General features: G+C 47.2%; 1 protein-coding gene across 2 annotated transcripts; it reads left to right on the top strand.

Moving 5' to 3' along the window:
* The first annotated feature begins 6,388 nt into the window (after positions 1-6,388).
* Positions 6,389-55,547, top strand: LOC125448263 (activin receptor type-1B-like). 2 transcript variants are annotated; one of them, XM_048523418.2, is made up of 9 exons: positions 6,389-6,641; positions 41,089-41,319; positions 45,007-45,255; positions 46,057-46,287; positions 47,270-47,437; positions 49,930-50,086; positions 51,970-52,094; positions 53,456-53,586; positions 55,238-55,547. In XM_048523418.2, exons 1-9 carry the CDS (start codon positions 6,476-6,478, stop codon positions 55,361-55,363), a joined length of 1,584 nt encoding a protein of 527 aa, XP_048379375.1. In that variant the 5' UTR covers positions 6,389-6,475; the 3' UTR covers positions 55,364-55,547. The 2 variants fall into 2 exon arrangements, with proteins under 2 accessions (XP_048379375.1, XP_048379376.1); XM_048523419.2 differs by lacking the exon at positions 41,089-41,319 and having other exon boundaries at positions 6,390-6,641.
* The last annotated feature ends 16,050 nt before the right edge of the window (positions 55,548-71,597 follow it).

A 71,597-nucleotide genomic window follows, 5' to 3' on the forward strand; every position in this document is an offset into this window, starting at 1 on the left:
AGGAGCAGGAAAGCTGACGTTTCGGGCCTACACTCTTCTTCAGGATTGGGGAGGGGAAGGGTGTCCTGAAATAAATAGAGAGGAGGGGGCTGTGATAACAGGCAGATGGTGGAGCAGATAGGTGGGAGGGAAGACGGATGGGCAAGGGGGCAGGGATGAGAGGGTCCTGCAGATTCTCTAGTATCAGCAGTTCTAACTATCTCACAATTTTACAGACTTCTATCGTGTCTCCCTTCAGGCTCCAGAAAAAAAAACCTGAGCTTTTCTAGCCTCTCCTGAGAGCTCGTACCCTGTAATCCAGGCAACATCCTGGTAAACCTCTTCTGCACCCTCTCCAAAGCCTCCACATCCCTCCTGCAATGTGGGACCAGAACTGAATTGAAATTGACCTTATTGAATGAAGGTTCAGCTCAGCTGGTAGCACTCATATCTCAGAGTGAGGAAAGTCGTGGGTTATAGTGTCATGACACAGAGTTAAGCAACAAGATGTGAGCTGACATTTTAATACAGAGCTGAGGACTGTTCAACTTTTGTCTTCTCCTAAACATCCATTTTGTTTCTCAAACCTTGTGAAGCTTATTGGGTTAAAACACTCCTTTCAAACTAGTATGGCATGGAGCCCCAAGGATCATTTCAGAAACACCACAGAGACTACAACCTTCAAGAAATCAGTCCCATCTTCTTCGTGAGAAAGTCTTTGAAATCCAGAAAGCAGACAAGGTGGGCAGCACAATGAAGTCACATTGGTGCTGACTTGCAGGGCATCTATGAGAGAATTTTTGAAGTTACCTCCTTGAGGGAGAGAAAGAGGGTGTGACTGCAATAAGCTCTGTATTACACAGTCTTGACAGCCCTTAGCTCTCAGCTCCATAACAGCTTCTAAATTGCTTGAAATCACACCTCTTAGAATCCTAGAAGCAGGCCATTCAGCTCCTTGGGTTGACACTGACCCTCCAAAGAAGGGCCCCTGTCCCTGGGACTCTGCATTTCCTCATGGTTAATCCAACTAGCCTGCATACCCCAGACACTTAGAGTAACTTAGCACGGCCAATCCACCCGAACCTGCACATCTTTGGACTGTGAGAAATCAGAGCATCCAGAGCAAACCCACGCAGACAGTTGCCTGAGGGCAGAATCAGACCCAGTTCCCTGGTGCAGTGAGGCAGCAGGGCTAACCACGGAGCTGCTGTGCTGGCCCCTTGTACAACCTGCATCTTAGTCACTCCAGTATCAGCAAGCATGCATTCAGCTGCCAAGCCCCCAAGCTCTGGAACTCTCTTCTTAAACTTCCCCACCCTGCTCCCTCTCTCTCCTCTAAAACCTACCTCTTTGACTAAGCTTTTGATCATCTGCCCTATTATCTCCCTAAGTGGCTCAGTATCAAATTTTGCTTCATAAAGCACCAGCAAAATGCCTTGGGACATCTGGTTATGTTAAAGATGCTGCAAAAATGTGAGTGATGTTAGCTTTTGAATGCTTGCATGTTTCTTTGGGTGTGAGTGCCTGTATCTTTGTGAACACAAACATGCTTGTGTGATTGTGTGAACACAGATAACTGTGAGTGTATGCCTGAGTGTGTCCGTGTGGCAGCATAACCGTGTGGGCATATACATATATAGAACAGGAGTAGGCCATTCAGCCCCTCTAACCTGCTGCCCCATTCAATGAGATCACAGCTGATCTGTGACCTATCTCCATAGACCTCCTTTGGCCCATGTCCCTCAATGCCTTTGCTCAAAAAACAGTCTATTTCAGATTTAAAATGAACAACTGAAATATATACATGTGAGTGCGCATATATATATTATATATATATATATGTGTGTGTGTACATATGCACATGCAATTTTGTATATGTGTAAATGTGTGTTGGTGAGTACATATGCATGGGTATGCGTGTATATGTTTGTGTATGCGTGTGCATCTGTATGAGTGTGTATATATGTGTGTTCATGTACATGGCTGCATGTATATGTGAGTTTGTGTTTTATAATTTGCCATTTTGTTCATTCACCCTGTTCTCACATGTTTCTGCTCTACCTTCTCCCCTTCAGGCACTGCCGGTCTCCCTTGGTTACAGCTCTGTCTCATGATAATTTGTGAACGAGCCCACATAGCACAGAGGACAATGTAGCAGAGGCCGATAACATCCTCGCCCCAGGCTGCCAGTTAGCCATCAAGGTCGGAAATCCTGGCCGCCGGTGAAACTCTCAGAGCTGGTTATTGCTGAGTTTGTTCATCGTAGCCAGGATAGCTGTGAGAGATTTTACAATTGGTCCCTTGGCCACAATATTGGTCAGTTCAGAATGAGGGTCACTGGACTTGAGACATTAACTCTGTTTCTGTAATTAAGATTTTGTACCTAAGATGGTGCTGTGTGTGTTGGCATTGTACACTTTCCGCTGTACTCTGTAACCCCGTACTTGAGTACATGTGACAATAAAACCTGAATCTAATCTCTCCACAGATGCTGTCAGACCTGCTAAGTTTCTCCAGCACTTTCAGTTTTTGGCCAGGGTTCCTGCTCCTGGCTTATATTCAGGGACTTTTAAATTTGATGGCTAGTTCTGTTGTCTAGTCATCAGTTATTTGTGGTTTGAAGCCCCACTCCAAAGACTTGAGAATGTAATCTAGGCTGATGCTGGCCACACTGCTTAATGGGGCTGGGTTTTCAATGAAATACAATAAACTGAGGGCGTGCCTGATCTCTCAGCTGGATGTAGATGATCCCAAGGCCCTATATTGAAGGTTATGATGTTTCAATAAATAGTTATCGCCTCAAATGACGTCACAAAAACAGATTATCTGGGCCATTATCAGATTGCTGTTGATGGGAACGCCCCGTGTACAAATTGGCTGTCTTGTTTCGATAATAAGAAGGAAGAAAGACTTTTTGTTTATTTATTCACAGGAATCACTGGCCATGTCAATAGTTATTGCCCATCCCTAATTGCCCAGAGGGCAGATAAGAGCCAACCCCATTGCTGTGGGTTTGGAGTCACATGTAGGCCCAGACCAGGTAAGGATGGCAGTTTCCTTCCCTAATGGACATGAGTGAACCAGATGGGTTTTTTTTCAACAACCGATTCATGGTCATCATTGGACTCTGAATTCCAGATTTCATTGAATTCAAATTCTACCATCTGCCGCTGCAGGATTTGAACTTGGGTCCCCAGAATGTACCTGGATCTCAGGATTAGGAGTCTAGCAATAATGCCACTTATTTAGATCCCTTCACATTCCTGGGCTATCCCACAATGCCAATTAGTTCAGCCAACTGTGTAGGTGGAGTGGATGGGAAAGCACCTTTTCCATTAGGAGAGGGGTTAATAGCCAGGGTGGGGGTTGGGAGTTGAAGGTGAGAGGTTGAAGGCTAGGCGAAGAGTTGAAGAGAATTGTTTTCTGGGAAACTTACTGCCTGAAAGGGCAGATGAGTAAGGAACTGTCGTAACATTTCAGCTGTATTTACACGTCCACATCCCTTGCCATAGCCTCTCACAGCTGGAGACTGAGACTAGGGTAGTGTAGTCTCTGTCAACCAGAGCAACACAGTGGGCCGAATGGCCCTCTTCTGAGTGCTGTAAATATCGATGAGTGGACAGTCCAATGATTTGGTCGGGTGGGAGCTGAAATTTCTGGCAACGTCTACCAAACTGAGCAGGGAGGGGGCGTTGTGTGGCTTTTTTTTTAAGCATCTCCATTCTTTTGAAGAATTTCCCATGTGGTCCTTACACACGTGTTAGGTGGTTCCCATCCCTTCTTCCTCTATATTTGGCTTTCAAGTACAGATCCTAGCCCCAGTGTGGGAAAGAGCCATGACCAATCTGCATAAAGCTGACTCGTTTTTCGGCACAGAAACGATGGCGCCGATGGCCCACATTGCACCGACTCCCGACCCCCAGTATCGAATGCCGCAGAGAAACTACTGAAGGAGTCGAAAGGGGAGCTCACTCATTTTTTGGATTGAAATCAGGAAATACTCTCCTTTACAGCTGGAGAATTGTGAATCAGTGCTTTTCGAGACTGAGATTTTTAATCAGGCAGGGTGGGAATGGAGGGGGGTGTGTTGTTGGTGGGGCGTATAGTGATAGTAAACCAGGGGCAAATGCTAATGCAGTGATCTCTACCAGTTTTTCGCACTGTGACCCTACTTTGAGGCCTGCCTCCCTGCCGAGTGACCACAGAGAGAGTGGGAGGACGGCTGAACAGCTTGCTCAGAGCTCCCTAGTGTTCATTGTAACCGCAGGCTCATGACCAGCACATTTTCAGCTTGGGTTCTTAGGGCCCCCCATTGCGGGAAGCACTGGTTTAAACTCAGGGTACACAGATCATAGAATCCCTACATTGCATGAACAGACCCTTCGGCCCAACAAGTGCAGACTGACCCTCTGAAGAGCATCCCACCCAGACCCAACCCCCAACCTTTTCCCTGTAACCCTTCACTTGCCGTGGCTAACACATCTAATCTACACACCTCTGAACACTGCAGGCAATTTAGCACGGCCAATCCAACTAGTCTGCACATCTTTAGACTGTGGGAGGAAACCGGAGCACCCGGAGGAAACCCACGCAGACACAGGGCGAAACGGGTTCAAATCCCATGACAGCATCTGATGGCGAAGTGTGGCTGTTGGTTTGCGCGCTATCCTTATTCCAAGATGTCTTAGAAGTCTTGTAGTCAGTTTTGATGTGTTTCTAACATCGGGTAGAGTGGCCAGAGTGCTGGGGTGTGCAGTGTCTTCTTGGTGTTTGTTTGCCACTTACTCAAAGATGCAAGACCCCATACCCACAATGTGCACGACAAATGTGATCTATACAATACAATGCAGCAACCACGAGAAGCACAACATAGGACTGGAAACTGACCACTAGGATACATGAACACCAACCCGCAGCAAAATGGCACGACCAACTCTCCCTCATTTCTCTTCACTCTGACATAGAAAGACATTTACTTGACTGGGACAAAGTTATAGTCTGAGCACAAGCAAGAGAAAGTCAAGCACAAGAATTCCTGGACACCTGGTTGTCAACCACTGATGCAATTAACAAACATAGAATCCCTACAGTGTGGAAACAGGCCCTTCAGCCCAACAAGTCTACACCAACATACAGAGCATCCCCCAGACCTATCTCCCTAACCTACACCTCCCTGAACACTAAGGGCAATTTAGCACGGCCAATCAACCTAGCCTGCACATCTTTGGACTGTGGGAGAAAACCGGAGCACCCGGAGGGAACCCACGCAGACATGGGGAGAATGTGCAAACTCCACACAGACAGTCGCCCGAGGGTGGAATCGAACCCTGGACGTTGAAATAGACCCCATCTACATACTACTATGGTACAAGACTGGAAACAAGGCTGCCCACAATGACAAACCAGAACTTATAAATTCAGAATGGGACAGAACAACAGCACTGACAATGCCAGCTAGAAGGGAGACAAAATGTTTGCATAGAAACCAGTCATCTCAGTGAACCAACCAACAATTCCAACCGCAACCCAGCTACAGATGTTTGGAAAACACTTCAGATGCTGGAAATCTGAAACAAACACAGAGAATAATGGAGAAACTCAGCAGGCCTAGCAGCATCTGTGAAGAGAGAAACAGAGTTAATTTTTTGAATCCAGTATGACTCTTGAATTTCTTGAGTGTTGTTGGGGCTGCCCCCATCCAGGCAAGTGAGTAGTATTCCATCACACTCCTGACTTGTGCCTTGTAGATGGTGGGCAGTTGGGGCATTCAGTGATGGTAACAGTATTGAATGTCAAGGGGCAGTGGTCAGATTCTGTCTCTTTGGAGATGGTCATTGCTGGCATTTGGGTGTTGTGAATGTTACTTGTCACTTGTCAGCCCAAGCCTGGATACTGTTGTATGTCAACATGAAGTGCTCAGTATCTGAGGAGTCGTGAATGGTGCTGAACATGGCACAACATCAGCAAAGATCCCCACTTCTGGTGGAGGGAAGGTCATTGATAAAGCAAGATGACCATGCCTGGGGCTCGGTCTCTACCCTGAGGGACTCCTGCAGAGATGTCCTGGAGCTGAGAACATCCCCAACTTTGAACACACGATGGAGGGAAGGTGTTTATTTGTCCCGATAGGTCGTTTACGTAACATCTGAAATCTTACTTCCTCTCTGTCTACATTTCTATTTTCCTAATCAATCTGTTCCGAGATATCTCTGGAGAAAGGTGGGACTTGAAGCCGACTGTGCTACAAGAGTCCGGGTCTGCTGGGCGTTTTGATTTGTGTCAGGGCCATGCAGACCAGAAAGGGGGGGGAAGTCAGGCAGACGAAGAGGTGTACGCACGTCCTGTTGCTGTCTCTCTGCAACGGCGGCGTAAGGGTTACAATGTATCGATATCAGCGAGAGAGGGGGGAAGAAAGGTCAAAGCGGAAGGCCCCGCCCCTCCCAGGGGCTGGTTATTTTGTGAATGCATCTCAGGGAGAAGGCGGAGTGATTCCTGAATGTGGATTTCGCTCTGTGAGACGGTCCCGTATCTGGTTAATTTCAACCCACCTCTGGTCAGTTTCACCCACGCTGTATCTCCCGGGCAATGGCAAGCTGTAGGAATGGCTAAAAACTACCAGTTCTATGTGATCTTTCTGCTCCTGAACATCCACACCGGGACCGGTAAGTCCTCCCGGGAGTTCACCTGCTTGCGACGGGAAGGGAGGGCCCGGTTCTTGGTTGTTTTTGAGGGTGGGGAGGGAGGTGAAAAGAAAAACATGAAGCATCCAAAATCTTTATTTACATCTCTGTTCTCGCAACATGGCGCCCGGAATTGGAGAGTCATAAGGGCCGAGAGGCTGGGGATCACGAGAGATTTTCCAAAAATAAGAGAAGCCAGTGAAACTGCTTTGGATTTGGACCTGGTTTTCCTCACCAACCGCCCGCATAATGCGTGTGTGTGATCGTTTGTTGCTCTCTCTCTCTCTCCCTTTATCGTGTTCAATTCCGCTTCCATTTTCATGTACTCTAGCGTTGCCTCAATCGTTGTGGCTGGCTGCTACGCGTTTTAATAATTCATCTTTTTTTCCCCCCTCTACTTTTCTGTACACACGATGGGTATTCATTTCTACGAGGAGGCTTTGATCCTGCTGAACTACTCACTGACGTCCCAATCACAATGAATGCCCCCTTTTTTGTTCTCCCCGCCCCCTTCTAGTTCTGTGTAAATCTGGTCTGGTTGGGGGGAAGATGTGTGGAATCGTATTCCCCCCCCGCCATTGTGTCTATTGTCAGAGAAAGGGGAGGTTGGGGGAGGGGATTAGAGAGAGAAACAGGTTGCTAGTTTTTTTCTCTCCACGCTGGATCTGATGAGCTTACGAGGTGTTTTAATTGGTGGCCCTAAATCAGAAGCGAGGCTTCCAGCCAGTACTGTACTAACGTGAACATCTCTTTCTCTCCCCCCCCCCCCCCCCGCCACCTTTTCCCTGTCTGTCTGTGTCTCTGTGTGTGTGTGTGTGTGTGTGTGTGTGTGTGTGTGTGTGTGTGTGTGAGAGAGAGAGAGAGACCCTTGCTTTCTCTCAGACTGGGTGAGACTGAAGAGCATCAGTGTAATTTGTTTATCTTCTTGGTATTTTTAAACCTTGTATCGCTCCCACTTACTGTGTTTTTTTTTGGATTTCGAGGTGCCTCTGTGTGCCTGACACTTTACCTGGGAGGTGCCCACTCCTCCTTCCAGTGATTGGTGTTTAGGAGCCTGGCCACTGGGTACTGAGCTTCCACAGTGCTGTCTGGATAAAAGCACCCCTTTTGTTTCAGAAAGCAAAGTTACCAAAGAACTCAGCTTTTATTAATGGTCTTGCCGTCAGCGAGCCAGAGCATAGGAAGAGTCCCTTCGGCCCATTCTGTCTGTGCCAGTTAGCAAACATCCATCAGTTCTATTGCCAGTTTCCAGCAGTTGGCCCATAGTCTTGCTTGTTACGGCATTTCACGTGCTCATGAAAATAATTCTTAAATGTCTTGAGGATTCATGCCTCTTGCTGCCCTTTCAGGCAGTGAGTTCCAGATTCCCACCACCACCTGGGTGGGTGGGGGGGGGAGTCCTCCAAATTCTGTCTATACCTGGTCCTGATCACAAAACTGTGTCTTCTGGTCGTTGACCCCTCTGCTAAATGGAAAAGTTTCTTCCTCTCTGCTCTCTTTATAACCTGCAGAACTTTGTACATCTCAATTGGAATTCCACCCCCCCCCCCTTGCCTTCTCTGCTGCAGGGAAAACAACTCTCGCTGATCCAGCCTCTCTTCGTTGCTGAAATGCTCCAGGAAACATCCTGGTGAATCTCCTCTGCACCCCGTCCAGTACAGTCACATCCTTCCTGTGGTGTGGTGGCCAGAACTGCGCACAGGACACCAGCTCTGGTCTCACTAACATTATATACAGCCCCATCATAACCTCCCTGTTCTTGTATTCAATGCCTTTGCTAATAAACACAAGTATCACCTATGTCTTCATCACCAACTTACCTACCTATGGAACAGGAGCACCGAGGTTCCTCTGATTCTTTATCCTTTGGAGGCTCCAACTATTCATCATGTCATCCTTTGCCAACCAAAATGAGGATAAACTTGCAAAAACCCAGCCCAGAGTAGCTGAATAATATCTAGTCCAGAGACTGGTGCGCACGCACACTCTCGCACACGCGCACACACACACACATGATCGCCTCCCCAGGCATGACGCTACAGTTGTCTTTCTGTTGGGGCTATTTCGGGGAAGGAGGCGATACTGATATGAGAAGGAAGAAAGGTGCCACATTTTCAGTTTTGGGTCGGCTGTTCCAAAGTTGCAGCTTGCCCTTATTGGTCGGTGTGTTGAGTATAGGGTTTGGGAGGACGTGTCACAGCTGTACAGGCGGTTGGTTCACTCACTTTTGGAATGCTGTGTGCGATTCCGGTCTCCCTGCTCTAGGAAAGATGTTGTGAAACTAGAAAGGGTTCAGAAAAGATTTTCAAGGATGTTGCCAGCGTTGGAGGGTTTGAGCTACAGGGAGAGGCTGAATAAGCCGGGGCTATTTTCCCTGGAGCATCGGAGGCTGAGGGGTGACCTTATAGAGGTTTATAAAATCATGAGGGGCATGGATAGGGTAAATAGGCAAGATCTTTTCCCCAGGGTGGGGGAGTTCAAAACTAGAGGGCCATAGGTTTAAGGTGAGAGGGGAAAGATTTAAAAGGGATCTGAGGGGTAACTTTTTCACACAGAGGGTGGTGCGTGTATGGAATGAGCTGCCAGAGGAAGTGGTGGAGGCTGGTACAGTTACAGCATTTAAAAGGCATCTGGGTGTGTATATGAATAGGAAGGATTTAGAGGGATATGGGCCAAATGCTGGCAGATGGGACTAGTTTTATCTCGGACGTCTGGTTGGCACGGACGAGTTGGACCGAGGGGTCTATTTCTGTGCTGTAAAACTCTGGCTCTAAGTGTCAACTTGACTTTATGCTTTCATCGCAATAAATTAGAAAACGCTGAAGAAACCGAGCAGCTCTGGCAGCATCTGGGAGAGAGAAAGAATTTCGGATCCAGTGATTGTTTAGGACGATAAAACACAGGAGCAGGAGGAGGCCATTCAATTTGTTCCACCATTCAATGAGTTCATGGCTGATCCGATCATCCTCGGCTCCACTTTCGTGCCTTTTCGCCATAACCCTCGATTCCCTTCCTCATTAGAAATCTCTTTATCTCAGCCTTGAATATACTTAATGACCCAGCCCCGACAGCCCTCTGTGGTAAAGAATTCCACAGATTCACTCCCCTCTGAGAGAAGAAACTCCTCCCCATCTCTGTGTTCAATGGGTGATCCCTTATTCTGAGATTACACCCTCTGGTCCGAGACACTCCCACAAGGGGAAACAACCTCTCCATATCTCCCCTGTCACATCCCCTAAGAACCTTGTATGTTTCAATAAGGTCTGTCATTTCTCTAAATCCCAACGAGTACATGCTCAACCTTTCCTCATAAGACGCTCCCTCCATACCCAGGACCAGCTGAGTGAGCCTTCCCTGCACTGCCTCCAATGCCAGTCTATCTTTCCTCGGATAAGGGGCACAAAACTGTTCAGTATTCCAGGTATAGCATAGTTTTAGCATGATCTCTCTATCTTTATAGTTCATTTTCCCTTTAAGCCTGTGGGCACAGCCTTAGAATTAGAGCACGTAAATTTAAAATGGAAATGAGGCGACATTTCTTCAGCCGGAGAGTGGTGGGCCTGTGGAATTCAGTGCCATGGAGCGCAGTGGAGGCTGGGACGTTAAATGTCTTTGAGGCAGGGATCGATAAATTCTTGATCTCACAAGGAGTTAAGGGCTACGGGGAGAGTGCAGGGAAATGGAGTTGAAATGCCCATCAGCCATGATTAAATAGCAGAGTGGACTTGATGGGCCGAATGACCTTACTTCTACACCTATGTCTTATGGTTTAAAAGGAAGGCTATTTTTTCCCTGTGTATTACCTGCACTAGAGTTGGAGAACAGGCCCTTTCATTCATCATTTTCTTTTGCTCTTGACTCGCCCCCGCATTTTTTCTGCCATTGTAGCTGCTGAGTGTACCTTCTTCCCTCGTGTGATGTGCTATTTTGAGACAGAGAGCCTGAGGTTGCAAGGATGCAATAATGTTTGGCCGGGTGTGTTTCTGTGCCGTTCAAAGCAGATGTTGAGTTAAAAACACTTGATCTGTGTGCCATTATTCTCTGCTGAAATCCTAGGTGACAAGATTGTGTTATCTGATTTTCAGTGTAGCTAAGTTCAGCCATGGCATGTACGGTACTGAGAGATTGTGTTTCAATGCTTGCTGCTTCAGCTGAAATATACCTCCTGTTTATTGAGACTCTCTGCCCCCACCCCCCTTTTTTTAAAATATAATTTCAAATCTGTTGATACCTACTTTGAAAAGGAGACATGCTGGAATAGCCAGCGTCATGTTGTCCAGGAATTGCCGATAGCTGAAAGGGTGGTATTAAAAAAAAATTAACCAGTTCCTCTCTTTTGTAAAATGCCCTGCGTGCAGTGATAAAGAAATTATGAGAGAAGATCTGCATTTTTGTAGTGCCTTTCAGAGCTTTCTAAACTGACAAGTTGCTTTTTGAGAGAGAGTCGTCATGTTGGGATGTTGAAAATATGACAGCCAGGTGTGAGCAGTAGGATCCCTTGTGGGGACTGTGATATTGACCTGTGATAATCTGTCGTTTTAGTACCATTTGAGGAGAACTGTTGGTGGGTGCAAAACGTCCATAGATTTTTGCCTAATGAGTGAATGTGTCGCAGATTTAACTCTGACAACTGCCACTTGTGAAAAAGAGTTCCAAACCTCTCCCACTCTTTGTGTGTAGAAGTTCGTCCTAACATCTCTGCTGAATAGTCTGGGCCTCATTCTCGGACAATGCCCCCAGTTCTATTTATCTATCCTGTCATTTCCAATCAGATCACCCCTTAAACTTCTAAGTTCTAGGAGAATAGTTACTGGAATAATACCGAAAGCTCTTTTTAAAATCCATCTCTGATTTATGCAGAGGGTTAATGGCGCTCAGAAACGTCTATCTTGTGTTAATTTTATTTTTGTTTGTGCTCTGATCTCCTGGAGGGGGTGTTGAACCAGGAGCCCTCTGATTCAGAAGTGAGTATGCTGGCCATTGCGCCACAGTTAATGGGGATGTAGTCAATGAGTCATTTGTGGGGAAAAGTCCTTCCTCGTTAATGATCTAAACTGTGATTCGCTGACCTGCAACGGGGACCTTGTCTGTGTTCAGGTTTTAGTTTTGAATGGCGAGAAGAGCCAAAATATGTCGGTTTGTGTGAGGTGTGGGAGCACAATTCAAATTTCCTGCTATCCATAGGGAATGGGCTGGGCGAATATTGCCTTGCAGGCAGCTCTGAGGCATGGGGATCTAGTCTCCTTCTGGTCGAGTGAAGAGTTGTTGTCATAAGTTAGCGTTCTCCCTGTTGAATTTGTCAGTGAGAAAGGGAAATTGGCCAGAATTTACAAGCCAATTAAAATAGTGAGTGCCTTCACTCTGCAGCCAATAGGATATCCCTTTTAAAATGCCAACACTGCTGTCATGTGGGTGACACAGGAGCGAAATGATACACAGCAAGCTCCCACAAAACTGAGTACCCAATGATTCTGATTTGCTCCTTTTTCAAGTGGTTAAATTTTTTGAGGGGTCTGAATATTGGCCGGGCACCCCTGCTGTCCTGGAGTGGATCTCAACTTCCTCTTTTTTTTTAAAAAACAAATTTTGACAGTGCAGCACTCTCGCGGAGTGTTGGCCTAGATTTTTGTGCTCAGGTCTTCTGGGTTCTCAATGTCGGGGGGAGACGGGAGACTGGGGAGGGGTTGGTGATGGTCGACGCCAACTGAGATAGCAGCTAACAGATTGGAGGTGTTAGGGGCATGGATGGAGAGGAGCAGTAGGCTTTTGATCACTGACATTGTGTGCGGTGACTGAAGATGAATGTTTGCAAAATGGGGGTGGGGGTGTGGTTGGAGCTGAAATGGGATCGGGATATTGTTTGAGCCGGTTAAATCCAATAGACCGGGTACAATACCAGTCAAGGGCATTTTTTTTTGCTTGTGTATACAACAGCCTTCATAATGGTCTGCAAGCACAAAGGAACTGATAGCAGTCTGATACCCGGCTCCCCCAGGTGGTGCACTGTGATAGTCTATGGTTGCCCTCCAATCAGGGAGGTGTTGGCCTATGGCTGGACTGTTAATGCCACATGTTCTGGGTTCAAATTCCACCATAGCAGATGGTGGAATTTGATTTCAATAAAATTCTGGAATTGACAGCCTAATGCTGACCCATGAATCTATTGTTGGAAAAATCCATCTGGTTCACTGATGTCCTTTAGGGCCGTCCTGAGTTGGCCTGGCTTACATGTGACTCTACGGTAGTTGACTCTTAAAGAGGGATGGACAATAAATGCGGGCCTAGCCAGTGATGTCCTTATCCCATGAATGAATCAAAAAAAAGTCAGTGGGCTGTTTGTGCAACACTCGTGACAATCTAAAACAACTTGTTTGCAGTATTTTGTTATCTCGGATTCTCCAGCATCTGCAGTTCCTACTGTCTCTGATACAATTTTAACCCCACTGCGAAGCCTCTTCTAGGGATGCCCTAAGCTGAGGAAGTTACTCTCCTCCCTCTGGACAAACCTCAGGGGGTCTCTCTCCCGCTGCAACTCTCTCGTAATCTCTTTGGCTTTGAAACTGCTCGGCCGTGTCCTGAAGCAAACCAGGTACTACAGCCGCATCACCTTTCTTAGTACGTGCCCACTGAACCAGATCATCCCCAATGGAAAAGCGTTTGTCTGAAGAAGGGCCCAGGCCTGAAACATCAGCCTTCCTGCTCCTCTGATGCTACTTGGCCTGCTGTGTTCATCCAGTTCTCCACTTTGCTTTTTTTTGTTTCACAAGGCTGCAAGATCAGTGGGCATCGGTTGATGCTTTGTCTCCTGTCTCTCTCTCACGTCAGTTAGGTTTAACCCCTTGTTGTGATACGTGGCCCTCTTGCCCACCTGAGGGAGTGCTCCACTGTCCGAGGTGCCACCTTGGCTTGGCCTCTGGATGTCAAAAGCTCCCACAGATGGCATTTGTGTGATGGGGAAAAGTGGGAGGATTGCTCTCGTTGCCAAAGTGAAATGGTGGGGGTTGCGGGGAATCTGAAATGAACGATATGAGGTGGCGAAGAGCAGAAGAAAACAGGGTGAAGGTTCCTGACTGCTCACCATTTAGCCTTTCTTTTTCTGGGCGAGGGGAACGGTTTAAAAATTAGTCTCTCACTCAGCAGGCAAGAGTAGCGCACTCTATTTACCCACTACTCTCTCGATAAGAGTGAAGTAGAAGGCCACGGCCTGGTGCATCAAGCGATGAGGTGCTAACATGCCAGGGCTGGCCGAGGGCTAACAGGGAAGTAACTGAGTGTCTTCAGTGTTGGCACAGGTAATTTGCGAATTCTCTTGTAAGAATGATGTTAGCTGCTCAAAATGCATTGTGGAGCAGATGGTTTAAGTGGTTCAGTGATGCCACTGCCAGCTACAGGTTTAGACTGTATGTTGTGTAGCAGTGCACTTTATCTTGCCATTCTAGTGTGGCATTTTGGAGAACGTGCAGTGCAGAAACGGGCCATTCAGCCCGACAGGTTTGTGCCGGTGTTTTTGGTGCTATATGAGGACTGACAAGCAGCAAGTGACACCCCTGCCACATGAATGCCAGGCAATGACCCTCTCCAATAAGAGAATCTAATCACTGCCCCTTGACATTCAATGGCATTACCACTGTTATAAACATTCTTGGGTACCATTGACCAGAAACTCAACTGGACTTGTCATGTAAATATATTGGCTACAAAAGCTGACACAAGGAGGAATTCAACAGCAAGTAACTCACCTCCTGACATCCTAAAATCTGTCCACCATCTACAAGCCACAAATCAGGAGTGTGATGGAATACTCCCCACTTGCCTGGATGGGGGCAGTCCCAACAACACTCAAGAAGCTCAACACCATCCAGGACAACGCAGCTCCCGCTTGATTGGCACCGCATCCACAAACATCCCACTCCCTCGACCACCGACACTCAGTAGCAGCAGTGTGTACCATCTACAAGACTCACTGCAGAAATTCACCAAAGATCCTCAGGCAGCACCTTCCAAACCCACGACCACTTCCATCTAGAAGGACAAGGGCAGCAGATACGCAGGAACACCACCCCCTGCAAGTTCCCCTCCAAGCCACTCACCATCCTGACTTGGAAATATATCGCCGTTCCTTCACTGTCGCTGGGTCAAAATCCTGGAATTCCCTCCCCAAGGGCATCGTGGGTCTACATACAGCACATGGACTGCAGCAGTTCAAGAAGGCAGCTCATCCCCACCTTCTCAAGGGGCAACTAGGGACGGGCAATAAATGCTGGGCCCATTCAGTGACACCCATGTGCCGTGACAGAATGAAGAACAACTCCTTCCCTCCACTTCATCTGCCTGTGACTGTGTATTTCCCCTTTCTTCTCTGTGTGCGGGTGTATTCATCTTATTTACCGCAACCATTCCATGGTTTTCATCGCCCCTGAAGGCATTTCCTCTTTGTTCCCTGTTGGTTTTATTGATAATGTTAATGCTGGGGTGCCTGGTTTAGGTATCCTTTCCCCATCTCTCCATCTATTGGGAGTAGGCCATTCAGCCCTTCAACCCTGCTCCATCATTCAATGTGATTGTGTCTGATCATCCAACTCCAGTCCCTTTATCCTTGCTTTCTCCCCCATACCCTTTGGTCTCTTCAGCCCTAAGAACTATCAAGAACTCCTTCTTGAAAACATTCAATGTTTGGGCCTCAACCACTTTCCATGGCAGAGAATTCCACAGGCACCCCGCTCTGAGTGAAGACATTTCTCCTCATCTCAGTCTTAAATAGTCAACTCCGTACTATTCCAGTTGTCGGGAACATCGTTCCTGCTTTGACCATATCTAGTCCTGTTGGAATTTTATAGGTTACTATTGAGATTCCACCACCTTCCCCACCACCCCCTTGTTCTCCTAAACTCCGTCAATGCAGTCCTAACTAATCCAATCTCTCTTCATGCATCAGGAATCAGTCTGGTAAACCTTTGTACTGCCTCCGTTGCCAGAATATCCTTCCTTCGTTAAGGAGCTCGTAAGAAATCAGAGCAGGAGTAGACCATTTGGCCCATTGAGCCTGTTCTGTTATTCAATAAGCTCATGGCTGATCTTTTCTTGGATAACAAGGTGCAGAGCTGGATGAACACAGCAGGCCGAGCAGGAAGGCTGACGTTTCGGGCCTAGACCCCCCCCCCCCCTTTCAGAAGAAGACCCTTTTGTGAAGAAGGGTCTACACCCGAAACGTCAGCCTTCCTGCTCCTCTGATGCTGCTTGGCCTGCTGTGTTCATCCAGCTCTGCACCAACCCTTTGGGTGAAGAAGTTCCTCCTTAACTCAGCCCTAAATCTGCTTCTCCTTATTTTGAGGCTATGCCCCCAGATCTAGTCTCACCCGCTCGTGGAAACAGCCTCCCTGCTTCTACCTTATTTTTTCTCTTCATAATTTAAGTGTTTCTATAAGATCCCCCTTCATTCTTCTCAATTCCAATGTGCACAGCCCCAGTCTACTTGATCACTCCTTATAAGCCTCTCGTCTCCAGAATCAACCCTGCGTACCTCCTCTGCATCTTCCCCTCACCACCCCCCCCCTCCTCCTCCACTGTCATTACATCCTTTCTCAAGTAAGGAGACCCAGAGTACACAATATTCCAGGTAGGGCCTTGATGAGGCCACATATAATTGCAGCAAGCCATCCTGCTCCTGTACTTGCATCCCCTCACTAGGAAAGCCAACATCCCATTTGCCTTCTGTGCTGTTTGACACACGCCTGCACATGTACCCTATCATAATTGTTAGTTTCCCTCTCTCAGGTCAACCTTCTGTTTGCTCTCTCCTTCCCCAAACCCCTTACTCAGTTCAGGTTTTTCTAGTCAGGGGTACGCTGTTGATTTATGGTTTAATTGATGTTGCAGCCTCTCCAGTGTCTCTAGCGACCGGAGATGTTCAGAGTACTCCAGTATCTGTCCTGTTTCTCCATTTGCAATTCAAATGTGAAGTTCCACGCTTTGGTGTGAAAACCAGAAAGGAAGAGTATTATGTAAATAGTGACCTGTTGGGGAAATGCAGATATACAAAGAGATCTGGGCGTCCTTGTCTGTTAGTCCATGTAAGTAGAAAGGCAAATGGTGTGTTGGTTTTCATTGTGAGAGGATTAGAGTTCAGAAGTCGGAATGTCTTACTGCAGTTTTCCAGGGCTTTGGTAAGACCACACCTGGAGTACTGCGTGCAGTTCTGGTCTCCCTACCTAAGGGAGGATTGCCTTACCATAGAGAGAGTGCAGCGAAGGTTCACTGGGGATGACAGGGCTCTGCTACAAGGAGACATTAGTTTGACTGGGCCTGTCTTCACTAGAGTGTAGAAGGAAGAGAGGGAATCTGAATGAAATGTGTAAGTTATTTTTGTCAGGGCTGGACAGACGAGGTGCAGGGAGGAGGTTATTCCTGGTTGGGGAGTCTAGAACCAGAGAGGACAATCTCGGGAGACAGGATTGACCATTTGGGGGATGTGAATGAGGAATGGTGGGCAAATCAACTTGTGTTCTGTGTGGAAGATGGGTAGCAGTTTGAGTAGAAATTGTTGCTGAAATGAGTTGGTATCTCTCTCTTTCCCCATTCAGTGCCACCGACTGCAGGCTGGCAGTGGTCTTACTGTCCTCGGAGGCATAGGGATGTACAGCCCAGAAACAGACCCATCGGTCCAACTTGTCCATGCTGACTAGGTATCCTAAATTAATATAGCCCCGTTTGCCAGCATTGGGCCATATCCCTCTAAACCCTTCCTATTCATGTGCCCACCCAGATGCCTTTTAAATGCTGTAACTGTACCAGCCTCCACCACTTCCTCTGGCAGCTCATTCCATACATACAACACCCTCTGTGTGAAAAAGTTATCCCTTTGGTCCCTTTTTAAATCTTTCCCCTCTCACCTTAAATTTTTGCTCTCTAGTTTTGGACTTATCCCACCCTGGGCAAAAGACCTTGGCTATTCACTCTATCTATGCTCCTTTATGAGCTTAAACCTCCATAAGGTCACCCCTCAGCCTCTGATGCTCCAGGGAGAATAACCCCAGTCCATTCAACCTCTCCCTGTAGCTCAAACCCTCCAACCCCAGCAACATCCTTGTAAATCTTTTCTGAACACTTTTCAAGTTTCACAACATCCTCCCTGTAGCAGGGAGACCGGAATTGCACCAGGTTTTCAGAAGTGGCTTCACCAATACCCTGTGCAGCCATTCCATTTGCAGGCCACTCTCCCCGTCTCATCCTGCCTTTGGTTGGCTTCCATCTTCCTGACACACTGTCCTCTGGCGCCATTTGGAGAACAAACATGCGAGGGACCAAATGGCTACTTTCTGGGCTTCCTTCTGATTCCATCACCAGGTTAGAATCTTCTCAGCCATTGGTCGAGTAAGCTTTCTCCCCCACCCCCATGTCATCTCCTCCATTTCTGTTTTTTGTTCACAAGGCACCTTTTTCTCATGAAGAAAGGCCCTGGGCTTTGCTGGGGTTGGCAGCGGAAAGCACCCTCCAAGCTCTGCAAATCCTCTCCTACCTCACTCCCCCTCATTTAAGACAATCCCTAAGTCGTCCTCCTTTGACTTGACCTTTGGTCAACTGGCCTAAGGGTCTAGGCCCGAAACGTCAGCTTTTGTACTCCTCTGATGCTGCTTGGCCTGCTGTGTTCATCCAGCTCCACAGTTTGTTATCTCGGATTCTCCAGCATCTGCAGTTCCCATTATCTCTAACAAGGTGTAGAGCTGGATCAACACAGCAGGCCAAGCAACATCTTAGGGACAAGAGAGCTGACGTTTTGGGCCTAGACCCTTCTTCAGAAATGCTGTTAGCCATAGGCAGGGCCATTGAGCAACAGAGGCTTAAAATGGGTTGAGAATACCCGAAACTTATTTAAGTGAACATGTACTTTTGCCTCTTGTCCTGAAATGTCCTTTTCTTCCACCCTTTTCCATCGGGCAGAAGGTTGAAAACATGTACCAACCGATTCAAGAACAGCTTCTTCCCTGCTGTTATCAGGCATGTGAACAGATGTCTCGTATAGGAGAATTGTTCTTTCTCTGTAGCTGTAACACTGTTCTGCATTCTGTCCTATTACCTTGATGTACTTCAGTAAAGTAGGATTTGTCTGGTTAGCACGCAATACAATACTTTTCACTATCTCAGTACATCTGACAATAATAAATCAAATAAAATCAAAAAGTGTGGAAATGTAATTGTGTGTGGGGGAGGTGAGGTGCAGAAGTTTGATGCTTAACTGGCAATGTGCTCATTGTTCTCTCTGGGATCTCTTCAGACATTTGCTTGGGGCTGTTGCTTTGTTGGAGCTTAGGAGCTGTAAACAGGATTAAGCGAGTGACAGGGATCTAATGCTGTGGAAACAATTGGGGCCTGTTTCAGATGAGTCGCCCTAGACATCGCTCCCAAACGGCCTAGACACAGTCATCACTTTGTGGCTTTCAGCTGCAAACTGTTTGTGGTGGTGACATTTTTTTAAAAAAAAAGTTCTCACCCCTCCTTTAAATCCCCTGCATGCTAGTTGACCTGGTCTCTGCATTCTTGCTAATTCTGTCCTCCTGAGCATCTGTCTCTTTGTCTTAGCCATCTTCAGCTTCCTGAATTTCAAATTCTGGAATTTGCTCCCAAATTCTTTCTGCGCAAAGCAAAACTTTTTTCACTGCACCTAGGTACATGTGACCATAACAAATCAAAAAATCTTCTTTTTAAAAAATCAAGATGCTTTTAAAATCTGCCTCTTTGACCAAAGATTTGGTCCCCAGTCTTTAATATCCTTCTTGTATTGGAGCGCTGTTCGAAGAGTGGGGTGGGTGGGGGTTACTTTTTTTAAATATCCTGTGAAATGTGAATTTGATTTGTGGGCATGGGAGGAGTTTCTGGCTCCAAATTTCTCCTGTTTACAGGATGGAGAGGGTTCAGAAGAGATTTAGGGGCGGCACGGTGGCTCAGTGGTTAGCACTGCAGCCTCACAGCACCAGAGACTCTGGTTCGATTCCAGCCTCGGATAACTGTCTGTGCGGAGTTTGCGCATTCTCCCCGTGTCTGCGTGGGTTTCCTCCCACAGTCCAAAGATGTGCAGGCTAGGTGGATCAGCCATCCTAAATTGCCCGTAGTGTTCAGGGGTGTGTGGGTTATAGGGGGATGGGTCTGGGTGGGATGCTTCAAGGGGCGGTGTAGACTTGTTGGGCCAAAGGGCCTGTTTCCACACTGTAGGAAATCTAATCTAATCTTAAAAAATTTAACAGGATGTTACCGGGAATGGAGGGTTTGAGTTATAGGGAGAAGCTGGGACTTTTCCTGGGAACTTTGGTTGAGAGGTGTCTGTGTAAGAGTTTATAAAATAACGAGAGGTTATAGATAGAGTTAATAATAGTTATCTTCCCCCTAGGATGAGGGAGATTTCCAAGATGAGGGGGCACATTAAGATGAGAGGAGAGATTTTATAAAAGACATGAGGGGCAATTTTTTTTTTACACAACATGGTTCATGTGTGGAATGAACTTTGAGGAAGTGGGTATAGTTACAATATTTAAAAGACATTTGGGTAAGTCCATGAATAAGAAATGTTTGGAGGGATATGGACCAAGCACAGGCAGGTGGCATTAGTTTAGTTTGGGATTGTGGTCGGCATGAACTGAAGGGTCTGTTTCATGCTGTATGACTAAATTGAAAAAGGGGCATTGCACCTCTCCCAGTTTCCCCTCCCTGTTTTGCAACCTCTGTCTCCTTTCTTTGTCCCTGCTTGCATTTCCTTGTCAGAGGATCCATGTGTGTGAGTGCACAGTATTGAGTAGTGAGACAGTTACAACTGGACCCAGCGCCCACTCGAAAGTTATCACTGAGGTGATAAGTGCAAGCTGCCTTATCCATTTCTAGCATTCTCAGGCCCACACAAAGGTGATGAAAGAAGCATTACATCGGACATGAAATGGAAAATGTTTTAAATCTACCTTGTGCCAGATTTGCATCCGCTTCTTCACCGAGAGCATCAGGAGGCCCATACACCAGTGTTCCCCATTGTGCAAAGAGTCACAGCAGCTCTTTTTTTTTGCCTGTTTCTTTTTGTGTTTGCTTTGGCTGCTTGTCTAATTGCTTGGTGACCTGTCTTTTTACCTGTTTATTTGGTTGTATGTGTGGACATGGAGACCATGCAGTCTTCAGCTGCATTCTCCTGCCTTGAATCTTGGTGTGTTAATGTTGTGCATCCAAGTGGGAATTCTGGGGAGCAAACAAGGGCAAGAGATGATTCTGCTTCTTGGTTTTAAAAGTTGTTCATGGACTCCTCACTTGCTGGTTTCATCAAAAAAAAACTTTGCACTTAGCGTGCTTTTGAATTGCATTGAGCCATGCACATGTAAATACCTTTTTTAGCCAGTAAGTAACTCCATGTACAGGATGGCCCCTGATATGAGGCTTGCTTTATGCAGGCTTAGTTAGCCTCTACAGATGTACTCGTACTCGTTCGCTCTCGCGCGCTCTCTCTGTAACAGAGCAGCAGGCTTCAAGGGTCCTAACCTGAAACATCAGCTTTCCTGCTCCTCTGATACTGCCTGGCCTGCTGTAAACCTCCGGCTCCACGCTGTGTTATCTCTGACTCCAGCATCAGCAGTTCTTACTGTATCCAAGAACCACCTGCTGGCTTAATGTTAGCCCAGATACTAATGTGTCTGACAAATGTAATCCCTGTAAATAATGGTGTTTGTAATTACAATGACAGAAATAACAGGCTGCAGGAAGGCATCTGACTCAGGCCCACAGCCCAAGCTGTGGCCTTATGCCTTAATCGAAGATAAGCCCCTTAGAGCACCAGTTATTAGGCCCTGATGTAGCCCTTGTCCCAAGCTCTAGTTGTAATAAATATCCATGGATCCTCAATACCACAACATCCTGTCCTGGTTTCTTGTTACAGGAGAAATTGTAATCAGTGCCACATTGGGTACAACACTCTGGATGCAAATTTGTGCCAATTTGGATGTCATATAAAATGTCCAAAAATGTGCAGGTTATGGTGGATTGGCCATGCTAAACTGCCCATAGTGTCCAGGATGTGCAGGCTGGGTGGATTAGCCATGGGAAATGATGGGATGTGTCTGGGTGGGATGTTCTTTTTGGAGGATTGGGTGGACTCGATGGGCCCAATGTCCTGCTTCCACACTGTAGGAATTTCTGTATCTGCTGCTGTTGTCCTTCTGGATGGAAGTGGTCGTGGGTTTGGAAGGTGCTCCCTGAGGATCTTTGGTGAATTTCTGCAGTGCATCTTGTAGATGGTACACACTGCTGCTACTGAGTGTCGGTGGTGGAAGGAGTGGGATGCTTGTGAATGCGGTGCCAATCAAGCGGGAGCTGCTTTGTCCTGGATGGTGTTGAGCTTCTTGAGTGTTGTTGGAGCTGCACCCATCCAGGCAAGTGGGGAGTATTCCATCACACTCCTGACTTGTGCCTTGTAGATGGTGGGACAGGCTTTGGGGAGTCAGGAAGTGAGTTATTCGCGCAGGGTTCCTCTTGTACCCAACTGGATGAGTTGAATTTCTGGTCAATGGTAACCCCCAGGATGTTGAGAGAGAGAGGGATTCAGTGATGGTGAAGGTCTTTGTTCTAAATGCTAGCCTTGCCGATGATGCCCATATCTGATGAGTATAGTGAAAACGCTAAACAGCTGCCATATGCTGTCAGTGCTCAAACCATGAAGAATGGCTGTGCTGTTGAGGCAACTGCTAGTAAGTATGGTCCCTGGCAGTAGTTGGCACCAGCTGAAGCAGTATGGGAAGGGAGGGTGACCACATTGTGGGTGTACCCACACACAGTATCTCCCATGTTCCTAGCAGCAGGCTCAGTGGCAGAGAGGGAGTCTGGAAGCAATAAACTTTTTCCCCAGGTATAGAACAAGGAACGTAGAAAAGTACAGCACAGTACAGGCCCTTCAGCCCCCGATGTTGTGCCGTGAATTAATCCTAATCCAAAAATAAAATAACCTAACCTACACTCCCCTCAATTCACTGCTGTCCATGTGCATGTCCAGCAGTCGCTTAAATGTCACTAATGGCTCCGCTTCCACGACTACCACTGGCAAACTATTCCATGTGCTCACAACTCTCTGCGTGAAGAACCTCCCTCTGACGCCTCCTCTATACCTTCCTCCTAACACCTTAAAACTATGACCCTTCGTGGCAGTCAATCCTGCCCTGGGGAAAAGTCTCTGGCTATCGGCTCTATCCATGCCTCTCACTACGTTGTACACCTCGATCAGGTCACCTCTCTTCCTCCTTCTCTCCAGAGAGAAAAGTCCGAGCTCAGTCAACCTCTCCTCGTAAGACAAGCCCTCCAGTTCAGGCAGCATCCTGGTAAACCTCCTTTGCACCCTCTCCAAAGCCTCCACATCTTTCCTATAATAGGGCGACCAGAACTGGACACAATATTCCAAGTGTGGTCTCACCAGGATTTTGTAGAGCTGCAGCATAACCTCACGGCTCTTAAACTCGATCCCCCTGTCAATGAAAGCCAAAACACCATATGCTTTCTTAACAACCTTATCCACCTGGGTGGCAACTTTGAGGGAGCTATGCACTTGAACACCAGTATCGTTAACATCTTTGTACATTGCCCTTGTCTGGCTTTCTTTTTGTGTTTTTGTTTTTAAAAAATGTAGATACTTGCAAAATAGGGGTTGGAAATTGTCTTTGTAGACAGGTTGCGCGCACAGCACCACCAGCATGTGATGTAGGCCCTTCAGCCCAACTGGTCCAGACCAGTATTCTTCGTTCTAGTTCAGTCCCATGACATAATGTACTTGCCCTAAAGTATTTGGGGACGGTGTGAGGCAGCTTTGTGTTGGAGTTCCTCCTGACCAGCTTCCCAGGCACCTTCATCAAATGTGCCAGTGTGTCCTTTGCTTCCTTTCTCTCTTATTGCCTCTCTTCCCCTTTTAAATGTATCAATGCCATTCTTTCAGTGGGAGATGGCAGTGCCAGTGGCAATGTGACTGGATTGGTAACCTACAGGCCCAGGTTTGTGATAACAAGGTGTAGAGCTGGGTGAACACAGCAGGCCGAGCAGCATCAGAGGAGCGGGAAGGCTGATGTTTTGGGCCCAGACCCTTCGTGTCAGCTTTCCTGCTCCTCTGATGCTGCTTGGCCTGCTGTGTTCATCCAGCTCTACACCTTGTTATCTCAGATTCTGCAGTTCCTACTATCTGTCTGGCCCAGGTTTGTGATCTGTGGGCATGGGGTCAAATCCCACGACAGCAGCTGGACTATTAAAATATGGAATACTAAACTACTCTTGGCAGTGGGCACCATTAGACTATTGGATTACTGTAAAACCCCCATCTGGTTCACCTGGGTTTGCCATCCCCATCCTGCCAGTTTTGTGTGTGACTCCAGACCCACAGCAATATGGCTAACTGCTAACTGCCCTCTGATGTGACTGAGTAAGACACGGTCCAAGGTGTTTAGGGACAGGCAATAAGTTCTGGCATTCATTCAGCCAAATCCCATGAAAGAACGATGAGATTAGACTAATTGTGGTTCGTTGGTGGAATCATGTTTTGCCTCAACGCCAATCTTGTTAAAAAAAAATTGTAACTGATAAGGGTTTGTTTTTTGTTTGAATGCATTCCTTTTTCTTTTTCGAATGCAGTATTGATTTTTCTTCTAAGCTGCTCGCTGCAGTGCCCTGGAGGCGAATCAGCAAGATACTAAGTTCAGTCGAAGTTTACCGCACCCATTCTAGTGTCCATATTATTGTAGTGAGCACAAAATTAAACAAGGGAGATCTCTCATCACTCCTGTAGATAAAGTCAGTCATACAGCACGGAAACAGACCCTTTGGCCCAACCAGTCCAAGCCGAACATAATCCCAAACTAAACTAGTCCCACCTGTTCCTCGCCCATATCCCTCCAAACCTTTCCCATTCATGTACTTATTCAAATGTAATTTAAACGTTGTAGCTGTACCACATCCACCACTTCCTCGGGAAGTTCAATCCACGCATGAACCACTCTGTGTAAAACAAAAGATTTTGTCAGTCATGTCTCTCTTAATATGTCTAATGCAGTCCTACTTGTAAGCTAACCTCCTGGATGCTGAAATTTTAGTTGGAATAAATAGATGGGAAGGTAAGTGGTGGGAATGACCCACCATAGTCCAAAGAGGTTATTCACTTTGGCAGGAAGAATAGAGGGGCTCACTATTATTTAAAAGACAGACTTCAGAAAGCTATGGTTTAGAGGGATTTGGCAGTCCTTGCCCACGAGCCACAGGTTCAGTGCGTCACAGAGAATGTCATCCTTTATTTCAAAGGGAATGGAATGCAAAAATAGGGAGGTCTTTGCTCAAACTATAAAAGGCATGAGTCAGCCCACAGCTGGAATACAGTTTTGGGCTCTTTATCTACGGAAAGATATCTTGGTATTGAAGGCAGTCCAGAGAAGGTTCACTTGGCTGGTCCTGGGCATGGAGGGACTGTTTTATGAGGAGGGGTTGAGTAGCTTGGACCTGTACTCATTAGAGAAATGAGAGGTAATCTCATTGAAATATACAAGATTCTTAGGGGATGTGACAGGGGAGATGTGGAAAGGTTGTTTCCCCTTGTGGGAGAGTCGATGACCAGAGGGTATAATCTCAGAATGTAGAGGTCACCCATTTAACACAGATGGGGTCACTCTTCTCTGAGAGGAATGAACCTGTAGAATTCTTTGTCAAGGCTGGGTCATTAAGTATATTCAGGGCTGAGACAGACAGATGTTTAATCAGGAATGGAATCGAGGCTTCATGTGGAAAAGGCAGGAAAGTGGGGTTGGGGATGATCAGATTAGCTATGATCTCGTTGGATGGCAGAACAGACCCGATGGGCTGAATGGCCTACTTCCGATCCTCTGTCTTGTGTTCTGACAAAGGGGCAGTGCTTCGAAAGCTTGTGATTTCTAATAAACCTGTTGGACTATAACCTGGTTTCGTGTGACGTCTGACTTTGTCCCACCCCAATCCAACACCAGCACCTGCACATTATTGTGCCCTTGTCGTTCTGAAGATGAGTCACGCTGGACACAATGTCAGTCCTTCTCCAGACGCTGCCAGACCTGCTGAATTTCTTCAGCATTTTGTGCTTTGTTAGATCTGCAGTCTAGACTTTCCTCTTTTTGAAATATAAGGAAATCCTACCATGAAATGGGAATTTCACCCTGCAAGATTTTATGCCACTGCCTTCTGTTTCACATGTTTAACTGAAACTGACTGCGTGGCTCATGTGGGCGCTTGCTTGTTCAAATTTTTACTCCATTTTTCAGAACAGAGCAGAAGTTTATTGTGCCTCCCCACCCCCAGCAATATCAGAGGGACAAATTTAGTTGGCAATATTAAGAAATCAAAGATTCTTGCTCTTTTTTTTGACTGGCGTCATGGCATCTTTTGTTACAGGAGATAGAAAGGATAACTCATCCAAAAGTGCAGTGTTGAGAATTTTGGCCAAGTATGGATTCCAAGCCCCAGAGAGATCATCAGACAGGAGCAGTAGTAGACCATTCAATGAGATCACAGTTGATCTGATAATCCTCGCCTCAACTGCTCCCAACCATTGATCCCCTTCCTGATTATAAAACCACAAGGTGTAGAGGGTTTTTTAATCACATTACTCTCTGTAGTTATAAATTTGTATTTAAACACAATGTACACGACTGAAATATTTAGTGTTTGGTTGCATTAATGTTGCCCGTCACGTTTGAGCATTTTTTTAATCACCTGATTCACATGTTCTCTGAATACAATTTGAAGACGAAAGGCTCTGCTTGTATTTTAGTCAGAAGGCTACAGTCTGTGGAATTTTCTAGAGAATGGTGAAGACTGGGCTGTTGAGTGAATATTTTTGAGGCCGATTTCTTTATTTTCATTTCCTTGCCAGTCAGAATTCTAAGTGTAGTGGGTAGACAGGCAAGTAGACATTGCAATTGGATCAGCTATGAGCTTATCAAATGGCAGAGAAGGCCTGAGGCCTACTTTTGCTCCCAATTTTTATTCTATTTCCCTTTTTTTTGACTTAATGGTGTTTTAGGGACTATATTCTACAGATGTCTTGCAGCGACTAATTTTCTAATTGTCACAGTTTGTGATCTAGAGTCCGATTTTTCCATTTTCTTTGGCTTGTGGGGATCTGCGTTGTGTGAATATTTATACTCCCGTAATTCCCTCTCAAAGAGGGCGATGTATGCTGCTGCCTGTATCTCCCTTTCCCCTTCACTTACTACTCCACCGTTCTGTTCTAGAAAGCTGTTGGAGATAGGTAGGAGTAGAGGATGAGCAGAGGTGTGGATGTAGGGGAATAAGGGCAGTTCAACTCAGCAAACTGGAACACTATCTGTGTAGCCCTTCAGTTGGCATTGTTTCATTCGTGGGACACAGTAAAGGCCAGGAGACAGATGGGACGTTGCTGTTTTCTTTTATCAATGCATTGAAAATGGAATAAAGTAACACTTTTTTGCAGATATGTGGCTCCTAACTCTACAGCCATGATGCAGTGTTAATATTCTCTCTCTCGATTTTAAATAGAGCAAATAAACCAATTGACACTCCCTTTTAAAGAATGATATGACAAAAAGGCGATAGTGTAAAGTGAGGTGCTCGCTTGGTGCTGTACTCTAACTGCTGTGACGGGAAGTGTTTCTTTTATTTTAAACTGAATGTTGATCCTGCCTGTTGGGAAATAATAATTTAAAATTAAAAGTTTAAAGTTTTTCTCCTCCTTGGTGGACTTTGGTTCGGAATTGTTGCATTTGCAAAGCTGCTCAAGTCCCTGGAGTTTGTAGATGCCTCCAGTTTCGAGTTTGAAACTTGCGCTTTTTTGGGAAGGGATGGTGATGGCCTCGTGGTTTTATTGTTGGTGTGTAAATCCAGGTTTGAAACCTGACGGCCGGTGAAATTTGAATTCAATTTTGTTTTTAAAGTCTGGAATTAAGTGTGGTGGGTGTGTGGAATGCGCTGCTAGTGGTGGGAGTGGAGTCAGATACATTAGGCACATTTAAGTGGCTCTCGGATAGGCACATGGATGATAGTAAAATGTTGGGTATGTAGGGTAGTTTGATCTTGGAGTAGGATAATAGGTCGGCACAACATCGTGGGCTGAAGGCCCTGTACTGTTCTGTTTCCATGTTTTAAGAGTCTAATGAGGACCTTTGAATCCACCGATTGCTGGGAAAAATCCATCTGGGTTCACTTTTATGTCCTTTAGGGAAGGAAGTTCCCCTCCTTACCCGGTCTGGCCTACATGTGGCTCCAGACCTGCAACAATCTGGTTGACTCTTAAATATCTTCTGGGCAATTGGGGATGGATGATAAATGCTGCCTAGCCAACAATGCCCTCCTGTGAATGAATGAATTAATTTTAAAAATATTTACTATCACTTGATTGAATGCAGCGCATGTTTTCCAGCAGCAATATGTAAAGACAGTGAGTAGTAGCGTACTCGGCAAGAATCAGTGCTTTCAGAAGGAGAACAAGTTGGGCCTGAAATGAACCCGATCTGATTGAACACTTTTAGTGCCGTTTGATGAACATTGTGGAAAGCATCAGTGACAGAGTGGGAATGGGCAGAACATAAAGCAAGAGTAGGCTGTTCAGCACCCCCCTGAGCTTACTGTGCAGTTCAATTACAGTTGCGATTGTAACCTTGAACCCACATTCCCACCTCGCCCTCCCGATAACCTTTCACCCCTCCCTGCTTAACCAGAACCCATCTACCTTGACTTCTTGAAAAAGTATTGATTGCTTTTGAGTTTGTTTTTATCCCTCCATGTACTGACTCTTCTGGGAATTATCTACATTGCTAGTGTTTCTTTTTCCCTTGCTTGCTTTCAATATTGTGGAGAGAGGGCAGCTTTTGCCAGACTCGTGTCTATTGTGGCTATCCCCAACAACCCTTGCATCCAAATCTGGTGACTAAATACAAAAATATTACCCCCACCCCCAGTTAAAGTGGGTGGATGTCATCTCGAACTCTGTGTCCTGAGCTGCTTGCGATTCCATGCACCTATTGCCCCACCATTGATGACCTTCATTAGTTGCTAAACTCTCAATCTGGTTTTCAAAACTGTTCATGTAAATTTAGCTTTTGTTAAATGCTTCTTGGTGAATTTTGTTTTGTGTTTTTATTTTGGGAAAGGTTGACCCAAGTTGTCTGACCTTTGCCCTGAGGAGATGTTTGCTGTCTAGACCTTTGACCCAGAGGTGGGGAGGGTGGTTTAGTTATGCCAAGTCCCTCTTTGAGGCCCGGTTCATTTGGGCTTAAAGGTCACCGGTTTTGATAAACCCCTCACTGATCTTTTCATTTCCAGGTTGTGTAATGGTCGTGTTTTAATCATGGGGATGTTGGCGGGAGTGCGATCCTCACCAGCCACTCGTTGAGAGGTTTATTTTTCTTCAAATGGCCGTGTCGAGTCAATCCATTTAAAGCCCTGTAGCCAGGCTGCTTGCTGCTTGGCTAACACCAGACTCTGTACAGGGTGTCAGAGATAATGGGAACTGCAGATGCTGGAGAATCCAAGATAATAAAATGTGAGGCTGGATGAACACAGCAGGCCAAGCAGCATCTCAGGAGCACAAAAGCTGACATTTCGGGCCTAGACCCTTCATCAGAGAGGGTCTAGGCCCGAAATGTCAGCTTTTGAGCTCCTGAGATGCTGCTTGGCCTGCTGTGTTCATCCAGCCCCACATTTTATTATCTGTACAGGGTGTACTCTGTCTCGTGTCAGCATTCCTGCACAGTGAGCATTTCATTTGTGCAGGAAGAAAAACGAACCCCTCTCCATTTTCACTCCTCGGGGGTAGCAGGGGCTCTGCTTGTGTTCAGGGTCTGTTAAGATGTTTTTTTTGTTTGCATTGTATGGATTGTTTTACTGTTTCTGTTGTGGTTTAATGGTGAGAGTGATTAATTTGCTCTTGTGCACAATGGAGGGCAAAGTGAATAGATGTGGCATCCATTCCCATTCCAGACCTCCACTGCTTTCCAGTAAGCATCAGGCCGTTGGGTGCTTGTGATTTTAGGGGAGTGTTGTGTTTAAAGTCATGTGGGCTGTCGTCACATGTATATTCTAAGAAGATTATCGGTTAACTGTCTGGCACCTTGGCCAGTAAAGAATGATACCAGAGCTGTGAGCGCTAATTATCCATTAGGATAATCAAGCAGCCCTGGGAAAATGGGAGACTGATTTGTGACTCTTGTTTTTGGGATAGGTTGACAGGCTGTGCCAGCATTTATTGCCCATCCTTAGTTGCCCCTTGAGAAGGTGGGGATGAGCTGCCTTCTTGAACCTCTGCAGTCCATGTGCTGTGGGTTGACCCACGATACCCTTAGGGAGGGAATTCCAGGATTTTTGACCCAGTGACAGTGAAGGAACGGCAAGATATTTCCAAGTCAGGATGACGAGTGGCTCGGAGGGGGTGGTGTTCCCATGTATCTACTGCCCTTGCCCTTGAGGGTTTGGAAGGTGCTGGTGGGGAAACTGAGTTGTGAAAGGAGGTCTTTTTTTAAAATTGTAAAAATTTTTGATCAGGACACAAAGCTGGTTTCCATTTGTGGATGGGACCCGACATTGGGGCTCCCCATACCCAGTGGCTAGTAATGAATTGTTCAGGGATTTCGGAAGATGGCGCTCTCCATTATTTCCCTCTGTGCCCCCCACCCAGGCCAACCTGCAAATCCTTCCACCGCCTGCCAAAGGCAGACAGTGAGTGTGTGAGATGTTTCTAGACAGCTTGATCAAATGTAATGCCTTTAGGCTACAGCCTGTGGTTTCAGATTAACACCCTGTATCTTTGTGTTTGTTTGGAGTTGGGGGGGCACGAGGTTTGATCAGACTCAGAAAATAAACAATGTTCTTCATCGTGTGTTGGCTATGGAAAGTCATCTGTGACCCAATCCAGGAGAAAATTCTTTCCTGCAAATTTTGTTTCTAATTCATTCATGGGATGAGGGTGCCGCTGGCCAGGCAGCATTTATTGCCCATCCCTAATTGCCCAGAGGGCAGTTGAATCAACCACGTTGCTGTGGGTCTGGAGTCACATGTAGGCCAGACCAGGTAATGATGGCAGTTTCCTTCCCTAAAGGACATTAGTGAACCAGATGGGTTTTTATGACAATGGTTTCAGGGTCATCATTAGATTCTTAATTCCAGAGATTTATTGAATTCAAATTCAACCATTTGCCATGGTAGGATTTGAACCCAGGTACTCTGGGCTAACGGTCCAGTGATAATACCACCAGACCATTGCCTCCCAATGTTTAGGCATGGATATGGCTCCCACAGGAAGGTGACTAATGTAAGTAGTTACAGGCCTATTTAAGAGGGAGCTGGATAAACACATGAGAAAGAAACAGAAGGCCAACAATAGTGAGGCGACGAGGGATGGCATGACCCATTCGGGCCGAGTAGTCTGTTGTGCTGTGAAAACTGTGATTCCTGGGTCATTGAGAGGGAGGGAGTTTCTCCATCTCCCGATTTTATTACCTGCAGATTGGATGCTTAGAGATTTCCAGGGATGACTGATTATTTTGGAGGAATCCAGCACTTAAGTTAATGATGGCATTAATAGGTCTATTGTCTTTTATGACCATAAAATAGAAAAAAAATGAAGATGGTGTTTGGGTGGGGGAAGGGGGTGTTGCAGTGTGGATAGTGGAAGATTGCATGAGTGAGCAGCCCAGCATAATTTCTCACCCTCTCTTTCACACCCTCTGTTTCTTCTTTGCTGTTTCTCTGAAGAAAATTTTGGATTACTTCTTATTTTCCCTCAATTGGCTGTGTATCCCAAAAATGAGTGATTGAGCCTGACTCCCATTAAGCATTGCTGATCATCCAACTTGGTCCAGCGTCCCCACTTTCTCCCCCGTCCCCTTTGATCCCTTTCACCCCAAGAATTACATCTGACTCCTTCTTCAAAACATTGTGTTTTGGCCTCGACTAATTTCTGTGGCAGCAAACAGGGCAGGCTAGGGTGGATTGGCCATGCTAAATTGCCCATCATGCCCAGGGATGTGACAGTTGGGTGGATTAGCCATGGGAAATGCAGGGTTACAGGGATAGGGTAGAGGGTGGTTCTGGGTGGAATGCTCTTGAGATGAGTTGAATGGCCCCTTTCTCACACTGTACGGCTTCTGTGATTCTACTTTCTGGTTGAAGACATTTCTCCTCTCAGTCCTACATAGCCTACTCTGTATCCTTTAAACCATGACCCCTTGGGTCTGGTCTCCCTGGTCGTCAGGAATGTCCTTCCTGTGTTTACCCTGTCTAGTTCTGTTAGAGTTGTATAGATTTCTAGGAGATCCTCTCAATTTTTCTAAACTCCAGTGAATATAATCCTAACCGATCCAGTCTCTCTTCCAACGTCAGTCCTACCATTCCCTGGAATCAGTCTGGTAAACCTTTGCTGTACTCCCTCCATCGCCAGCACATTCTTCCTCCGATAAGGAGACCTAAACTGTCCACAGTACTCCAGGTGTGGTCTCACCGAGGCCCCGTACAATCGCAGCAAGCCATCCCTGTTCCTGTACTTGAATCCTCTCACGATAAAGGCCAACATCCCATTTACCTCCTTCACCTCCTGCTGTCCCTGCAGGCTTACTTTCAGTGACTGGTGTAGAAGGACACCCAGGTCTCATTGTACCTCCCCCTTTCCCAATCTATCACCATTCAGATCAGAGTCTGCCTCCCTGTTTTTGCTCCCAAAGTGGATAACCTCAAATTTACCCGCATTATACTGCATCTGTCATGCATTTATCCACCCACTCACTCAAGGTGTCCTAATCAAACTGCCACATCTCTGCACTGTGCTCTGCTATTAATTCTTTCGGAATAGACGCTAGCATTTTTCCCCTCCACTGTCGGGGCTGACCAATCTACAGTTTCCTGGTTCCTCTCTACGTCCTTTTTTTTTCCTGTCCGTGAGATGAAACCTCCAGGGAGCTGGTCAGCCTGGTTGTTGACGTAGAGATGGGTGGCAATATGCCTGTGATATGCCCCCCGCCCGAGCAAACCCTGACTGCCAAGGTAGAATACAAGATAATACAGCGTGAAGCTGGATGAACACAGCAGGCCAAGCAGCATCTCGGGAGCACAAAAGCTGACGTTTCGGGCCTAGACCCTTCATCAGAGAGGGGGATGGGGAGAGGGTTCTGGAATAAATAGGGAGAGAGGGGGAGGCGGACCGAAGATGGACAGAAAAGAAGATAGGTGGAAAGGAGAGTATAGGTGGGGAAGTAGGGAGGGGATAGGTCAGTCCAGGGGGAGAAGGGGAGATTTTGAAGCTTGTGAAATCCACATTGATACCATTGGGCTGCAGGGTTTCCAAGCGGAATGAGTTGCCGTTCCTGCACCCTTCGGATGGCATCATTGTGGCACTGCAGGAGGCCCATGATGGACATGTCATCTAGAGAATGGGAGGGGGAGTTGAAATGGTTCGTGACTGGGAGGAGCAGTTGTTTGTTGCGAACCAAGCGGAGGTGTTCTGCAAAGCGGTCCCCGAGCCTCCGCTTGGTTTCCCCAATGTAGAGGAAGCCACACTGGGTACAATGGATGCAGTATACCACATTGGCAGATGTGCAGGTGAACCTCTGCTTAATATGGAAAGTCATCCTGGGGCCTGGGATGGGGTGAGGGAGGAGGTGTGGGGGCAAGTGTAGCATTTCCTGCGGTTGCAGGGGAAGGTGGTGGGGTTGGAGGGCAGTGTGGAGCGAACAAGGGAGTCACGGAGACAGTGGTCTCTTTGCAATAAACAACTGCACCTCCCAGTTGCGAACTATTTCCACTTCCACTCCCCCTCCCATTCTTAAGATGACATGCCCATCATGGGCCTCCTGCAGTGCCACAATGATGCCACCCGAAGGTTGCAGGAACAGCAACTCATATTCCACTTGGGAAGCCTGCAGCCTAATGGTATCAATGTGGACTTCACCAGTTTCAAAATCTCCCCTTCCCCCACCGCATCCTAAAACCAGCCCAGTTCGTCCCCTCCCCCCACTGCACCACACAACCAGCTCAGCCTGTCTCTGCCTCCCTAACCTGTTTTTCCTCTCATCCATCCCTTCCTCCCACCCCGAGCCGCACCTCCATTTCCTACCTACTAACCTCATCCCACCTCCTTGACCTGTCCGTCTTCCCTGGACTGACCTATCCACTTCCTACCTCCCCACCTATACTCTCCTCTCCACCCATCTTCTTTTCTCTCCATCTTCGGTCCACCTCCCTATTTATTCCAGAACCCTCTCCCCATCCCCCTCTCTGATGAAGGGTCTAGGCCCGAAACGTCAGCTTTTGTGCTCCTGAGATGCTGCTAGGCCTGCTGTGTTCATCCAGCCTCACACTGTATTATCTTGGATTCTCCAGCATCTGCAGTTCCTGTTATCACTGCCAAGGTAGAATATGCTGGTTTAGTGCAGGCATAGCATTGCCCAGTTGGAGGCTGTGGGGAGGTGGGCAAGAAGGGGCATGGAAAAGAGAGGAAGAGGAGGCATCTTAATGCTTTGACGTGTGTGCTGTTGCCTCTCAACTGACTCTGAATAAATCTCCTACCCAGCCATGCAGTAGAAAGTCAGCTGTTTCTCTCTGACTGCATGGAGCCAAATGTGGTTGCCGTGGCGACTGCTTAGTAGACTACTCTCAGCTGTCGCCATAATCGTCTTTGGTGCCCAACCCTTTTTCCGAGTGAACTTGCCAGCGCCTTCAGCAACTCTTTGCCTTCTCTAGCCTGCTCTGCAAGGAAATATTTCTGAAGGACATTTAGCCTGTTTTTTTTTGGTCAACACGAAATGAAGTGGTGTTGTGTTGTGTGTGTGTGTGTGTTATTTTGCGCTGTATCAGTGTCTGTTTTCACACGTTGCTGCAGATAATTTCTCAAACGTGTTGTGCACCAAAGCAGGAGGCGGCCGTTCGGCCCCTCGAACTTGTTCTGCCATTCCATTAGATTCAGCCTGGTCAGTATGCACCTGCCTGTTTTGGGGGTGGGGAAGCATTGGAATGTTCCATTTAAGATGAGAAATGGGTGTGTGCACATGTTATTTTTTCTTTACTACAGACTTTTCTTTTATGTTTCTGTACTCTTTCAGGCAGGCATCGCTGGTCAGGTCAGCATTTGTTGCCCTTCCCTAATTGCCCCTTTGAACCAAGTGTCTTGCTCAGCCACTTCAGGGGGCCAGTTCAGAGTTGACCACATTGCTAAGATTCCGGTGCCATAGATAGCCAAATTTCCTTCCCCCATTACTAAATGTTGTCTAAAGGACTCAATTTTCAAAACTAATGTGGGTTCATTCCTGCCAATTTCTTAACGGAATTTTAAATTGCTCCAACTGAAATTTGAACCAGTGTCCCGTGAGTGTTTGCCTGGGGGTTACTAATGAAGTGACATTACCACTACACCACCAGCTCCTCACTCATTACTTGTAAAACAGATGGAGCTGGAGGGATTGGTTCTGGGGAATACTGTTTGACTGGGCGTCTGGGTTGTGCATCTATCTTGAGTTGATTCTGCAGTGAGCTTCCTTCATGTTCCATGCCAACTGCCAAAGTTTGCTTTTTGTTGTAAATTTGTTCACCCAATAGTGCCCATCGCTGGCTGGTCAGCTGTTAACCCTAACCCTATCCATGTGCTGTAGGTTGACCCACAATGCCCTTGGGGAGGCGATTCTGAGATTTTGACCCAGTGACCTATTTCCAAGTCGGGAAGAGGCGAAAGCCCCCTTCGCATTCTGGCTAGATTTGCCAGTTATATTTCTAGAGGCCTTGGCGAAAGTGACGCCAAGCGGGGTAGTCTATTCTGAGGTTGCAAGCCAGACAGGAAGGCAGTCCAGCTGTAACTGGGCAAACAGGCTGCACTTGCATGGAGGGCGAGCAATGATTAAAGTCTTTTTGTTCCTCAAAGCAAGTTTCACTGTTTGTAAGGGCCTGTGTACAATTAAGTTACAAATGAGGATATTTAACACTGAAAACAAGAAGGAAATATGGAGATAACAAAATGTAGAGCTGGATGAACACAGCAGGCCAAGCAGCATCTTGGAAGTTCCTCTGACGTTATTTTTTTAATTTATATACAATTGCAGCTGAGTTTGGTAAATGTACCCAAAAGTAGGGGAGCCCAGATGCAGTGGTACAGAGCCTTTGGTGAGACCATGTCTAGAGTATGGTGTTGTTTTGGTCCCATTACTTGGAGGGTTACGCTTGCATTACAGGCAGTTCAGAGCAGGTCTGGCTCAGCTAACCACTGGGATGAAGGGGTTCCTCCTGTGAGGCCCCTGCAGGTCTCTGTCACTGTCTCTTTCTGTGTCTCTGTCTCTCTTCCCCGCCTCCCCAAGATCATGCAAATGAGAAGTGAATGTTCTCTGTCAAATTCCTGGAATAATCGTCATTCCCCCCACCCCCTGGTTATTTCAACATCAGCTTGAGAGGAGTTTCTGCACTAGCTTTGCTTTGGGGACTGGAGCCCTGGTCTGGGTGGGTCTTACTTTAAACTGCTGTCCTTCCTCTTTTACAAGCTGTTTGGCAGGAAGTGCTGACTGACTGGGAGCTAGCTTTCATGTCTGCCCCAAGGCTGATGATGGGAGGATGCTCTGGAATGAGTCCTCTTGTATCTTGACCTCTGCAGATATTTTGATGGAGAAATCTATTAATGGAGTGGTAGGGTCGTGGAATGCATTGCCGGAGACGGTAGTGGAGTTGGCGTCATTAGGGGCATTTAAGGGGCTATTAGATATATGGATGATCGTATAAAGTAGGGGTGGAGGTTAGATAGACCTTAGGTTTAGGGTAGTGTGCTGTTCTGTGTCTGGCTCTGTGTCTGTCTGTCTGTCTCTCTGTCTGTTGCACATCTCTGTCCTCCTCCTCCACCCTTGCCCTCTCCTAATTTGGATGGAAAGCCTTGTGTCAGCCAGCTCTGATTCCACCCCTCTGTTTGTTTGCCTTCATAGCGTACTGTGTATTTCCAGCACTTACGTGTCTTGCAGTCTCTTAATCCACACCCCACCATCCATCATCCATACCCTCCCCCAACCCTGCAGCTTTCTGCTCTGCATTGACTCTACTCCTCCAGCATCTCCCTTGTACCATTCCCATCCAGTCTTCAAATTCCTTTCTGTAGTTTTGCCCGTCCCCATCTCTGCTGTCCAGCACTTCCTGCCTTTTGTCCATCACCTTTCACCTCTACCTTTTTTGAATATTTTTGGTGGCTGTCCCTTCCATTCTCCAGGAATGATATTTTGGGTTTTTCTTTGTTGACCTCTCCTCCCTTTTATAAAGTGTACCTTTTACCTCTCTGACCAAGCTTGGAGCCACTGTTTCTACTAGCTTAGAGATAGTCGGACCTGCCAATGCTGCTGGAGAATCTGAGATAACAAGGTGTAGAGCTGGATGAACACAGCAGGCCAAGGAGCATCAGAGGAGCAGGAAGGCTGACATTTTGGGTCTGGACCCTCATTTCCGAAGAAGCGTCTAGACTCCATGTCAGCTTTTCTGCTCCTCTGATGCTACTTGGCCTTCTGTGTTCATCCAGCTCTACACCTTGTTATCTAGACCTCTCACCTCGTCCCCTCAGTCTCACGTCTGTTTGCTGCCCTTTCTCTCCCCACATCCCCCACACCCAAAATGACATAGGAACAGAACCACGCCATTTAGCCCATCAAGTCGATGATCATAGAACATAGAACAGTACAGTACAGGCCCTTTTGGCCCACGATGTTGTGCTGAACTTTTACCTTCATCTCAGGTCTATCTAACCTCTTCCCCTACCTTATACTATCATCCATATGCCTAGCTAATAGCTGCTTAAATGCCCCAAATGAGGCCAAAACCACTCCCCTCTCCAGCAATGCATTCCGCTAATGCATCGTGGCTGATCTGATAATCATAGAATCTCCACAGGCCAAATGGCCTCTTTCCACACCATCAATTCTGCATGGACCCTCCATAGAACACCCCGCCCCCCCACCCTATCCCTGTAATCCTGCATTTCCCACAGCCAATCTACCCCAAGCTGCAGGTAACAAGGTGTAGAGCTGGATGAACACAGGCCAAGCAGCATCAGAGGAACAGGAAGGCTGACGTTTCAGGCCTAGACCTAACCTGCAGACCTTTGCACTGTGGGAGGAAACCCACGCAGACACAGGGAGAATGTGTGGAGTTTGCACAGGCAGTCACCTGAGGCTGGAATCGAACCTGGGCCCCTGGCACTGTGAGGCAGCAGTGCCAATCACTAATCTTCAGCCTCACTTTCCTGCCTTTTCCCCATAAGCCCTGATTCCCTTCCTGAGTTAAAAAAATCTCTCTATCTCGGCCTGGCCTATACTGAATGACCCAGCCTCGACAGCCCTCTGTGGTGAAGAATTCCACAGATTCACTCCACTCTGGGAGAAGAAATTCCTCCCCATCTCTGTTCAATGGATGACCCCTTTTATTCTGAGATTGCACCCTTTGGTCCTAGACTCTCCCACAACGAGAAACCACCTCTCCACATCTCCCCTGTCCAGTCTTCCTAAGAATCTTGTATGTTTCAATGAGGTTGCCTCGTTGCCATATCATTATGACGAGTGGAAATATCCAAATCAAAATTATTGCAGTGCAAATAAAATTCTGGCTCCACGAGCCGGCTTTGTGTGCTGGGCTTGTGGCTATGGACTTGCATCTAAGGAAGGCTGGGTTGAAATGGTTAGCCCTGATGTTGCACAACACCTTTCTGACTCTGAGCATGATCTCCTGGAAAGCGATAAGCAGGCTGATTATTGGGACCTTTTTAAATTTATAAATACTGCTCATGGGATGAACTCCAGGGAAATGGCCCCCTCTCTATTTCTTCTGTACAATCCTCGTTAGCTCGGAAACTGTGTGTAGGCTCGGAGTCCCGGGTGGGATGATGGAAATGGGATTTAACTGCACAGCTCAGAAGAGGGTACTCTCTCCCTGAAATTGGTGTGCTTCGGTATCCCAGCTCCAGAGGCTTGAATGTGATCCAGTAATAAGAGGGGAGAGTCCACTCTGTCACAGGGGTCGCCAAGACAATGAAGTTTCAAATTGGCACCCCCGTTTTCACATGGATGCAAGAGATTGTGCAGGTTATTTTCGAAGAACAGGGGTTTTCCTTTTCTCTACTACTTATCCCACCCCTAATGGCCTGCTTCTGCTTCAATGTCATTTTGGGTGTTGGGGAGGTGGGGAGAGAAAGGGAAGCAAGCAGACGTGAGACTGAGGGGAGGTGGTGAGAAGAGACAAAATTTCAAGACAGTAGCAAGGAGGAAATTCTGCTCAAAATCTAATACCACCCTCCAGGCTGAAATCAGGAAGCCTGTAAAACAGCTCCCAGATCCTAATCCCATTTGGAACAAAAAAAAACCAGAAGCTTGAAAGAAAAAGTGGACCACAACTGCTTTGGTTGGCACATGTATCAAATCGGAACTATCGAAGGCAGTCACAGAAACTTTCCTTTCACCTAAGAAAATGTTCCAAGGCACGGCACAGAAATGTAAATCATACAGAAAGGGAGGAGCTGGTTAAACTAACACGGTGTGGAGCTGGATGAACATGGCAGGCCAAGCAGCATCAGAGGAGCAGGAAAGCTGACGTTTCAAGTTTAGGACTTCTTCAGAAACGAGTGAGCGCGAGAGGCTGATGGAAATGCTCAGCAAGTCGGTCAGCCAGTTGTGGAGTGGAATAAGAACAGTTCTCCTGGGTGTTCGGGATAGAAAGATGTGATGGTCACAGAAGGTAGCTGTGGAAGGGGACATTTTTTTTTCTGCCTGGCAGTCTGTGATCAGTGGGGTTCCACAAACAGCGATACTGTCATGTGTATGTAAATGATTTGGAAGAAGATGTCAGTGGTCTGGTTAGTGGTCTTGCAGGCGATTATGAAAACGAGACTTGTGGATAGTGAGAGAGGTTGTCAAAGGATACAGCGGGATCTAGATCAGCTGGAAAGTTGGGCAGAGGAAATGGCAGACGGAGTTCAAACTGCACAAATGTGAGGCGATGCATTTTGGAAGGTCACACGTAAGAGAAAAGTGTAATGTGAATGGGGACCCTTAGGAGCATTGATGTACAGAGGGATCTTTGGGGTACAAGACCATAGCTCCCTGAAAGTGGCAGCACAAGTGGGTACAGTGGTAAAGAAGGCATATTGCCATGCTTGCCTATGTCAGTCAAGGTATTGGATAGAAAGGTTGGCGAGTCATGTTGCAGCTGTCTCAAGCTTCAGTGAGGCCCCATTTGGAGTAGTGCATGCAGTTCTGGTCACCACACTATAGGAAGGATGTGGAGGCTTTGGAGAGGGTGGAGAAGAGATTTCCCAGGATGTTGCCTGGATTGGAGTGTATTGGCTATAAGGAGAGGCTGGATAAACTTGGATTGTTTTCACTAGAGCATCAGAGGCTGAGGGCTGACCTGACTCGAGAGGTACAGGTACGTTGGTAGTTGAAGCATTTTCCCAGAGTTGAAACATCAAAAACTGGGAGGCCTGGGCTTAAGGCTAGAAGGATAAAATTGTGAGGAATGTGCTGCCGGGGAGGTGGTAGAAGCAGATACAATAGTAACGTTGAAGAGGCATTTAGAGACATGAACAGGCAGGCAATAGAGGGATTTTCTTTGGACCATGTGCAGGCAGATGGATTAGTTTAGAATGGCATCACACACAGCAGAAACATTGTGGGGTGAAGGGCCAGTTCCTGTGCTGTACTGTTCTATGTTTTTAATGAGGTGGGGAGCAGAGGATTCATCGTTGCAAGGCCCAAGCTGATGTAATTTGTCCCGGCTGGCCAACAAATGGCCCTCTGCTGGAATTTGATTTTGGGGCTGTGTGTGTGTGTGTGTGTGTGTGTGTGTGTGTGTGTGTGTGTGTGAAATGGTTTTGGTGCCAGGCCTGGCGTCTCAGCGCTAAAGAGAAGCATCGCTGCATTGCAATCTCACGAGCTCCGTGCATGCGCAACTTTCAGCCAGTGCCATTTTGCCACGAACGTCGGGTGGTCCTGATTCTTGGCGCTCTCTGTAACAGGTGTGTTCCTGGACTGCTACAGAGAACTCTGGGAGTTAGCCGAACTCTGAGTCGGAGGCGTGGGGGGGGGGGGGGGGTGCAGGGTGGTTGGCATTGGTGGTGGGGGGGCAGGGGCAGGAAACTTGTGATTAGTGTTCGCTTTGATCTGCGGTAAGAGGAACAGCTGTGTGTTTTTTTTTTAAACTTACTTATTTTGGTGGGATGTGGGCACGGCTGGTTAAGCCCCAAATGAGTCAGCTGCTGTGTGCATCCTTGGGGGTGCCGCAACCTCACTGCATTGGGAAGACACTCGGTTGTATTTGCTGACTTGACAAATGGCTGTTACCCTAGAGTTGACCTCTCTGCCCTGGATGGACCCTGAGACCATTGCGGGAGGGAGTGGTTTATTTTTGTGTTCGAGTCTAAAAGGCCTTTTTTTTTTCTTCTTTCAAGCGTTGAAGTGCTTTTGTAAGGATTGTGTGAAGACAAACCAAACTTGTGAGACAGATGGGGCGTGCCTGGCCTCCCTCTCCCGAATTGGGGGTGTTGAGCATGAGATCAGAGTGTGTGTGCGGCCCCAAGACTTGGTTCCACCTATCTACTGTCGGAATAACAAAGAGTATGTGACTACAATCTGCTGTTACAAAGACTTCTGCAACAACCTGGAGCTACCTCCTCCAGAAGGTAGGTTCCCCAGGGAAGCTATCAGTAACTTATTACTGTGTCTGCCCTCGCCCTCGCCCCTGCCCCTGAGCCCAGGGTTCTGGTGACCACATTAATGTTACCGCCACCCCCCCCCCCCCCCCCCCCCCCCCCCCCCCCCCCAAAGCCAACTTCTGCTGCCTCCTCCTTTCCCAAAAATGGCCAGTCCAGGCCCCGTTTACAGAGCTACTGTCTGTCTGGTGCAGTGCCCGCATTTCTCCAGTAGCGGCCTTCCGTACACTCCTTGGACAATTCGTGCCAATTCATGCCTGCTTTTTGCCTCTGGTTTCAACACTGCCTGATGGGCAGGGTCTTGCCAGCCCCCAGTGCCAATGGATCGGTTTAGACCGGGCTAACCATGGCCAATCTGGTGTATTCATTGGCATTTCCAGCAACTGGGCACCAGGGCTTTGAAGTTAAAAGCTGTTCATGTGCTGTTGTTCCTCCCACGCTGGCATCAGGCGTCAACACAGCCAGACTCTGGGCTGGAGGTGTCGGCGCTGTGTGTGTGTGGAACTTTTATGACCCTGAACTCTAGGCATGAAGCACGGGAGTGCAAAACAAGGGCTACTTTGTCGCTGCTCTGGGCTGTCCTGCCAACTGATGCTAGGGTAAGGTATATCATGCGGTCAAGGAAATGTGTTTGAAGCACATAAGGGCCCATCAACATCCAAGTCACGCCTGAGCCTGCTCTGTTTCTTAAGGCTGTGTCCTACGTTACCCAACTCCTCAAACACTCAACCAAGCTTGTTGTTATAACATGCAGAGTGGTATTGGCATGTGGCCGTTCGCAAACTTCTGTCCAGTTGCCTGTTGTTGTGAGACATTTAATTGAGGCCTAGCTAGGCCTGTTTCAGGTTGGTATTTATGCATTACTATTTTGTTTTAAAACAAAGGTGGGCTGCTGGTTTCGCTAACACTCTTTTTTTTAATTTGGCCCTCCCTCGACTACTGGAAGATATGTGCAAGTATGCCTCTGTCTCGCTTCTGTTTTTGGGAATGCTGTGCGCAAACTGGTGGCCGCGTTTGCCTTTGCGCCAACAGCAAGTGCATTTCAAGGTAGTGCATTGGCCCAGAAATATTGTTGTGGCGGGGGGAGACCCCTGAGATGTGTGCTAAATGAAGGGGATTGAAGAAAATAAGACCCACCTTGTTGAAGCATTTCGCCTTGCCACTCATCAGGACAGTTCACAAGAAGACCAATTCGAGGGGGAAGTGGACAGTTGCACAGTGTGAGGATGGAGTACTGATTGGACTCTGGTTGAGGTGTTGCTATAGAAAAATGCACCCTTTAACTGTTGATTGACAATTAATGGCCACGCTTTTTTGTTTAAACTTTAAACCAGGCAAGTTGATGTTGGTTCAGGGCGTTATCCTGAGAAAGGAACCTGAAAATGGCTATCACCCATCTCGAGGTTAAACTGGCACAGTACCCGCATGTTTTTTTGTGCCCTTACTTGAGAAAATTGGCTAGATGTTCTGAAAGTCTGCCTTAGTGCAAACCAAAGTTCTCTGGTCAATTTACCCATTGAGATTCCTACAGGCATGGCCCTAAAGTCCGAGAGGTGTCGAATCTATCTCTGGTTTGGGTGTCTCAACAGGTTGAAGTAAGGGTAGCTGTTTTGTAATGTGACTGTGCAGCAGCGAGGTGAGTAGGGGTTTGCCGCCAGTACGATCCTGCCAGCAAGTGTGGTGTGTGAATTTCAGTGCCCATGTGATGCCAGCTATGTGGGCAGTCTGTCCCAAATGACAGCCTGACTATCAAACAGCATGTCCCGTCGACTGTTTGCAACAAGCAAAGTATTGGGTGTACCCAACTGTCTGCACGTGCAAGGCGCTCAACGTTGCGTGGGCTTCTGCAATTGGACAATATTTGCTGGCTCATCCGGAGTGCGTAAAGGGTTATGCTGGTAACCGAGCTAAGAATATCAGTTGAGCCCGTGGTGTGGCACGTTTGCGCACAGGCGGAAGCTACGTCCCTTCTGAATACACAGGGCCTGTTCTTTTCAGACCGAGAACATGCTCCTATTGCAATTCAACAAATTGTGTGGCAGCCATCCATTGGCTCACTCCTTGAGTCAGCCTGCCTGCTCTTAAAATTTAAACAAAGCCTGACTGTTAACTGTCATTCGCCATCAACGAGTGCATTCTCCATGGCAACACCTTTTTTTAAACCAATCCAATGCATGCCTGCCGACCAACCAGCACGTTCCTCCTTTGCAAAATAAATAAATGATTTATATTTTTATTTTTCTCTTGTTGCCTCCACTGCCCCCCACCCCCCAACTCCTTGCAATCTTTGGAGACCCAAGCCAAGAGTAGGAAATCAAGTTTGCAAGATGGACAACATTGTCTTTGGTGGTCTGTACAGGTGGTTGCTGGGGGTTGTGTGTGTGATGCACATAAAGGTGGTTTCTTTCCCACCCTCCCTATGTGCTCACTAAATTCTCATGGCTGCCAACTCACCCTGGTGCCCTGGGGCAGATTTAAACAGCTGAGGTAATGCAGCACCTGCCGATCCCTAGTCATAAACTGGGCATTGGGGCCAAATTCATGGCAGTGCTGGTTTTTTCTAGAATGTGTTGGGCACCTGGTGCCACCCTCATGGATGGCACACAACAGTCAATTGGTCATGGGTCCTGCCACAAACCTTTGGAGATGGGGAGGGGGTTCCCTGCCAAATTAATAACTTCGGAAGCTTTCTCCACGCATAACGGCTTCAGAGAAGAGAACTGGGGCAGGATTAGTGAAATTACATTTGTTGCCCACTTCCCACCCTTTTTTTTCTGAAAGCTCATTGCTAGTTTTGATATTTAACTCTTAGCCCTGTGGGTGAGGGTGAGTGAGTGGTGGGTGACTCAGTGGTGAAGGTGAGGGGCGGGATGGGCAACACAAGCCACCCTCTGCCACACACTCCCGATTTTGCTTCAGTTGGATCTACTGCTCCAAGGCTGCCATTTTGAGGTGGCGCCTCTGGGCTTGAGCTGCGTGTGCGCAAATGGCAAAGCGGCTTGTATCGAGGGAATTTTCTTATTGCCCCGTGGCGATGGCTGAAGCTTCTCTTGAGCCTCCAATACTTCACAAGGATGGCATGTGGCGCTTGGCATTGTTGACCATCCAACTGTGGGCATTTACTGGCATTGTACAGCTTTGGTGGGGGTCCACCCATCTTCAGTTAGCACTTCTTTTATTTCCTCTTGAACATCAAGTGGCATCATGGATTTGAGGGGTAAGTATGTGAAGTCAGTGCCGTGCTCCTCTGCACCCACCTCTTTGTTTTGGACAATTGCTTTCCAACCTCTTGTGCCACTCGGGGTGGCACAACCACCTGGTACTGCTCTTGACATTTAAGAGGGGAGACGGTGAGCATTTTGTTTTGACTTTGGGCAGTGCCACCGTCCAAACTGAGGACTGTGTCGCCATGGGTGAGTGGCATGATGGAAGGTTGAGATTGGCATCGTTCTCCTGGGACTTGGATGGTGTTGAGTCCTAATGCAAGAGTGTCACCCCCATGTTTGTTTATTTTCAATTTAGTTCAGCGTTAGTGGGAAATTTGAAGTTTAGAATGCTGTGTGGGTGGCCATTTTGAAAAGTTAGTAACTGTGGGCGTTTTGATTTGAATTAACTGCTGCCTCTTCTCGCTCTCTTTCTTTTTGTCCCCGACACCAGGTCCAACAGATGATGCATTTGATGGTTGGGGCCCTGTGGAGCTAGCCGCGGTGATCGCTGGCCCAGTGTTTCTCCTGTGTGTGCTGTTGATGGTGACGGTTTTCCTGTGCCATTACCACCACCAGCGGGTCTACCATGACCGTAACCAGCTCGATATGGAGGAGCCATCGTGCGACCACATGTACATCTCGGAGGGGAAGTCCTTGAAGGACCTCATGTTCGATATGACCACTTCGGGATCGGGATCCGGTAGGGCTCTGGGTTAGCCAGGGTTGCAGTGGGAGGGTAACGGGTGATTGGAGGGCGAGCAATGCGTTGAATCAAGGACCTTGCCTGGCCCACCCCTCTCGACCCCTTTTTCCCCCCCCTCTCCCTCTAACTGGCTTTGTCTAGGATTAAGGTGTTTGCGTCATCAACTGCCCGTTAGAGGCGCCATTGCAGCGCGCCCCCCACCCCCTCCCTGGTGGCCTGCGACCCGTGACTCCCTGTTCATTGAAGACCACCATGTGTTTCGGCTCCTCCTGAAGGTGCTGACTCTTTCTTGGAGTTGCTCTAACTGACTGTGGCCTCTAGGAGGCGCCATTGCTGTTGGCAGTGCTGTTCTGCACATGCTCCCTGCTGCGCTGCCCACACATTCTCCCATCATGCCCCTGCTCTGTGGAGTCACATGGCAGTGATCTGGATCTGCATCTGGAAAACCAGAGGGTGTGTTGCCTGACTGGAGATGGCATCTTTTGGGGCATTAACCCAAAGATTTGTGTGCATTTTGGGCCCAATGTCCAAGATCCCCCTGGTGCTCATTGGAGATACATCTCAACTCCTCCTCAAGTCTCTTGGCACATTACTCATCTCCCCGCCACCCCCCCCCCCCCCCCAAAACAGAAGGGATGGGAAAAATATTGGTGATGGGCAGAGTTGCCCAGTTACTGCCAGCATCCTTCAGAAGTAGCTTCCCCGTGTGGCACTGCAGGAGTATTTTGACAGCTCTGCCTGCTGAAATGGCAAGGTCTGGCCTGGGAATCAATGGGCAATGATTTGTTCTCCCTGCAGGCCTGCCGCTGTTTGTGCGACGGACCATCGCCAGGACCATCGTCCTCCAAGAAATAATTGGCAAAGGTCGCTTTGGCGAAGTGTGGCGAGGTAAATGGCGAGGTGGTGACATTGCTGTCAAAATCTTCTCCTCCCGGGAAGAGCGCTCGTGGTTCAGAGAGGCAGAGATCTACCAGACCGTCATGTTGCGTCACGAAAATATTTTGGGATTCATCGCTGCAGACAATAAAGGTATGGCAGCCATTTTGTTTTTGTTTTGCATGCCGTTCTTGGCCGAATGACCCAGTTTGTGTGTGAAGTGTAAACCTCCTCGACGATGCCCCAAATGAAATGGAGCAGCTGATCTTGAGATCTGTGGCACTGTCTGAAGTGCCAACTGGCATCCAGTGTGCCTTTGGAATGTTCTTGCGCTGCCACTTTGGGATGGCAGTTAGGTTTTGCGGGAGGAGTGTGGGGGGGAACGTGCAACCACTTCCATTTTGTTCAATGGATCCAACTGGTGTCTGAACAAGTTTTTACAAAATAATGTGATTCAATCCATTAATAGTCCAAGCATGCGAGTTTAAACAAAAACAGCAACTTGCATTGTTATAGCGCCTCTCCCGAAAGCAGCAAACTGTTTCGCTCGAAGAAAGATGACCTGACCCAGAATTTGAAAGTGTGCCATATTCCAGTGCATTTGGGAAGAGTGACTGAAATCTTGGTCCAATAAGTGTGGTTTTTAGAGGTGCCTTTAAGGGAGAGTGAAGAATTTTTTTTGTTAAAGGGAGGGCATTCCAGAGCAAGGGCCCTCGGGAACTCTGGAGCCTGGGGCCTCGGCATCTGAAGACAGTGGGCCAAAGTTTTGAAAGCTGGGTTTCTATTTGACATCCGGCTGACCAATCCGGCTTGACAGACCAGAATAATGTTCCCTTCCTGTAACTCCTATGATTTATGTGGCCATTCTGTGAATTGAGAGTTTTCTGCCTCAGTCGCTGCAAAGAACGCTCGCTTTCTTGTATCAGTTTTATTTTTACGTTGCTTTGCTGTTGTAAACCTCTTTCTTTTTGCCCAAATGTTTTTGTGCTCCAGATAATGGGACGTGGACTCAGTTGTGGTTGGTGTCTGCCTCAGTCGCTACAAAGAACGCTCGCTTTCTTGTATCAGTTTTATTTTTACGTTGCTTTGCTGTTGTAAACCTCTTTCTTTTTGCCCAAATGTTTTTGTGCTCCAGATAATGGGACGTGGACTCAGTTGTGGTTAGTGTCTGACTACCACGAGCACGGCTCTCTCTTCGACTACCTGAACAGGTATACAGTCACTGTTGAAGGCCTGATCAAGTTGGCACTCTCTGCCGTCAGTGGGTTGGCGCACCTGCATATGGAGATCGTGGGCACTCAGGGTAAGGCAAGGCAAAGTCGTTCTCTCTTAATGTAAAAATAGCCAGGAATACTGGAGCTGTGTCGCAGCTCCCACCTGATTCTGTACAATCTCTTTGTGTGTGGTGCGATCTGCCTGTGCTGCGTGCAAAACAAAACTTTTCACTGTACTTGGGTATATGTGACAACAATAAATTAAATCGCATCAAAAACAAGGAACACTCCCTGTCTTGAATCTGTGTTTTCTGGCTGAGCACATTTTAACCACAACAGCAAAAATCTATTACTCTCTACCATTTTTTTTCTAAACCAACTCAAAGCTTCAGCCCTCTGGTGGGGAATCCAACACATTCCCAACCCCGTGAGTGAAAGAATTTCTCATTGTCTCAGACTGAATTGGCACCTTCCCAATCCACACACCTTTTTATTTTTAAATTGAGCCCCCTGTTTTCAGACTATGGTTGCCAGGTGACTGGCCTGTGGCATTGCAGCCAAGCTGGATGTTGGCACAACTCCCTCATGAAGCGGGCACCTTTGCAATGCCACTTCTCTCCCGCTGGTTCCCTGGGTTCTGTACATTGTCCATGTGCAACAGGATAACAAAAGGTGACAGCGGGCTGGAAAATTAGTTCTCCCAAAGAAGGGTACCTGTCAAGCTCCATCAGATCCGAGGGAGGGCACAGGAAGCGGGTCACGCCACTTCTACAAAGAAACAATTCCAGCCCGTCCTGTGGTGACTGGCAGGCAAGCTGGGTGAGCAACTTTTCAAGACGCAGGTTTAAATCCTCTGCAAATCGAGGGATTAAATTGTTTTCCACTCCCTCTTGCACAGGAATGCAATTACGCAACAGGAAGCATTCACGCTCTTAAGCTGCTTTGCTTGGGTTGGATAGAACGTGGGAACTTGCAGCCACAGGAAATAACATTTCGAGGGAAGGCTAGACTCTAAGCTCCGTGCGAAAGGGGGTACACAGTTAAGTTGAAGTCCTACAGCACCAGATTATAGTCCGACAGGTTTATTTTGAAATCACGAGCTTTCGGAGCGCTGCTCCTTTTTGTCCATTGGCCTCAAGCCTTCAGCCACATCCAACTCCTGTCTCCACTCGTGGACTTGGGCTTGTACAGGAGGATGGAATACGATCACTTCTCAGTTGAAAACCAAAAAAATGCTGGAAATCACAGCGAGTCAAGCAGCGTCCACAGGGTGGGGGGGATGGTGAGGTGGGGGGGAGGGGAGAGAAAGAGAGAGAGAACTATTGTTTTGAGTCGAGCTGTTAGCTTATGCCTGACCCACTGTGATTTCCAGCATTTCTTAAAATTTTGGTTCTGTTTTTAGTACAGATTCCAGCATCTGCAGTAACTTTTCACTTCACCATTGCTTACGTTGTCTGGGCTCTGGGATTCCCTCCCTTTTTATTTATTGACCAAGCTCCTTGACCGAGCCTCTGCTCCCTTCTCCTATTTATCCGCACCAAGCTGCGTGCGGTCTTGTCTGAAAACTAAATTGTTGGTCCCATCAGGTGATCAAGCAACATTTGTGGGAGAATTCCCAAGCTTTTAGCATCTGTTACTGTTTCGAAAACAAAAGGTTCCCCCCCCCGCCCCCACCTTCCTTTTTCTCTCTCTCTCTCTCTCTCGCGCGCTCTCTCAATTCGCTCCAAAGTTCCTGTCCCGTTCACCAGGTCGGTGAGATGTCACCTCCCTACGATCACGTGCCAGGGATTTGGCCTCATTTGGAAGAGGGAACGTTGTGCATTATGTCAAGGCCGTTGCACAGGCTGTGTCATGATGAAGGGACAGTCACGCACAGAGACCCCCGATCCCTGCAAGCTCCTGATTTGCTAAATGAGATCCCTGCCCTGGTCGGTGGTGGTGGGGGTGGGGGGGGGGGGGGGGGGGGTGTGGCGGTGTGGTAGCTTGGGTACAGACTTGAGCTAGGACTTGCTTTGGCCCAGTGGGTGGATGTCAGGGCGAGTTGGGCATATCTTGGAGCTTTGGCAGATTGGGTGTTGGTGGCACTTTATAGTTTGCCTGGGCTGGTGCGGTAACGCTCGCATGTTTACCCACAAGCTGTTTTATAGTTTGGAGCAATGGAGAGTGATGACAGAAGCTCCAGTGTAGCTGAGCTGGCATCTTCTGCTCCTACTGCCCCCTGTTGGAATGTGTGGGAATGCCACTGGTTTGACTGTGTTTCTAAACACACCCTTCCTTGTCCATCAATTCCTGGAGTGGAAATTTACCTTCTAGCTCAGAGGTGGGGACACTACCCACTGTCAGAAGACCTTGGATAGAGATGTCCACAAGTGTTTATTGGCTGGAAGCATTTTGGGGGAAAAAAACAACAAAAATTACAAGTGCTGGAAATGCTTGATAACATTTGAGAGCATTGCCTTTTTGAATCTTTATCAAAACATTGGGCAGAATGACTGACTGACTTCTGTTGGGTCCCACGGAGTGTGTTCATTGGGTGCTTTCTGCTGTGCGTGTGATCCCATGTCGCCTTGTATCCTTGCAGGCAAACCTGGCATTGCCCACCGAGACCTGAAGAGCAAAAACATCCTGGTGAAGAAGAATGGCACGTGTGCCATTGCTGACCTGGGCCTCGCCGTTCGGCATGACTCGCTGACCGACACCATCGACATTGCTCCCAATCAGAGAGTGGGCACAAAACGGTACCAGCTCCTTCACCCCCTCACCCCCCCCAGTTCCCCCCCCCCCCCCAAAAAAAAATCCCTGTGAGCCCAGCACCCATTTTGGCCCTTCGAGCCTGCTCTGCCATGTCATAGGATCATGGCTGCACATCCAACTCCCCTGTTCCCACTTTCTTCCCCCACATCCTTTGATCTCTTTTATCTTTAAGAACGCTATCAAACTCCTTTTTTTTTCTGAAAATATGTTTTGGCCTTCGTTGCTTTCTGTGGTAGAGAATTCCACACGTATTTTTGGGTGAAGACATTTCTCCTTGCATGCACGAGTCTCTGGCTTTCTTTTGTTCTGATTCGAAGGCTGTGATTTTTGAAAGCGGATGGTCTGTCAGGGGTAAAGTGTTGGTTTAAACCAATCGAGTTGTTTAAATTGCAGCCTGGAGTCCAGGAGATGAAAGCACTCGTGTTAGGAGTGGCATTTTGTATTGAATGTTTCAATAAGCCTGACCTGTGGCAAGCTAACAGTTGTGTTCTTCCATTTTTTTTTTTGGTTTTGACTGTAAGGAGCTTATTTAGCTTTACTCATCCTTTTTTTTCCCTTAACATACTTGGAACTAACTGTAAAAGCTTCTATATCTTCCCTGCAATTTTACTCATACTCTATTTGCTTACTATTGTTTGGACATTTGCCTTCAGCTCACTTCCGAAATGCACCCAATCCTCGGGCTTGCTGCTTCCCCCACCACCACCACCACCCCCCTCCTCCCCCGGAAGTGTTATGCCTTCTCTTTTTGGAGTTGATGATATCCCTAAGCCATGGTTTAGTCTCATTATTGTATATCAGTAGTGAAATTTGTGCTTATATCCTCGTAACTCCCTCCCTTTAGATACTGGAGCCATGCCCTTTTTTAGGGAGGGCAGTCTGCCACCTTTACCTGGTCTAGTCTACATGTGACATCAGAAGCTCTTCCTCCCACCCGGTGTTGTTGGGGTGCTACGTGAGGACAAGGAGGATTCTGTCTTAGTTTTTGTTGTGGGAAGGGGATATGAGGTGGGGAAACACAAGAGATGCGGTTGAGAGAATTTTCGACCACTGACCTTGACACCCTCGTCTGCTCCACGCTCCCCACTAGCCCCGCCACCCCCAGCACCTTTCCCTGTAACCGCAGGAAGTGCTACACCTCCACCCCCCCCCCCCCACCCCCACCATCCCCCCCAGTCACCTCCATTCAAGGCGCTAAATAAACCTTTCACGTCAGACAGAGGTTCACCTGCACGTCCGTCAATATGGTCTGTTGTACCTGATGTGGCCTCCTCTACATCAGTGAGACCAAGCGGAGGCTTGGAGGCCGCTTTGTAAAGCACCTGCGCTCTGTTCGTGACAAATCTCAACACCTTCCAGTCATGAACCATTTCAACTCCCCCTCCCACTCCCTGGGTGACATGTCCATCCTGGGCCTCCTCCAGTGTCACAATGACGTCACCCAGAAACTAGAGGAACAGCACCTCATATTCTGCCTCAGGAGCCTACAGCCCAATCCTCTCAATGTGGATTTTACCAGTTTCAAAATCTCCCCACCCCTGGCCTCATCCCATGACCAACCCTTCCTCCCATCCCCGCTTCCTCGACCTGACACAACCTGTCCATCTCACCCGAAACATCAGCTTTCCTGCTCTTCTGATGCTGCTTGGCCTGCTGTGTCCATCCAGCTCTACACCTTGTTTCCTCGGATTCTCCAGCATCGGCAGCTCCTTCTATCTTTCTGATGATCCTTTGTTGTTGATCTCCTTGGAAAGACGAGAGTGATCTGTTTTAGCTCGACATTGACCTTTTTTGCTTTCAGTCTGGTTTTAATCTCTGTTCTCTGTAGTTTTTTTTTAAGAGCATGTCTCTGTTTTTCTCTCTGAAGCTACATGGCCCCTGAAGTACTGGACGAGACTATCAATATGCAACACTTTGATTCCTTCAAGTGTGCTGACATTTACGCTCTGGGGCTGGTGTATTGGGAGATTGCTCGAAGATGCTCTGCAGGAGGTACTGAGCTGTTACCAGATGTTGCTGTTCCTTCCACATGTTCTGTACATCCACCCAGACACCCCCTCTTCTCTCTTCTCCCCCCCGGCCCACCCAACCCACTGTGTACTTTAGTATCTGCACAGTGAGCTCTTGGCTTCACAATGCTATGGTTTTGTTCAACATGAATCAAGTATTAAGGCTCCAACGCTCACTTTTTTGAAGCACAGGAAAAAGGCTATTCGGCCCCTTGAGTCTGTTCCATCCTTCAAACGGATCACCAGGTGATCTCTACCTACCCACCTCTGTTCAGTAACCCTTCCTTCTTTTTTAATCCCCCTTTCACCCCAGCAGAATTTAATCTAAGTAGGGTGCCGTTCTTTTTGGTCTTCCACTTCCAGTGCCCTGAGGTACCCTCTTCTGTACTGGCATTTCTGGCTGGCATGAAGTTGCCAACACTTCAGGGATTGGAGGTTTACCTGCCATATGCTGCTGGGGTGCTGAAAAGACTTTATCATTGAATCACGTAGCACAAAAAACAAACCCTTCAGTCCAACCCGTCCATTTCAACTAAGTCTCCCAATCTGAACCAGTCCCATTTGCCATCATTTGGCCCATATCCTTCATGTCCCCATCCAGATGCCTTTTAAATGCTGTAACTGTACCAGCCTCCACCACTTCCTCTGGCAGCTCATTCCATACACGCACCACCCTCTGTGTGAAAAAGCTTCCCCTCTCACCTTAAACCTATGCCCCCTAGTTTTGGACTCCCCTACCCTGGGGGAGCGACCTTGACTATTCACCCTCTCCATGCCCCTCATGATTTTATAAACCTCTATAACGGCACCCTGTTTGAAAACATTCGATGCTGGGATTGGGGACTGTTGAGGTGGTGGGAGAAGTGGAAAAGGCTGTCTTCCTGGACAGACGTGATTTGATCCAATTGGGTTCACCTATGGGCGGCAGTGCATTGAGGAAATGGACCAATTACAGGAGTATGGAATCAGGGTGGTCTGGGGTGGCCGGTCATGTGATAAAGCCTCTGGGAATCTGGCCAGTCAGAGTTGGTGACCCAAGCTGGTGCAGGGGATGGAATGGGTGAGTACCAGGACGGTGGCAAAGATGGTCATTATCTGTGCTGGTGTGCACTTTCTTCCTTCGCTGAAGATGCCAACTCGCTCACTGTTGTCCATGTGGCAATTTTCCACATCTGAATTTTGATGGATGACGGGGATTTTCCTGTCTTTGCTTGCAAGAATTGTTCTTGTTTATGTTCCTTTTGCAAAATGTTGGTGCTTTTGAGTTTTTCTTTTGGTCTTAATCCTTTCCAATTATATTAAGGTGGTGAACTATTTTACAACATGTTTAATCTTTGCTCCTAGGACTCCATGAGGATTATCAGCTGCCCTACTTTGACCTCGTGCCCTCCGACCCCTCCATAGAGGAAATGAGGAAGGTTGTTTGTGAACAGAACCTGAGGCCAAATGTTCCCACTGTTTGGCACACTAACGAGGTAAGTCTGGAGTTGATTGCCGGAATAGGGGTAGGCCCTTCAGCCCCTCAAACCTGTTCTGCCATTCAACGAGATCATGGCTGATCTGTGGCCTAACTCCATAGATTGCCTTAGGGTAGCACATAGCTCGGTAGTTCGCATTGCTACCTCACAGCACCAGGGACCCAGGTTCAATTCCACCCTCTGGCGACCTGTGTGGAGTTTGCACGTTCTCCCTGTGTCTCCGTGGGTTCCCTAACACAGTCCAAAGATGTGCAGGTTAGGTGGATTGGCCATGGGGAACTGCAAAGTTACGGGGACCAGGTAGGGTCTGGGTGGGATGTTCTATAGAGGATTGATGTGGACTCGATGGGCCGAATGGCCTGCTTCTACACTGAATTCTGTCTGCTTTTGGCCTGTAATTCTTATACTTTTTTTGGTTCGACAAAATTTTATCTGTCTCTAATTTGGAATTAGCAACTGATCCTTTTTAGTTGCGTGGTGGTATATTGCTGAAAAACGAGACAGATTGTTGGAGCTCTTTCAGTTTGGCCCTCATCAGAACAGAATTGCAAGAAAACCAAATCTTAAGGGGCACAACAATTGATACCATAACAGGAAGCTAGGTTGGCAAGTGGACTTGACAAGGGAGAATGTTCAAAGAGGTGACCCTGGCTAACTTTTTTTTCCCCGTTAAGAAGGCTCTGCTGTCCTTTTAAATGCCTTAGTTTCTGCGAAGGAGCCATTGATGTTGGTATTTGTTTATGCAGCCTGTGGCTTAAATTCACTGACGAGACACAAATTATTACAGCCTAGCAGCAGGCCAGTGGAATGCGGTAACCAGGAAGGTGATGGCCTAGTGGTGCTATTGCTAGACCAGGTGACATTCTGGGGATCTGGGTTCGAATCCTTCTACAGTGCAATTTGAATTCACTAAAAATCTGGAATTCCAAGTCTAATGACTGTGAACCCGTTGTCAATTGTTTTTTTCAAAAAAAACCCATCTGGTTCACTAATGTCACTTTTAGAGAAGGACACTGTCATCCTTCCCCTGTCTGGCCTACATGTGACTCCAGACCAGCACTCAATGGGGTTGACTCTTAAAAGCCCTCAGGGATGGGGCGATAAATTCTGGTGTAGCCACCGATGCCCACATGCTGTGAATGAACGAGGCGGGGTGGGGACTGTGCAGTCTTCTGTGGGCATGTAGGTGGCATGGTTGGGACTGCCTTCCAGGTAAGACCCTGTCTGTCCCCTTTTGTGTATATGAAAGATCCCTGCAGCACTGTTTAGAAGGGGAGAGCTTCCCAGCTCCTTTTGTCCTGCCCAATATTTATCCCCTGACCATCGTCGCAAAGAACAGATTCTCTGCCCGTGATGTGGAGAGGTTTTCCTGAGTTCGGATGAGCTCCTGTGACTCCCCTGCATTGCCCTCCCCCATGACCTTACCTTCAGAATTTTGATGTGGAACTGGTTGGAGATCTAGTCTCTTTCCCAGGTACCTCATCCAGGAGACCCGAAGGGAAAGTGTGGAAGGTTCTCCCTTTTGGGACTGAGGGAGTGGGAGGGTTACCTCTTGGCCTTATATGCAATGAAAGCTTCTCACTTCTATTGTCTTCCACCTCTTTCCACACCCCCCCCCCAACCCAATCCTCAAACCTTGGCCCACCAGGCGTTGCGAGTCATGACCAAGATCATGCGGGAGTGTTGGTATGCCAACGGGGCTGCCAGGTTGACGGCTCTACGCATCAAGAAAGCATTGTCTCAGCTTAGCATTCAAGAGGATGTGAAGATCTAAGGAGAGAGGGGGAGAGAGCGTGTGAACGAAGCAGGGAAGCATGGCATTGTGGATGCAAACCTACACCACCTGCCACTTTAGCTGCAGAGCAACGTCTACCTCACTACACAAGGAGCCAATCCTGCGGCAGTGTTGACTGTTGTATTTGGGGTAAGGGGGGTGCTGGTGTGGCGGGAGGGAATGAAACAGGGTGGTGGGGGGTTGGGGGGGCGTGGTCCTGATTCTTCAGGAAAGCAGAAGCAAAGTGAAAAATTCTGGTAAGTATTATGGATTAAATTTTAAAAGCAAACTACCACTTTCCATCACTTGGAATGGACAAAATGGCTTCCTGGCAACCATGATTTTTAAGAATTGGTAGCTGCTTGCTTGTCTTTTCAGAAAACAATGATTGTATTTGATTTCGTTTTGAAATTGCAATATGTTCCTTGACCAACCCACCCCCACCCCCTCAAGTTGTGATATTGTTTAAATTTTGTTCTATGAAGTCCCTTTTATGTTTTTACTGCCTTTTTTAAGGTCTGCATTAAAAGTGGGGAAGATTGACCTCAGTAGTTTTTTTGTTGTATGAAAGAAATGAAATTGTCAGGTAGAAGGGACAGGAAAAGTGATTTTATTGAAATGTGTGCTTTGATCCCTCATCTCAAACAGGTTTTCCAATTATTGTATGAGACAACTTGACTTCAGTTGGGTGTTACCCATCCAATAGTTCCTGATGGTAGAATCTGCTGCCACTGCCTTTAGTGGTGCTTTTAGCGGGGAAGCTCCCACAATTGGCAGGGGGAGGGTGGGGAGAACAGGGCATCACTGGAGCAGAATTAACTGTTTTGAATAACAAGAATGCTATAAAAAGTGAGCCCCTCATCCCACCCAAAGCTCCCTTTCTGTTGCTCGGGTGTGAGATATTTGCACTATTGATGATCCAGCTTAGAGGAACACCCAGCAACATCCCTGTAGTTCTTCCATTTCATTTTTAACTGTGTGTTTAGCTGAGAGAGATGTCAGAACTGGCTAGCGGGAAAATGGGGTTGGCAAGTTGAGTCGAGCCATGGTCGCCTCTTTGACCGTTTTCACATTCTCCACCACCCCCCACCCCTCCTCTTCAGGATGTGAAGTGGGCCCATTTTTGAGGTGAGGGAATTCTTGAGAGCTGTGGGGAAGCTGTTGACTTTATTGCATTTTAGTCTCATTTCCCCACTGTTTTCGCACCCCCCCCCCCCCCCCCCCACCCTGCCCTGTTAAATACACCCGGGAATAATCCTGGCCTAATAAAGGCTGAACCACTTAGGACAAATGTTGCAGCCTAACTTCTGAGGGTTTTGCTTGTAATGGCTGAATGAGTAGTCAAGATTTGCCATCTTTATTTTGAGGCTCTGGTCCCCAAAGGCTCCTTATCACCAGAGACCTTCTGTGTTCCTCAAGTCCAACACCACTTGGCAGCGAAGTGGTTGCACATCTGTGAAAGCTGATGGACAGACCTCTCAAAACACACTGCATGGCACCTTGGGCCTTTGCCCTGCACTTGGCTTTCTTGAGAAAGAATGTTGGTGTGTTTTATCTTTTTTTTTGTTTTCTCGTTTCTCCAACCCCACCACCCATTCCTCTTTCAGTTGTCACTGAGCCAGTTTTTGTTTTGTAACTGGCCAAATGACATTAGCGATTGTTGGGTTTTTTTTGAGCTGGCTGTGTTTTTTTTTAAAATGAGCAATGTGTTTTTTTTTTAAAAAGTGCGCCTTTGGATTCGCTCCAGATTGGAAGCAATTTAATGCCACACTGCAAGTGAAGGAGCTATGTGGTTAGCTTTGCTGTTGGCATGAGGAGGTTGGCCATGGGCACAAGGATGGTTGGTAAAGCTCTTGGCACTATTCCAGGTTGAGGTGGGAGGGAGGGCAACATTTACTCAATGAGGGCAAAGATCATTGATTTCAATCTCTCCCCATATCAACTTTTTAAAAAAACTCTTGAAATACTATCAGTGCAGGCCAGGAGTTGAAACCTAAACCTGATTCGATGTGCTACAGATCGCTGTATTTATCAACTGAATTGTAACTTGGCTTTGGAGAAAAATGTAAAGTAAATGCACTTGTCTCGTTTCTCCAACTGCTAGACGTTTTCAGCTGTCGGCCATCTTGGAAGCCCTTCAGAATTGAAGTGCGATGTTTTGGTCACTTTTTGACTACTTTTAAATTGTGGATTAAAAGATCTATTGTCTGAGCAGTGAAATCTTTAAGTGAGGGGCCTGCTTTTAAAATTTGAAAGGGTGTTGTTGTATGGCATTGCTGTCTGATCTGAGGCCTTTTCTGGACGGGCCTTGTTGCCAAATCAATCTCTGGGTGATGAGGATATCACCCATCGAACACTGTTGCCTCGGTGACATTAGATCAATGATGTGTGAGCTGTACAAACGGGGGCTTTATTAAAGTTGTCTTTTGTCACTCTCCCATCCCAGCCCTATTTGACATAGCATTGACATCAGTGCGGTTGGGACTATATAGTAAAAAGGTTGGTAGATGCTTTGCCCTGGCAACTGTGCCCCTTTTTAGCCTTTTGCCTCTCATGCAGTTGGTGTGATGGGCTGTCCTGGCATTGAATGCCCACTTGAATTGGCACTGAATGCCAAAATCGATTGGCATGTACTGCACGTGGGAATCTGTTACTCATTTTACTCCAAACTACTGACTTCTTCTCATCCTTTTTTTTTTAAAAGAAGAAAAATTACCTCACGGTATGCAGATAGAAAATGTTATGACTGTTCTGATGTGAAACTTGACATTTTAGACCTTGTATTTTGACTTTGACATGCTAGGTAAGTTTAAGACTACTGCTGTTGTAAAAATCAAATCACTTCACATTTGGAATATTTTTGTATGGGGGCTCTGTGCTGTTGTGGCTGGTGACAATATTTGTAAATCTGTTTCTTGCTGCTAATAAGATTTCAAATGCTGCACGACCTTACTTTAAAAAGGGCCCACTGTACGATCGACTGGCCGAAATCTTGCTGGCAAAGGTCATCAGTGGGCAGAGGAGCTGGCATTTAACTATCTGCCTGGCATCCATTTTGGGTGGGGAGATTTTTTTAATGATGTTTTCTGCAAAAGGGCAATCTCTTCCCACCATGCGATCCTGCACACACTCCAAGGGGCAATTACTGCAACAGTTGCCATCCCTGCTGCTCTGAGGGATAATTTCACTCCCAAATTTTTCAAGTCACCACTACCCCAAAAAAAAGCTACGTGTCCCTCCCAAAGGCAAGTCGCCAACTTTTTTTTTTGAGGCAAGGTAACACTGGATGGACTGGAGAATTGTTCTTTTTGAGTATTGGCTGTTGCCATGCTGGACTGCAATGTATGCTGGGTACCAGAGCAGCCATATTGGAAGGGCCAAGTTGCTTTTCCTGAAAAGTGCAACTTGAGTTTCAGTTAAAATTCGTTGGTGGGGAGGAGAGGGAATCTCCCATCCAAGCTTGATTTTTGTCTCTACCCAATGTAATCTTGGCCTCCTCTCCCAGCATTTGCCCACCTCTATTGGTCCACTTGTAGCAATATTGTCATCCTCTCTCTTTTTTTGTCTGAGCTCTTAGTGACATTTGACTGGGCCAAACCCGGCTCAGTCCTGGCTGGGTAGTGCCGTGTCCAGCCTACAGGTGGTACGCTAGAAAAGAAGGCCTGTCTTCATTGATTGTAAAACACTTTGGGGTGCGCCGAGGTTACAAAGTAGAGGACTTTCAAAGTGTCACCACTGTTGTAACATTGGAAATGTGACAGCCAATTTGCACACAGCAAGCTCCCACCAGCAGCAACGTGATCACTGGCCACTCGAGCTGAGTGGTTGAGGGATTAAAGATTGCCTTGCATGCCACCAGGAGGTGCTCTCTTGCATGCGTTCTCCCAAATGCTTCCATTCAGCTGAGAGCGAGGGTCCCTGTCTGCTCAAACAAATCAATAGAAAAGCAGCAGCCCCTCTGGTGCTGCTGAGATTATGGGCTCAGGTTCCAATTCGATGCTCAAGCTTGTTTATTCTTCTCTTTTATTAGGCTAATCCGCCTCAAAACAAGGGCAGTCGATGTCTCTTTAGTCAATGCTGCTCTTGCCAAACTTTGTTTGACTTTTGCTGATGAGACGGGCTTGATTGGTCATCCACATACCAAATCCACCAAGGTTTCGGCCTATCTCACTGTATTTGAACTAACTGGAGTGTGTTTTAACTGATGTATTGCATTCTTCACTGTTTTGCGATCGGATTTGTGTGTACATATTGGAAGAATAAAGATGCGTTTTTCATTTTGCGTTGGATTTTAATTTTGCTGAAATAATTCCTGTCAAATCCTTAGTGCTGAAAGAGGCCATTCAGCCTGTTGTGCTGATGCTAGTTCTTTATGAAAGAGCTACCAGTGATTACACAGATGCTAAGTTCATCCTCAAATGGTTTGGCTGAATTTGTTTTAGATGGAACAATGCTTTTTCCATAGCCCAGCTGAATCTGTAGTTGGCATAAGAGAAGTTATGCAGGCAAGTTTAAGAATTTGGCTTTGTGTGATTCCCTTTTATTTTTGCAAATGTAACAAAGAAAGTCCTTGAATCACAATATGTAATCAATTTGTGTGCTAATATGTCACAGCAGGGGAAGAAATCACAGGTAGGGGTCTGCTAACTTGCAAAGTAGCCTCGCTGTAGGATTAGATTAGACTAGATTCCCTACAGGTGTGAAAACAGGCCCTTCAGCCCAACAAGTCCACTCTGCCCCTTGAAGCTTCCCACCCAGACCCATCCCCCTATAACCTACACACCCCTAAACGCTACAGGCAATTTAGCATACATTGGGAAATAATGGGTTGTAAGAAGGACACTACCAAATTTTCATGGGTGATTTTCATCTGTGTCTTGACAGGACTAATCAATTGGCCGAAGGTAACTTGGAAGATGAATTTGTAGAGCACATCGGGGATTGTTTCTTAGAGCGGCACATTACAAAACCGAGCTTGGGACTGGTGGTTTTTATCAGATTTAGTAATGCCTAACGAGGTCAGATTAATAAGAGATCCCTTTTAGTGGAGGATCCTGTTGGGAAGATAGTCAAAGTCAAAATTTCATTTTGAAGACCACCAGCTCTGGTCTCAAACTAGTATCCCGCCTATTAGCCATCCCTAATTGCCCCTTGAACTGCTATTCATGATGATCACGGCTGACCACCCAACTCAATCCCCTGTTCCCACTTTCTCCCCATATCCTTTTTCATCCCTTTAGTCTTAAAAACTAGACTAACCCTCTCCTTGAAAGCATTTAGTGTTTTGGCCTCGTAACGCACTTGAGTCAACCAGATTGGGTGTGGAGTCACCCCTGCAGACCAGAACAGACCAGGTACAAATGGTAGATTTTCTTCCTAGATGGTGTCTGGTGTTTAGTGGACCAGATGACAAATGGGTATTCATAACAGTCCGTATGGTTGTCATTGTGGAGAGTTTACATTTAATGTGGGAAGTAAATTCCTTTGTTTCCATAATGAGAGTTGAACCTGTGCTCCTCCCCTGGGGTTGGGGGGGGGGGGGGGGTGAAGATTCCAGTGGATAACTCCCCCCCCCCGCACCCCCCCCCCCCCCCCTGCCATTAGTGGTTTTACTCCCGATTTTAAAAATGTCACACAACAGCAGCTCAATATTAATTATTTTCTTTCACTGGGAATCATTGGCCAAAAATACCTTTGCCTGTCTCCCAAGTTGTTTTGATGTCGAGTTTGAGACAGTGGCCCTTGTAATTTCCCAGCCATGCTCTGTGGAAATAATCTTTTATTAACATGCTCATGCATGCCATCCCATCGAACCCAGCTTCTGCAGGCAAGCTTGGGTATTTGCACTCTCTGCAGGAATGCGAGTTAAAAGCACAAAGGTGAGCAGGATTCAAATATCAACCACAGCTTCCTTTTTTTTATATAAAAGAAAAGAAATCCAGCAGCCCTACAGCCTACTGCTACGATCCACGTTACGTAGAGTCATAGAGACGTACAGCATGGAAACAGACCCTTCGGTCCAACCCATCCATGCTGACCAGCTATCCTAAACTAATCTAGTCCCATTTGGCAGCATTGGCCCATATCCCTCTAAACCCTTTCTATTCATGTCCCCATCCAGATGCCTTTTAAATGTTGTAACTGTACCAGCCTCCACCACTTCCTCTGGCAACTCATTCCATACACACACCACCCTCTGTGTGGAAAAAGTTACCCCTTAGGTCCCCTTTAAATCTTTCCCCTCTCACCTTAAACCTATGCCCCTCTAAAACAAAGAAAATTACAGCACAGGAACAGGCCCTTCGACCCTCCAAGCCTGCGCTGATCCAGATCCTCTATCTAAACCTGTTGCCTATTTTCCAAGGATCTGTATCCCTCTGCTCCCTGCCCATTCATGTATCTGTCTAGATACATCTTAAATGACGCTATCATGCCCACCCCTACCACCTTCGCTGGCACCCACCACCCTCTGCATAAAGAACTTTCCACAGATATCTCCTTTAAACTTTTCCTCTCTCACCTTGAAATTGTGACCCCTAGTAATTGAGTCTCCCACTCTGGGGGGGAAAAGGCTTCTTGCTATTCACCCTGCCCATATCTCTCATGATTTTGTAGACCTCAATCAGGTTCCCCCCTCAATCTGTCTTTCTAATGTAAATAATCCTCATATATTCAACCTCTCTTCATAGCTAGCACCCTCCATACCAGGCAACATCCTGGTGAACCTCCTCTGCACCCTCTCCAAAGCATCCACATCCTTTTGTGGCGACCAGAACTGCACACAGTACTCCAAATGTGGGCGAACCAAAGACCTCTAGTTTTGGACACCCCTATCCTGGGGAAAGATCTTGTCTATTCATTCTATCCATGCCCCTCATGATTTTATAAACCTCTATAAGGTCACCCCTCAGCCTCTGACACTCCAGGGGAAAATAGCCCCAGCCTACTCAGCCTCTCCCTGTAGCTCAAACCCTCCAACCCCAGCAATATCCTTGTAAATCTTTCCTGCACCCTTTCAAGTTTCACAACTTCCTCGTGCTTTTTTTGATTCAAAACTGCTGGTTAGTGTAAGAGGAAAATACTATCGCTGCTGGAAATCTGAAATAGAAACAGAAAATACTGGAAATCCCCCAGATCCCAAATATTACTGGCCTTGAGGGGAAGGTCTGGTCATGAACTTTAGTGAACCCAGATGCATTTTTACAATGAGATGATAAGAACTGCCGCTGCTGGACTCTGAGATAACAGCCTGGAGTTGGAGGAGAACAGTAGGCCGGGCAGCATGAGAGGAGCAGGAAAGCTGACGTTTTGGGTCAAGACCCTTCTTCGGAAATGGGGGAGGGGGAAGGGGGCTCTGAAATAAATAGGAGGGCTGCGGCTGGGGAAGGGGAGGTGGGGTGGTGATAGGTGAGTGCAGGTAGGCAGTGGTGGGGATTGGCCGGGGAGCGGACAGGTGGGAGATGTCCCTTTCGGAAGGAAACTGCCACTCTTACCTGGGTGTAGCCTACATGCGACTCCAGACCCAGGGCAATGTGGATAACTTGAATACTGTCCTCTGAAATGGCCAAGCATTCCACACAGTTCAAGGGATTTTTTTAAAATTGCCAGTGTATATTGCTGTTAAGGGGAAAATTCCAGGATTTTGACTGAGTGACATTGCAGGAACAGCGATATATTTTCAAGTCATGGAGCCAAACATACAGGGTGGGTGGTGGGATTAGTGTACCTGCTTTCCTTCAAGAAAGGAATTCCAGAGCTTTGGACATGAGCAGCCAATGGCAGAGAGCTAGAATTATAGGAACACAGTTCCTGGAGGGTTGTAGGAGGCTAAATGAGGTGACCAAGGTAGGGAGGGGGGCTGGAGGGATGCAGGGGCTTGGAGCAGGTGACTGAAGTCAGGGGGGAGCTGGAGGGATTGGAAAACAATGCTGAGACTCGAGTGAACAGCATAGGGCAACAGCTGATAAGAACGTGTTCTGTGTTTGTCTGAAACGATCGCTAGCACACCAACTCAAGTTTTCTGAGGGGATGGAAACAGTCTAGCGGTGAAAAAAAAATGGATGAGGAGTCAATTTTTAGCCTCAAACAGTTGCTGGGTTCTTTGGAAATCCAGGCCTGAGATAGAAGGTCTCTTTTGCTTACCTGTGTGGAGTCAGCCACTCCAGAGAGTCTAGAGCTAAGTGTATGACCGTTGGTCATAATAAGGGCAGAGAAAGATCCAGCAGCTGGTTCAATGGAAAACACTTAGGGGGCTAGTGAAACTTAACAGAGGTGTTGCTTTTAATGGTGCCCCTGACTAATGCACGCTTGCTAGATTGGCATCCAAAGGTGATTGGTTCATGCCATTTGAAGAAGGGACAAAAATGGGCAGTGTGGGAACTGGAGACCATAACAGCCTGTTGTTGCGCCATAAGGTACGGAGAGGCCAAAAAAAATGTTGCTGCAGCTGTTTTGACCTGAGCTCAGCTCAAGTGGATTCGAGGAGTTCCCAAACAATGACAACGCACACACACACACACACACACACACACATTGAGTCATTAAACCCTTAAAGCCAAGCAGGGGCCCGGCCGGCTCGCAGGGCTGTGAGTAATCGCTTCGCGGAGGCTTGGGGACCGCTTTGCAGAACACCTCCGCTCAGTTCGCAACAAACTGCACCTCCCAGTCGCAAACCATTTCCACTCCCCCTCCCATGGGGGTTCTGCAAAGCGGTTCCTATTTATTCCAGTTCCCTCTCCCCATCCCCCTCTCTGATGAAGGGTCTAGGCCCGAAACGTCAGCTTTTGTGCTCCTGAGATGCTGCTTGGCCTGCTGTGTTCACCCAGCCTCACATTGTATTATCTTGGAATTCTCCAGCATCTGCAGTTCCCATTATCTCTCGCCAGCATTTAGCCTCTATTCCTCTAAATCCTTCCTATACCCATCCAGATGCCTTTTAAATGCTGTAATTGTACCAGCTCCCACCACTTCCTCTGGCAGCTCATTCCATACACGCACCACCCTCTGTGTGAAAAAGTTACCCCTCAGGTCCCCTTTAAATCTTTTCCCTCTCACCTTAAACCTATGTCCCTCTAGTTTTAGACTACCTCACCCCAGGGAAAACACCTTATCTATGCCCCTCGTGATTTTATAAACCTCTATAAGGTCACCCCTCAGCATCTGATGCTCCAGGGAAAATAGCCCCAGCCTATTCAGCCCCTCCCTGTAGCTCAAATCTAACTCTGGTACCATCCTTGAAAATCTTTTCTGAATCCTTTCAAGTTTCACAACATCCTTCTGACAGCAGGGAGTCCAGAATTGAATGCAGTATTCCAAAAGTGTCCGAACCAATGTCCTGTACAGCCACAACATGACCCTCCCAACTCCTGTACTCAATACGCTAACCTATAAAGGCAAGCTTACCGAATGCCTTCCACACTGCCCTGTCTCCCTGTGACTCCACTTTCAAGGAACCATGACCCTGCCCCCCCCCCCAGGTCTCTTTGTATGGTGCCCTACTGTTAACTGTACAAGTCCAACCCTGATTTGCATTATCAAACTGTAACACTTGGCTGTGGCACTGGGAGTAATCTGGGGATTATGACATTTAAGGTCCTGCTTGCTAAATTTCCACTTAGCTCGTTAAATTCTGATTGCATGACCACATTCCCCTTTCCACACGTCATTGTTACCAACATAGACCACATCGTCCAGCTGAAGATGGTTGGGGCTGGGACACGGCCCTGAGGAACTCCTGCTGAGATGTCCTGGAGCTGAGATGACTGACCTCCAACAACCACACCATCTTCCTATGACAGGTAATACCGTAACCAGCAGAGAGTTTGCGCCCTGATACCCACTGATTCCAGATTTGCCAGGGGTCCTTGATGCCACACTCGGTCGAATGCAGCCTTGATGTCAAGGGCTATCACTCTCACCTCACCTCTAGAATGCAGCTCTTTTGTCCATGTTTGAACCAAGGCTGTAATGAGGTCAGGAGCTGAGTGGCCCTGGTGGAACCCAAACTGGGCGTCACTGAGCAGGTTATTGCTGAGCAGGTGCTGCTTGATAGCACTGTTACTGACACCTTCCATCACTTTACTGAAGGAGGAGTGAGGCTGTGAAAGCTTGTGATTTAAAATAAACCCGTTGGACTGGTGTCGTGTAATTTCTGACTTTGTCCACCCCAGTCAACACCAGCACCTCCACATCCTTACTGATGAGAAAATTGGAAAACTGTAATTGAAAACCTGAACTATATCACAGTTCTTTCAGTAGCGTTGGGTTGAAATCCTGGAATTCCTTCCCTAAGCATTTTGTGGGTCAACCTACAGCACATGGACTGCAGAGGTTCAAGAAGGCAGCTCACCCTCACCTTCTCAAGGGGCAACTAGGGACAGGCAATAAATGCTGGGCCCAGCCTGCGACAACTACATCGCATAAGTGAATTTTTAAAAAAAACCTTCTCACCAATATTTCTGCAGCTGTTGGGACTTGGACCTGTCCTAGAGCAGAGGTAGAGACACTACCCTTGCACCACAAGAGCCAAGTCACACTGAGATATGTATTTGTACATCCAGAAACTAAAGAGTTAGTGAAGTTCCAGTAACAGAGAAAAAAAAATCAGAACTCAAACTCACTTCCTTAATTAACTGAGTATACCTGTTTCCCAGTGGATAGTTTGTATCCCCCAAACTTAAATAGTAACTTCCAGTTAAATCTTAACTGTTAAATACAAACACATTTGAATTGTTGGAAAGCGATCAAGAGTCTCTCAATTCACCACACATTGCTCAAGCTGCCCACCACATTTCACTTATCTGTCTCAGTGGGATCTCCTCACATTCCTCTTTACCCCTCAACAGGGTATGGGCCAAACCCACAAATCCAACAGGCCCAGAAATCAGCTGAGTGAACCTTCTTAGAATTAGATTCAGAATTTGCTTTATTGCCACATGTACTCACAGAGAGTCACAGAGTCATACAGCACGGAAATAGACCCTTCGGTCCAACCAGTCCGTGCCAAACATAATCTCAAACTAAACTAGCCCCACCTGCCTGCTCCTGGCCCATACCCCGCCAACCTTTTCCTATCCATGTACTTATCCAAATATCTTTTAAACATTGTAACTGTGCCCACATTCACCACTTCCTCTGGAAGTTCATTCCACACATGCGCCATTCTCTGCATTTAAAAAAAATGCCTCATGTCTTTTTTAAATCTCTGTCCTCTCACCTTAAAAATGTTTCCCCTAGTCTTGAAATTCCCAATCTTTAGACAACCACCATTAGCTCTATCTATATTTCTCATTATTTTATAAACTTCTATCAGGTCATCTCTTAACCTTCCACGCTCCAGTGAAAAAAGTCCCAGGCTATCCAGCCTTTCTTTATAACTCGAACCTTCCATACCCGGCAACATCCTGGGAAAAACAACAAAAACAGAAGTTGCTGGAAAAGCTCAGCAGCTCTGGCAGCATCTGTGAAGAAAAGCCTTCAAGGGTCACCGGACCCAAAACGTTAACTGATTTTTTTTCTTCACTGATGCTTCCAGATCTGCTGAGCTTTTACAGCAACTTCTGTTTTTGTCAGCATCCGCAGTTCTTTCGGTTTTTATTTAACATCCTGCTCACTCTCTTCTGAACCCTCTCCATGTTAATAACATCCTTTCTATAACAGGACGACCAGAACTGGACACAGTGCTCCAGAAGTCACCTCACTGACGTCTTGTACAACATCAACATGATGTTCCGAGCTCTGATACTCAAAAGTCTGAGCAATGAAGGCAAGTGTGTTAAATGCCTTTATAACCACCCTGTCTACAGGTGATGCAAAGTTCAAACAGTTATGTACCTGCACCCCTAGGTCCTTCTGTTCTACAGCACTACCAAAGGCCCTACCATTCATTGTATAAGCCGTCCTCTTTTTGTTGTACCAAAATGCAATACCTCATTTATCTACCATTTTTCAGCCCTTTGACCCATTTGATCAAGATCCCTTTGTAATCTTAGAAAACCTTCTTCACTGTCTACAATGCCACCAATTTTGGTGATGCCCACAAACTTACTGACCATGTCTTCTATATTCTCATCCAAATCATTTATATAAACGACAAACAAAAGTGGACCCAGATCCTAAGATGCTGCTTGGCCTGCTGTGTTCATCCAGCTCCACACTTTGTTATCTTGGATTCTCCAACATCAGCAGTTCCTATTGTCTCTGTGGACCCAAAACCGATCCTTGTGGAACACCAATGGTCACAGGCCTCCAGTTCAATAAACAATCCTCCACCAACACCCTTTGTCTCCTGCCATGAAGCTAGTTATGTATCCAATGGGTAAGATCACTGTAAATCCCAAGTGACCTAACTTCACTAATTAGTCTACCATGTGGAACCTTGCTAAAGGTTTAACTAAAGCCCAAATAAACAACATCTACTGCTCTTCCATTGTCAACCTTTTTGGTAACTTAATCAAAAAACTCAAACAAGTTTATGGGATGATTTTCCTCGCACAAAACCATGTCGACTATCCCTAATCAATCTGTGCCTCTCTGCTTGTCCATAAATCCTATCTTTTATAATCACCTCCAACAATTTACCCACAACCAACGTCAGGCTCACGGGTCTATAGTTCCCTCGTTTCTCCTTACAACCTTTCTTAAACAAAGCTACATCAGCTGCCCGAGGTTGGAAACAAGGCTCAGTTCATGTCCTCAAAACAGCAAAGTGATTGTGAGCAGTGAATTTGTTTTAGAATCCTTACAGTGTAGAAACGCCATTCAGCACATCGAGTCCACACCGACCCACTGAATAGCATCCCACCCAGACCCCACCCTAACCCTGCATTTCCCAGGCCTAATCTACCCTAACCTACGCATCCCTGGGCACTATGGGACAATTTCCCACGGCCAATCCACCCCAACCTACACATCCCTGGGCACTGGGCCAATTTCCCACGGCCAATCCACCCTAACCTGCACATCCTTGGGCACTATGGGATAATTTAGCACGGCCAATCCCACCCTAACATGCACATCCCTGGGCACTATGGGACAATTTAGCACGGCCAATCCACCCTAACCTGCACATCCCTGGGCACTATGGGACAATTTCCCATGGCCAATCCCACCCTAACCTGCACATCCCTGGGCACTACAGGACAATTTAGCACTGCCAATCCACCCTACACTACACATCTTTCGACTGTGGGAGCAAACTGGAGCACCCGGAGCACATCCACACAGATATTGGGACAGAACATGCAAACTCCGCACAGGCAGTGACCCGAGGGTGGAGTTGGACCCGGTTCCGCAGCACTATGAGGCAGCAGATCCGCCCACTGGGCCACTGTGCCTCCCCTGAAGATTTTTACGTGTTGTTGAGGCCACTGAAGGGAGAATTTCTCACTCCTGTTTCGGGAGGTGCAATGGGATTGTTTTCCATGAAGACCTCAGTTTAACATCTCCTTGAAAAGATGGTACTCCTGACTGTACAGCACGGGAGTGTCAACGGATCCAAATCGTTTGAACAAACAAACATTTTAAGTTTAAGCAGGAATGTTGATTTAATTTATTCAAATATGGGTATTGACAGAGGACAGCTCCCTCCTGAAGGACATTAGTGAACCAGATGGGTTCTTTTATGAACAACACTTGATGGTGCTTCTGAGCTTAGTTCCTTCCTTCCAGATTTCTAACGCATTCAAATTCCACTCGTGGGGATTCAAATCCGTACTCCCTGGTTCTGGATTATTCATCCAGTGATATTAGCAATACAGCACCACCTCCCCTTGTATAACGGCTCTGAAAGGGTTAATGCTCATGCGACATTGCTTTCACTGATTTGAGCGATGAGACACGGTCTGAGGGAGCACATGTATCTGCACCTGCTCCCTTCGGTCCCAGGAATTCTACCTGATCAAATATAGTCATCCTTATTCCAATAAGCCTCCTTATTATCAAAGAACGGCCTCTTCTGGAGATCACAGCATCCGTGGAGAGAGAGCAAGCTAACGTTTAGATCCTAGATGACTATTCATCAGAGCTGACGTGAAGCGTGGAGGGACCAGCCTTTTTGCAACAGATGGTCTTGTGGGGAAGGGGAATGTGCAGGGTGTTGAGTGTTGGGGGAGAGAGGATGTTGCCAGTTCAGATTAAGGATTTCTAATATAGTGGGGGGTGGGGGGGATGTGTTGAGCCCTGGGTGGAGAAAGGATGTTGAGAGTTCAGATGAAGTGATTTGAATGTGAGATTGGCACAACAATGTTGTGTCTAACTGCCAGGCTGTCCCAGTGGGGTGGGGGGAAGACGAAGAAGTGTGACAGAGAATGTCACAAGTAAGGCTAAAAGAAAAGGAAAGAATGTGTCCACAATTTGACTTAATGTTGAGCCCAGCAGGTTGTTTTAGTTTTCAGTACAGATTCTAGCATTGGAAGTAATTTGCTCCCTCTTCTGGAGATACTCCACAGTGGTGTATCCTCCACCCCCTAAGCACTAGATAGGCCCAACACAAAGGAGGGATGGTGGGAGTGAGCCTTCTCGAGCAATCCTTACCCAGTACCACACACTGGCAGAGGTGGCAAATCCCACAAGGTGCCAGGAGTGGACAAATGCCTGTTGAATGAGTGCTCTTTCCCTCATGTCATCTGCCCCACGTTGAACAATTTGTGTCGTTTTCCAAGATAATAAAATGTGAGGCTGGATGAACACAGCAGGCCAAGCAGCATCTCAGGAGCACAAAAGCTTGTGTCGTTTTCCGTTTGTTTGTGAACCATAACCTCAGGGCGCTGAGACTAACAAGAACACTGGGGAGCGTCCGAAGCTGTGGAGTTCTGGGCTGAACCAGGCAGTACATTCTCTGACAGAGCCATCAGGAATCTTAAACAGGGGCTGATGCAAATGAGTTGCCTGTACATGAACTTTTTATAACTATCCACCGGGGGTGGGGTTGGGTGCTTTCACAGGGTTAATAATGTTATTCAAAATAATATTCTTCTTTACACCCTACCTCTTGTCCAGACGTTCCCCTTAGATTTCATGTCAAACTGCCCTAGCTTAGTCCCCCAATCGTCACAGCCAATGAGAATTCCCCACTTATTCCAATTCTGTTTCACTTCGAATCATCAATTCTTAACCTATACCATCAGAACAAAAGATATAGGAGTAGAATTAGGCCATTTGGCCCATCCAGCCTGCTCCACCATTCGCTCATGGCTGTAATGTTTCTCAACTGCATTCCCCTGCCCTATCCCCATAACCCTTGATCCCCCACTAATCAAGAACCTGTCTCTATCTTAAATGTGCCCAATGACTTGGCTCCCACAGCCCTCTGCAGCAATGAGTCCCACCGATTCACCAGCCTCTGGCTGAAGAAATTCCTCCCCATCTCAGTTCTCAAAGGTTGTCCCTTCACTCTGAGGCTGTGCTCTTGGGTCCTCGTCTCTCCTGCTGGTGGAAACATCTTCTCCAATGTCCACTCTTTCCAGATCTCTCAGTATTCTGTAAGTTTCAATCAGATCCCCCCGCATCCTTCTAAACTCCAATAAATACAGGTCGAGCGTCCTCAACTGTTCCTCATACAACAAGCCCTTCATCCCTGGGATCATTATGAGAAACCTCCTCTGGACCCCCTCCAACACCAGCACATCCTTCCTCAGATAGTGGGCCCAAAACTGCTAACAATATTCCAAACATGGTCTGACCAGATCCTCATACAGCCTCAGCAGTACGTTTCTGCTGTTGTATTCTAGCACTCTGGAAATGAACGCTAACATTAAATGTGCCTTCCTAACTGCCAACTGAGCCTGCACGTTAACCTTCAGGGAATTCCGCACTAGGACTCCCATGTCCCTTTGTGCTTCAGATTTCCGAAGCCTTTCCCCATTGAGGAAACAGCCTACATCTCTGTTCTTCCTACCAAAGTGCATAACCTCACACTTGTATTCCATCTGTCACTTCTTTGCCCACTCTCCTACCCTGTCCAAGGCTTTCTACAGCCTTCCTAGTTCCTCAGCACTACCTGTCCCTCCACCCATCTTTGTGTCACCTGCAAACTCAGCAACAATACCCTCAGTTTCTTCACTCAGATCATCAATGTATAATGTGAACAGTTGTGGCCCCAACAGTGACCCCTGTGGAACTCCACTAGTCACAGGCTGCCATCCTGAGAAAGACCCCATTATCCCCACTCTCTGCCTTCTGCCAGTCAGCCAATCCTCTACCCATGCCAGTACCTTGCCCCTTACACCATGGGCCC

Source organism: Stegostoma tigrinum, chromosome X, assembly GCF_030684315.1.
Source record: "Stegostoma tigrinum isolate sSteTig4 chromosome X, sSteTig4.hap1, whole genome shotgun sequence".
NCBI classification, from domain to species: domain Eukaryota; kingdom Metazoa; phylum Chordata; class Chondrichthyes; order Orectolobiformes; family Stegostomatidae; genus Stegostoma; species Stegostoma tigrinum.

Excerpts from the sequence above, each read along its gene's own strand:
- LOC125448263 (XM_048523418.2), top strand. The coding sequence starts at position 6,476 with ATGTGGATTTCGCTCTGTGAGACGGTCCCGTATCTGGTTAATTTCAAC. Across the intron at positions 45,256-46,056 it reads CACTTCGGGATCGGGATCCG|GCCTGCCGCTGTTTGTGCGA; the intron begins GTAGGGCTCTGG and ends TTCTCCCTGCAG. Across the intron at positions 46,288-47,269 it reads CATCGCTGCAGACAATAAAG|ATAATGGGACGTGGACTCAG; the intron begins GTATGGCAGCCA and ends TTTGTGCTCCAG.